Here is a 72,089-nt window from a genome sequence, read left to right as displayed (position 1 = left end):
CACCAGGCCCCTACTCATGTCTACCACCACCCCCACCCCCCAGCAGTGCAGGGGCAGCCTCCACCAGGCTCCCACCCATGTCTACCACCCCCCCTCCCCCCAGCAGTGCAGGGGCAGCCTCCACCAGGCCCCCACTCATGTCAACCACCACCCCCCAGCAGTGCAGGGGCAGCCTCCACCAGGCCCCCACCCATGTCTACCACCACCCCACCCGCCAGCCACCAGGGGCAGCCTCCACCAGGCCCCCACCCATGTCTACCACCACCCCCACCCCCCAGCAGTGCAGGGGCAGACTCCACCGGGCCCCCCCCATGTCTACCACCACCCCACACCCCAGCAGTGCAGGGAAAGCCTCCACCAGGCCCCCACTCATCTCTCCCATCACCCCACCCCCCAGCAGTGCAGGGGCAGCCTCCACCAGGCCCCACTCATGTCAACCACCACCCCCACCCCCCAGCAGTGCAGGGGCAGCCTCCACCAGGCCCCCACCCATGTCTACCACCACCCCACCCCCCAGCCACCAGGGGCAGCCTCCACCAGGCCCCCACTCATGTCCCCTGCACCCCTACCCCCAGCCACCAGGGGCAGCCTCCACCAGGCCCCCACCCATGTCTACCACCACCCCCACCCACCAGCCACCAGGGGCAGCCTCCACCAGGCCACCACTCATGTCCCCTATCAACCCCACCCCCAGCAGTGCAGGGGCAGCCTCCACCAGGCCCCCACTCATGTCTCCCTGCACCCCCACCACCCAGCCACCAGGGGCAGCCTCCACCAGGCCCCCCCATGTCTACCACCACCCCCACCCCCCAGCCACCAGGGGCAGCCTCCACCAGTCCCCCACCCATGTCTACCACTACCCCCACCCGCCAGCCACCAGGGGCAGCCTCCACCAGGCCCCCACACATGTCTACCACCACTCCTACCCCCCAGCCACCAGGGGCCGCCTCCACCAGGCCCCCACCCATGTCTACCACCACCCCAGCCCCCCAGCAATGCAGGGGCAGCCTCCACCAGGCCCCCACCCATGTCTACCACCACCCCCACCCCCCAGCCACCAGGGGCAGCCTCCACCAGGCCCCCACTCATGTCTACCACCACCCCCACCCACCAGCCACCAGGGGCAGCCTCCACCAGGGCCCCACTCATGTCCCCGCACCCCCACCCCCAGCCACCAGGGGCAACCTCCACCAGGCCCCCACTCATGTACCCCTGCACCCCCACTCCCCAGCAGTGCAGGGGCAGCCTCCACCAGGCCCCCACTCATGTCTACCACCACCCCCACCCCCCAGCAGTGCAGGGGCAGCCTCCACCAGGCCCCCACCCATGTCTACCACCACCCCCACCCCCCAGCAGTCCAGGGGCAGCCTCCACCAGGTCCCCACTCATGTCAACCACCACCCCCACCCCTCAGCAGTGCAGGGGCAGCCTCCACCAGGCCCCCACCCATGTCTACCACCACCCCACCCGCCAACCACCAGGGGCAGCCTCCACCAGGCCCCCACCCATGTCTACCACCACCCCCACCCCCCAGCAGTGCAGGGGCAGACTCCATCGGGCCCCCACCCATGTCTACCACCACCCCCACACCCCAGCAGTGCAGGGACAGCCTCCACCAGGCCCCCACTCATGTCTCCCATCACCCCCACCCCCCAGCAGTGCAAGGGGCAGCCTCCACCAGGCCCCCACTTATGTCTCCCTGCACCCCCACCCCCCAGCCACCAGGGGCAGCCTCCACCAGGCCCCCACCCATATCTACCACCACCCCCACCCCCCAGTCACCAGGGGCAGCCTCCACCAGGCCCCCACTCATGTCTACCACCACCCCCACCCCCCAGCCACCAGGGGCAGCCTCCACCAGTCCCCCACTCATGTCCCCTGCACTCCCCCCCCCAGCCACCAGGGGCAGCCTCCACCAGGCCCCCACTCATGTCCCGCTGCACCCCCACCCCACAGCAGTGCAGGGGAAGCGTCCACCAGGCCCCCACTCATGTCCCCCATCACTCCCACCCCCCAGCAGTGCAGGGGCACCCTCCACCAGGCCTCCACCCATGTCCCCCTGCACCCCCACCCCCCCAGCAGTGCAGGGGCAGCCTCCACCAGGCCCCCACCCATGTCTACCACCACCACACCCCCAGCCACCAGGGACAGCCTCCACCAGGCCCCCACTCATGTCCCCTGCACCCCCACACCCCAGCCACCATGGGCAGCCTCCAACAGGCCCCCACCCATGTCTACCACCACCCCCACCCACCAGCCACCAGGGGCAGCCTCCACCAGGCCACCACTCATGTCCCCTATCACCCCCCCCCCAGCAGTGCAGGGGCAGCCTCCACCAGGCCCCCACTCATGTCTCCCTGCACCCCCACCCCCCAGCCACCAGGGGCAGCCTCCACCAGGCCCACCCATGTCTACCACCACCCCCACCCCCCAGCCACCAGGGGCAGCCTCCACCAGGCCCCCACCCATGTCTACCACTACCCCAACCCCCAGCCACCAGGGGCAGCCTCCACCAGGCCCCCACTCATGTCTCCCTGCACCCCCACCCCCCAGCCACAAGGGGCAGCCTCCACCAGGCCCCCTGCACATGTCTACCACCACCCCCCAGCCACCAGGGGCAGCCTCCACCAGGCCCCCACCCATGTCTACTACCACCCCACCCCCCAGCCACCAGGGGCAGCATCCACCAGGCCCCCACTCATGTCCCCCTGCACCCCCACCCCCCAGCAGTGCAGGGGCAGCCTCCACCAGGCCTACACTCATGTCTACCACCACCCCCACCCCCAAGCCACCAGGGGCAGCCTCCACCAGGCCCCCACTCATGTCCCCCTGCACCTACAACCCCCCAGCAACCAGGGGCAACCTCCACCAAGCCCCACTCATGTCCCCTTGCACCCCCACCCCCCAGCAGTGTAGGGGCAGCCTCCACCAGGCCCCCACTCATGTCTCCCATCACCCCCACCCCCCAGCAGTGCAGGGGCAGCCTCCACCAGGCCCCCACTCATGTCCCCTATCACCCCCACCCCCCGGCAGTGCAGGGGCAGCCTCCACCAGGCCCCCACTCATGTCTACCACCACCCCCACCTCCCAGCCACCAGGGGCAGCCTCCACCAGGCCCCCACTCATGTCCCCCTGCTCCCCCACCCTCCAGCCACCAGGGGCAGCCTCCACTAGGCCCCCACACATGTCCCCCTGCACCCCCACCCCCCAGCAGTGCAGGGGCAGCCTCCACCAGGCCCCCACCCATGTCTACCACCACCCCCACCCCCCAGCAGTGCAGGGGCAGCCTCCAACAGGCCCCCACTCATGTCTCCCATCACCCCCACCCCCCAGCAGTGCAGGGGCAGCCTCCACCAGGCCCCCACTCATGTCCCCTATCACCCCCACCCCCCAGCAGTGCAGGGGCAGCCTCCACCAGGCCCCCACTCATGTCTACCATTACCCCCACCTCCCAGCCACCAGGGGCAGCCTCCACCAGGCCCCCACTCATGTCCCCCTGCACCCCCACCCCTCAGCCACCAGGGGCAGCCTCCACCAGGCCCCCACTCATGTCCCCCTGCACCCCCACCCCCCAGCGGTGCAGGGGCAGCCTCCACCAGGCCCCCACCCATGTCTACCACCACCCCCCAGCAGTGAAGGGGCAGCCTCCACCAGGCCCCCACCCATGTCTACCACCGCCCCCACCCCCCAGCCACCAGGGGCAGCCTCCACCAGGTCCCCACTCATTTCCCCCAGCACCCCCACCCCCCAGCAGTGCAGGGGCAGCCTCCACCAGGCCCCCACCCATGTCAACCACCACCCCACCCCCCAGCAGTGCAGGGGCAGCCTCCACCAGGCCCCCACCCATGTCTACCACCACCCCCACCCCCCAGCAGTGCAGGGGCAACCTCCACCAGGCCCACACCCATGTCTACCACCACCCCCACCCTCCAGCCACCAGGGGCAGCCTCCACCAGGCCCCCACCCATGTCTACCACCACCCCCACCCCCCAGCCACCAGGGGCAGCCTCCACCAGGCCCCCACTCATGTCTCCCTGCACCCCCACCCCCAGCCACCAGGGGCAGCCTCCACCAGGCCCCCACCCATGTCTACCACCACCCCCACCCCCCAGCCACCAGGGGCAGCCTCCACCAGGCCCCCACCCATGTCTACCACCACCCCACCCCCCAGCCACCAGGGGCAGCCTCCACCAGGCCCCCACCCATGTCTACTACCACCCCCACCGCCCAGCCACCAAGGGCAGCCTCCACCAGGCCCCCACTCATGTCTACCACCACCCCCACCCCCCAGCCACCAGGGGCAGCCTCCACCAGGCCCCCACTCATGTTCCCCTGCACCCCCTCCCCCCAGCCACCAGGGGCAGCCTCCACCAGGCCCCCACCCATGTCTACCACAACCCCCACCCCCCAGCAGTGCAGGGGCAGACTCCACCGGGCCCCCACCCATATCTACCACCACCCCCACCCCCCAGCAGTGCAGGGGCAGACTCCACCAGGCCCCCACTCATGTCTCCCATCACCCCCACCCCCCAGCAGTGCAGGGGCAGCCTCCACCAGGCCCCCACTCATGTCTCCCTGCACCCCCAGCCACCAGGGGCAGCCTCCACCAGGCCCCCACCCATGTCTACCACCACCCCCACTCCTCAGCCACCAGGGGCAGCCTCCACCAGGCCCCCACTCATGTCTACCACCACCCCCACCCCCCAGCCACCAGGGGCAGCCTCCAAAAGGCCCCCACTCATGTCCCCCTGCACCCCCACCCCCAGCAGTGCAGGGGCAGCCTCCACCAGGCCCCCACTCATGTCTACCACCACCCCCACCCCCCAGCAGTGCAGGGGCAGCCTCCACCAGGCCCCCACCATGTCTACCACCACCCCCACCCCCCAGCAGTGCAGGGGCAGCCTCCACCATGCCCCCACTCATGTCAACCACCACCCCCACCCCCCAGCAGTGCAGGGGCAGCCTCCACCAGGCCCCCACCCATGTCTACCACCACCCCACCCCCCAGCCACCAGGGGCAGCCTCCACCAGGCCCCCACTCATGTCCCCTATCACCTACACCCCCCAGCAGTGCAGGGGCTGCCTCCACCAGGCCCCCACTCATGTCTACCACCACCCCCACCCCCCAGCCACCAGGGGCAGCATCCACCAGGCCACCACTCATGTCCCCCTGCACCCCTACCCCCCAGCCACCAGGGGCAGCCTCCACCAGGCCCCCACTCATATCCCCCTGCACCCCCGCCCCCCAGCAGTGCAGGGGCAGCCTCCACTAGGCCCCCACCCATGTCTACCACCACCCCCACCCCCCAGCCGTGCAGAGGCAGCCTCCACCAGGCCCCCACTCATGTCTCCCTGCACCCCCCCAGCCACCAGGGGCAGCCTCCAACAGGTCCCACCCATGTCTACCACCACCCCCACCCCCCAGCAGTGCAGGGGCAGCCTCCACCAGGCCTCCACCCATGTCTACCACCACCCCCACCCACCAGCCACCAGGGGCAGCCTCCATCAGGCCCCCACTCATGTCCCCTATCACCCCCAGCAGTGCAGGGGCAGCCTCCACCAGGCCCCCACTCATGTCTCCCTACACCCCCACCCCCCAGCCACCAGGGGCAGCCTCCACCAGGCCCCCCCATGTCTACCAGCACCCCCACCCCCCAGCCACCAGGGGCAGCCTCCACCAGGCCCCCACCCATGTCTACCACTACCCCCACCCCCCAGCCACCAAGGGCAGCCTCCACCAGGCCCCCACTCATGTCTCCCTGCACCCCCACCTCCCAGCCACAAGGGGCCGCCTCCACCAGGCCCCCACACATGTCTACCACCACCCCCACCCCCCAGCGACCAGGGGCAGCCTCCACCAGGCCCCCACCCATGTCTACCACCACCCCCACCCCCTAGCCACCAGGGGCAGCCTCCACCAGGCCGCCACTCATGTCCCCCTGCACCCAGACCCCCCAGCAGTGCAGGGGCAGCCTCCACCAGGCCCACACTCATGTCTACCACCACCCCACCCCCAAGCCACCAGGGGCAGCCTCCACCAGGCCCCCACTCATGTCCCCCTGCACCTACAACCCCCCAGCAACCAGGGGCAGCCTCCACCAAGCCCCCACTCATGTCCCCCTGCACCCCCACCCCCCAGCAGTGCGGGGGCAGCCTCCACCAGGCCCCCACCCATGTCTACCACCACCCCACCCCCCAGCAGTGCAGGGGCAGCCTCCACCAGGCCCCCACAATCTAGATCCCTGGCCCTTATGGTCAGCCTCCAAATGCCAAACACCCACCCGAGTATTGCATCCACCCACTTAGAAATGGCAAAAACATGATCGAACCACAATTGCATGTTTGCAAATGAACACATGTCCCTCACATATTCCCCAATGGGTGTCAGTGAATGTCAAAACCCATATCATGATATGCATGAAACCAATGAGATGATACTACACATTGAACTTTGAAGAAAAAATATGTATTAAACGCAACATAAATTGAATCAAAAATAAATAAAAAATAATTGAAATGTTTTAAAAATAAACCAGCAGGTACGTGAAAAAATGCAAAACCACAAATCATAATGCAAACAAAAAGTGTCCAAAGTCACAGTCCACAAAAGTCAATCCAATGGAAAATTAAAATCGAAAACCATTGCTCCATGGGGAAATCATAAAAAAAATGAAAATCTAAAAGTCAACTATGTACAGATAAACAATCCAGGGTCCATGATCCCAACAGAAGAAATGAAACCTATCTAATAACACTACCTAAAAAAATAAACTATATACAAAAATGTCGGCCAATGTCCAAAAGGTCCAAAAAAAATGCTAAACCAAAGGAAACCTAACACTAACTACAGAACTATTTACAAGGGCAGCGGGCTAGTCCGACGGCTCACTTTGGGATGTTCCGGGCCAGGGCATCATCAAACTCCTGCTCAATGTCCCGGAGGCGCTTCTCCTCCATGGCCCTGGGGGTCCGCAGGGCCGTCCACAAGTTCCCCCCAAACTCCCTGTGGATTGCCTCGAGGCACTCGGCACGCCTCAGGGCCCTCCGCATGGAGTTCTCCGCCCTGACCATCGTGAGCCGTGCCTCTTCCGCCCGCAGCCACTCGGCATCTATGGCGTGGCCCAACCGCTGCCACACGGAAGACACTTCCCGTCCTGGGTCCTCCTGCCCTCCGGCTGATGCCTGCCCCTCCGATGTGGAAGGCCCCGAGCCATCATGGTTACCACCACGTTGCTTCTGCTGCTGCTGCGGCTCTGCCCGTGCACTGCCTCCTGCTGCCTGCACATCCTCCGCTGGCTGGGGTGCAGTCGTTGATGTGGCCACCCCTGCTGGAATTCCGACTCCCGACTGTGGCAGGGATGCCTCCTCCACCAGCCTGGCCGCACCGCCAGAGGCAGCTCCACAGGGCACCCAGGTGACTGATGGGTGTGAAGATGGCACGGAGGACGACTGGCGCATAGGGGTTTCAGTTGAGGAGGGGGTCGTAGCAAGCCCCATCAAACGGAGGAATCCGGCCTTGGTGACCTGTCCCAGTAGGCCGACGCGGTCAACGAGCCATTCGAGATGACGTGCAGTCTCCTCATGAAAAGACTGCAGGTCACCTCGCATGGCCCGTTGACGCAACGCCACAACAGTCAGGAGAGGCTCAACCCGGACCCGGATAGCCACGTCCGCAGGCAGAGGAAGGCCAGTTGTCGTGAGCTCATCCCCTGCCTGAAAATGCATGGTCTGGACGTAGGCATCCCTGCTGGTGCAAGATGATGCAGTGACAGGATCAGGGACAGGATTGCACACAGGCACCTCCGCGGTGACCTGTGCTGCCTCCTGTCCCTGGTCCTGCACTGCACCACTAGCACCAGTGGAATCCCCACCTCCAGACCCCGTCTCTGTTGCTTGCACGGCCTCCTCCTCCACCAAACCCCCCACCAACCTGGATGACTCCGTGCCATCTTCCCCCGTTGGGCCCTGTGGGGTCCCAGCTGCCCCTTCTGCTGCCGAGGAGCCCAACTCCGACCTCTGCCTCTTGGACCTCCCCCCGGCAGCTGCGCCCTGGGACACGGCACCGGACTCCTCACTCCCCGACGAGATCACAACCTGGGAGGGGAGCCGGGCCTTGTGTCTCCGGCTGGCGGTGCGATCCCCGCCGCTGTGCTCCACAGCACCTTCTCCGCCCTCTTCATCAGTTGACTCTGCAGACGGGGAGAAATGAAACACAGGCATCAGGGCACTGTACAATGGACACATACACACATGACAGTTGCACATGAGTGGCATTGGCAAACCTCAGATATGGCATCACAATCGGCAACACACATGTCATTTCTACATGCACACATGAGCCATACCACAGCCACATCGCAACTGCCAGCACCATCCATACACATACAACAGCATGAGCAGGCAAAGGTGAGCCAGACATCACATGCAACACAGGGAGTGCACTACACATGCACGCACACCACCACACTTGCATGCATGTGTACACCTCAGCCAACTGTTGTAGTGTTCCGATGGGCATCCATGTCACATCTGCCAATCAGGCTTCCACATCCCGCTGTCACATGCATCCATGTTGCCTCACTGTTGCACCCTTGTCAAATACACACACATGCACATGTACACAGTGCTGATACATGCAGCTAAAAACAACATACATGCGTGACATCACGACCATGCCTACTTACATACACATTCATCCAAACATGTGTGCCCACGCAACTGCATTTGGCATGAAAGCCTACACACACAAGCACCATCCATGTCTCACACATGACAGCCCTTGCATGTGTTAGCCGCACGGCCCTGTACACCCCCACCCATACTCGGCCCCATACAAACAGATGTGCAACCGGCACACTACTGGCACATCACCACACGCACAGCTTACAATCATGATGCATGTACACTTACCGCTCTACTCCAGACGGGTCTGCCTCTCAAGGAACTGGACGTGGAGTGCTGGGGATATGCGTTCCAGGACCCTCATCTGATCTTCAGACAAGTGGCCCCAGCGCCCCTTAGCATCCGCTGCCTTCAAGAGGCGCCGGGCCTTGTTCAAGGTCCTGGACCTGAAGTCCTCCCAGCGCTTCTTGACATGTTGGAAGTCGCGGACTGCCACCCCCTGCGCGTTGATGGCAGTCACGATGTCGGTCCAGATCCGAGTCCATCCTTCCTTGTCGGTGCGCACCCTTCCGTAGAGGGCATCATACTGCCCCAGGACTTGCTCCACCAGGACACCAACTTCCCTGGCACTGAAGCTGGTGCCCCTCTGCCTCTCTGGCCGGGGGTTGTCAGTGGTGCCAGATGTTGCAGTGCCCGACATGACAACCCCAGAGGCAGGAGTGGGTGAGCAACTGGGTCCTGGGGCTGGGCTGTGGAGCGATGGAGTCTTCGGTTCCAGCAGGGGTGGTCACAGCAACAGCACCCCTGGCTGATGTGCAGGCAGCAAATGGCAGGGCACATGGGCAGCAGGCAGTCAGGCAGCAGCAGATGGCAGGTGAGAGCTCGGGGCTCTGGGGGGCAGTAATTCGGCCTTGTGGGCAGGAGCGTGGTCTTCCGTGTGCTTACGCGTGGCCAGCTTGATACGGAGTGATTTGGCACATGAAAATCCTGCACGTCTGCGTGTAAATTGAGGAAAGGCCCTTAGCGCGTATGCACGTCAGCACGCATATGCGATTTCATTGGACCAAAGGCCCTTAGCGCGTGAGCGTGTCTGTGACGTGACGCGCGCGGGTGTTTCCCTCATAACACGTGATGACAGAGCACTTCATGTTGGCTGGGGGACATGAGTGGGGGCCTGGTGGAGGCTGCCCCTGCACTGCTGAGGGATGGGGGTGGTGGTAGACATGGGTGGGGGCCTGGTGGAGGCTGCCCCTGCACTGCTGGGGGGTGGGGGTGGTGGTAGACATGAGTGGGGGCCTGGTGGAGGCTGCCCCTGCACTGCTGGGGGGTCGGGTGCAGGGAGACATGTGTTGGTGATCAGTAGTGCAAGGTGACATGTGGGTTGGCTGGGGGGCATGGCCATGGTGGATGGGTTGCCTGTGGGACATGAGCAGGGGTGCAGGGTAGTCCCCTGTGGTGTGGGCTGCCTGCAGGGGCCGTGGAGGGTGTAGAGGGAACACCTGGGAGGACCCACACGGCCAAATCACATGTAGCATTCCCCGGCACCACCTAAATACACGTACCCTGCTGAAATCGCGTGTGAATCTTTCCGCGCACCTCGGAATACACGTACCCAGGCCAATCGTGTGTGGAACTTCCCGCGCGTCCCGAAGTACACGTACCCAGGCCAATCGCGTGTGGAACTTCCCACGCATCCCGAAGTACAAGTACCCAGGCCAATCGCGTGTGGAACTTCCCGCGCACCCCGAAGTACACATACCCAGGCCAATCGCATGTGGAACTTCCCGCGCACCCCGAAACAAACGTACCCAGGCTAATCGCGTGTGGAACTTCCCACGCACCCCGTAGTACACGTACCCAGGCTAATCAAGTGTGGGTCTTCACGCGCACCCCGAAGTACACGTACCCAGGCCAATCGCGTGTGGAACTTCCTGCGCACCCCGTAGTACACGTACCAAGGCTAATCGCGTGTGGGACTTCCCTCGCACCCCGAAGTACACATACCCAGGCCAATCGCGTGTGGAACTTCCCGCGCACCCCGAAGTACACGTACCCAGGCCAATCGTGTGTGGGACTTCCCCCGCACCCAGGTACACACACACACGCTATTTTTCACACAGCGGGTGTCCGTGTTTGTCGGTACCCCTTTGCACCTCATTTGTCCTAGAGAGCCACTTTATGGACCATTCATCATGGCTGTATATGGGTGCTTTTTGTTATCGCACATTTTGGCGCACATTTTTTTCAGGCGCAGGGACGCTACCGCCTGCTTTCTTGTGGCGTACTTGTTTGGCCCTGTGCGCGTCTTTGACCGTGCGCTGGTTTGCCCTATTCGATTCCATGAATACGGGTTGTAGGCGAGCGTGTGGGCGTTCCGCGCACTTGCCTCCTGTACTTCCCCCGTGACGCCCATATTTACACGCGTTGTTCCCCATTCCGAGTGTTACGCCCCGTGTTACGCCTACTTTTGTGATGTGCGCCCCGCTATGTGCGATTTCGCAGTGGCCGTGGCGCACGCTGTTGGATGACCTGTGCGCCGGCGTGCGCGGCACACATTTTCAGCGCACATCCAATGTTTTTCTCGTGCACGGACTTCCATGAATCGATGTGCGCTGGTTTCCCTGCGATTTTCGCACTTGCACTGCGATTTTCGCACTTTTACTGCGAATCGCACGTTTTGGCACCTCTGCGCTGGAATTTTCGGTGCACATAAATTCCATGAATCGACCCTAAAGTCTTTCCATACTTGGTGCCCATGAATGGTTCATTATTGGCCAAAACACAGTGCGTCGACGGATATTTTGATTACAAGGAAATACTCATATTGAAAAAAGGTTTAAGTGTGAGAATAATAAATACATTTCACATTCAGGGACTGCTTTCGAAGAGTGCTGTTATGCTGTGGCTGTGCCGGAGGATCGTTTTGTTTTGTTTTTTGATTTGGAACGCAGAGCAAGCTCGAATCACTGCATGAAAGCGAGGTGTCCTAATAGCCACTCCCACTAAACAAATAACACCCTTACTTAAGCACTGGCACACGCATTCGGGGAGTGCTTTCGAAGAGTGTTGTTACGCTTGGCTGTGCCGGAGGATCGTTTCATTTCGTTTAGGATTTGGAATGCAGATCAAGCTCGAATCACTGCATGAAAGCAAAGCGGTGTGAAACCACCAACAATATTGACTTAGATCCTCTGAACATAGCTTGATGCACGTTGTATAAAGCCTATTACAGTATTTCCCCTTCATTTTTACAGAGCTAACAGACACTCCCACTAAACAAAAAATACCCTTACTTAAATACTGGAACGCATGTATTAGAGCGCGTGCATTCGGGGAGTGCTTTCGAAGAGTGCTGTTATGCTGTTGCACGACGATCCGGTAAGCAGAAGGTGTTACTTTGTCTTATTTCAATAATAGTGTGTAAAAATGTTGGCATATAAACTAGCCACAAACATGCCAGTCATAATCAACTTACTAACTATTCCGCCGCAAGCCACCCGCAAAACTTTAGTCTCCTGCCCAGCTTCAAGGGAAAAGACCGAAGTCTGTAAGCGGGGATATATGATACTTTTACCACACGCATAAAGACCAGTTACTCTTGCCCACAAGCTCCGTAGTGATACAGCCGGCAGATAAGTCTGGTGAAAAGAGATAAGTCCTAGACTCAAATGAGTCATCAGATTCAACCAAGCAACCATTTTTGGAAAGAGAGAGTTATTCACATGACATAACAGACACGAGCCTACCCACCTGCGCAACTCAATTAAGGGTAGGCAAAGGTGAAGGGATTCAAACATTTCCAAAGACGGAATGCTTGAGTATAGTGGTGAGTCTAAAGGGAATCTTGGTACATGCCCCAGAGCATTTACCAGGCCCACTTCTATATTCACACGTGATTAGTTTCCCTACTCAATCTAATGATACACAGCTTGAGCCCATTGTAGCTACGCTTAGCACTTGTAGCAAAAGAAAACAGAGTAGGCTATTGGCAACAAAAAAAATAATTCTGAATATAATGAAATTAGTCCCCCTTGCACTCCTAGCACATTGGGGAAACTAACAGGGAATGAGGAGCAACTGAGCCGATCTCGAGCGGGAGCTCAGCATTTGGCGGAAGAAAATGATCAACTTAAACTGAGCAACGAGCAAAATCTCTCATTAGACTTATCAAAGTCCCCAATACTTTATCCTGATTCAGATGACTCCTCAGAATCCCCGGCAGTTTCATCTGTTTCATTTGCGAGGCCTACTACTAGACCATCCTTTGGTTTCCCTCCCCCTTCAAACACCATAATAGAAGCAGAATTTACCAGAATCAACACAAGCGTTTATAGCTTTATTAAATTATACAAAAGCTTGGATAAAAGGGTTGAACAACAAAATTTGACGCAAAACTTTCTGACAGCTAAAATTGACTTCTTAGCATATAACTCGAAAAATAGTACAGTTTGTGTTGCTGGACAGTGCAGAAGACACTATGTTTAAGTGTTAATTTTTTTAAAAATAGTTTGAATCCCAAATGCGTTAGAGAAACAAAATATAACCATCCAATTATATGAATGGTGATTTATTCTTGTTACAGCCGACATGTGTTTCGACCATTCGGTCATCCTCAAGGCTGAGATGGTAATTCAAAATAACAACATTGTGAAAATGAACAGCGATATATACACGTATAAATCATAAGTATTGAACAACGTCATGTATTGGAAAACCACAAGAAAAGTGGAAAGGAAAACAAAATCACAGTCCTCAGAATGTAAACCTCACAATCTACATCTCTCAGGGGAAATTGAGACCAGAACATTCTGCAAACTCACTGAAGTTAATAATACATTACATGCAGATAGTTGCCATCTCAAAACAACTGTGAAAAATATCCCGGCTGGGGAATTCTTTTGTGCACGCCGCAATTGCAGCACTGACACTATGTATTAACACGAGAGTGAACTTCTAACCAAGAGGTTCTGAGAAAGAGGCTATCTTGATAACATCATAGCCAAAGCCTGTACCAAAATAGAAGAAAGTCAAGAGTGGATATGCTTACAACTAAAAATACTGACAAATCAACAAGATCACCTAGAAAGTGTGTGGACATTATCACACAATACTCAACTGATGCACATAAACTATACAGAATTGTGCACAAGCATTGGAATCTATTAAAACTTGACAGTGACATTCTGCCATTTCTTAATGAGAAACCATCATTTGTGTACACAAGAGCCCAGCTCTTTCCAACCCGAGCACGATATTTGTTATTGTTGACGTCATGATATCTATTACGCATGCGCGTGACGCCACACGCTTGCGTGTGACGTCGGACGCATTGTTTACTCTTTATATTACATTCCAAGATGTCACGGCCATTCTCAGGCAGACACGAACACAGGATCCATCCCTTGTTATCCGGTTACAGGTAATTACAACAGGAGGGTGAGAATGTTATACTTCTTTCAAATATTATCTCTATAATAGATGTGACACTGCATCCCTTTACTTTATAGTTATTAGGACCTTGTATTTTGGATGCTTGCATTGATACAGACAAATTCTCTACCTCCTACTATTGCTAATTGACTACATCTAAGGTGAGCTCTTAGACCAACCCCACTTTTTCACTGGAATGTTTCGCAGACTTCATATATTTATTCTCACTAGCGCCCACTTGATGGACGCTGCAGACCTAATAGGTTGATTCTACTTCTTAGGTATATTAACGACTGTCACCACACCTTACCACCATTGGTTTGGAACTTTGCATCCAGAAAACTATGCGCAGTAATTCCCCTACAAGGACTGTGCTATATATCTCCTGCCAGGGTAAGATCCCGTTTATACAGCTCTTCTGCTACTGATTTCTATAATTGTACATGTTTAATACATGTTACATGCTTGTCCACATATTCTCTCTACTTGTGAGCTCTCACATTCTCCTTTTCTATTCAACCCATATAGGGCATTTCTTAAGATCTACTGGTTGAGTCATTTCATACACTAATTTGTGTTGGTCCAACCAAGTCAAGCATGTTACCCACTATCCAGGTGGATTGCACAATTCTTTTACAACACGTTCCCAGCTACTTTAGCAAGTCTCCAAGATTTCCCTTGTGGGCCGCTGTACAGGGCCCGGATGGCTCCAAAGGCTGTGTAGCTGGCAACTCCATTATGGGTCTCACCAATGCACATCTTATTTAATAATCCGCAACTAGCACCAACCATAGTTTGGGTGACCATCAACTACATTAGGTGTGATATGAGCACTAAGTGTAACATCTCGATCCCGCTCCCGCAATGCTTGTTCTGATTTCGGCAGGCGGAGCACACTTTTGTTTCTTCAACGCTGGAGGTTGCCATGGAGACATGGGGGATGCTTTGCGTGGCTCCGTACCATGTCACGTGTCAAACCAGGTGATCGCGGCAGGTCAGGGTCCGCCCAGCGGCAAAACAGTTATAACGCTCCTTCGCGGGTGAAGACGCTGCTTCTAATTGGCGTTTGCTTACCTACTTCATCGAATTACTTGTCTTTTGTGTATCGAACCTTGGAATTCCTTCTGACAATTCTACTCATCTTTTCCTTGAATTTGGCGAACCAGAACCGGTCTCCTTACTGGAATTTCTCTTACTTCTGGAGCTACCTTTGGATCCCATCTTCCCTGCGCTGGGGATCCATCCGCTGCAGTCTCCCGTGGTGTGTCCACGTAACAGCATACCAATCGTGCAGGCTGGAGTCCTAACAGCCCACTCCCTGCTGCTGAACACTCTCTAAAATCCAGGTGTGCCTTGTCCACTCCTGTTTCTCTTGCTCTATTCTTCTTGTATCATATCTAAAGGAAACTAGGACAGTGTTAATTGTGTTAATCACCTCCTGGATCTTCCACCTTTGCTCAAGAGGACTTGGATATTCATAGGGACCATTTCAATTGTGGAACTGCTTGTTTGTTCATCTCTCTGGAAACCGAGTGCACATAGGATGCTATCCTGCTTGATGCACCACCCCGGCTCTAGTTGCGTGCCGTTGCCGTCCAGGGTACTTCCCTGTACTAACCATCCTGTTTGTTATTTTCTGCTATCGTTGCTTCCTCTTCCTCTTGTACCCTTCCTGCCTTCCCTTGGGTAAGAAACATTTAGGTATCCAATTTCCTCTGCATTTATCTTAGGGAGGCCTGGGTAACCATATTCTTTTGTGTCTACTTTCCCTTAGCTGGTGGTTATTCTGAGAAACAGTTCTTTAATCTTCCATCCCTGGGCATTACAGGTAGATAACTTCTAGAACAGGGTTTACACTAAGGGTGACTGACTATAGCTAAGAAATTTTACAAACTACAGTGTTCTGATTCTAAATTGTTCTCTCATGACCGTTCCCGCCTTTCCCGACTGTCTCTGATTTGAATTTGGGTATGTATACCCCTTTTGATGTTAACTGACATTTCGGTTCTTGATTTGACATTTTGTATATATGTGCTTTTTATGATTTTGTTTTCTTTTCTACTTTTCTTGTGGTTTTCCAAGCAATGACGTTGTTCAATACTTATGATTTATGCGTGTATATTTCACTGTTAATTTTTACAATTTTGTTATTTTGAATGACCATCTCAGCCTTGAGGACGACCGAATGGTCGAAACAAGGGTTGGCTGTAATAAGAATAAATCACCATTCACATAATTGGAAGGCCATATTTTGTTTCTCTAACGCATTTGGGATTTGAGCCATTTTCAAAAAAATGAACACTTAAACATAGTCTTCTGAGCTGTCCAGCAACACAAACTGTACTATTTTTCTAGCAATTGACCAAGGGGCCTAGGGGAACCTTGTGTGTTGCTTCTGCTGCGGTTGACTACCATTGATCAGAGGGAGCTAGGCGCAATGCAGCTTGCTACTCCCCGACTCTTATGTCTTTTCTTAGCATATAACTCAATTCAAAGATCTAGTGGTGATAGAAACAAGAGAACCTCAGTCCCAGCCCAAGCTGAGCCAATTATCCAAATATGGGAGGTAGACCCGGAGAGGATGTAACCAGAAAGCCTGCAAGTGGAAAGCATAACCTCAAACCTCATTCAGAACGTGGATGAAGGGTCAGGTAGAGACACTACAAATGCTCTGGTCATTAAAGACAATAATTTGAATCTAAACAACAGTATTCTAATTGTGGATGACCCTCAAATAGGATTTAATGAACAAGAAGTAGAAGCCCCAGATCAAGTGCCGATTTTTGATTTTTTTAAAAAAAAGCAAAGCATGAAAATAAAGAAATACAATGTAGCAGTCAAGCAAACCACTAAAAAAGACTAAAAATCAGACCCCATCAATAAGACGGAGCTCAAACAGTGCAAAAAAGTTTATATGAAATCTAATGACCCCTCCACTACCTCTCAAGGCTCCCCCTCAAAAATGAGGGAGGAAGATCCATCCCAATCTCAAACAAATAGACAGCGTCAATACGGAACCATAATGGAAACATCTATAGAAGACGTGGAATTAATAAGATCTATTGATGAGATTGATGAAGGACTTCTTGATTTATCTACCTGTTCTGTTAGTACTTTGCCAGACTCAGGCAAGAATTATAGCTCGATCATGAGAAATACTAAAAGGGAGAACCAAGAGGTGGTGAGGGAGCAGTCGGATGAAGAGGAGGAAATCTTTGGATTTCGTACAATTGAACAAAAAAGAAACAACCTAATAAATAAAATGAATAAAAGATCAAAGGTGGAGATTGAGAAACCTACAATTGAAGAAGCATGTGATAACCGTAAATTGGTCGTCTTGCGGGAAGTACCAGCATGCATAAACTTTGGGGAAAATATTAAGCATGACCATTCCGAAAATAAACTCTCAGAAAATATATATATATGAAAATGACTGAGTGCCATTCATCAGATTTATTTCCCAATAGAACAACTCTGCTTAGAGTATTCCACACCATCCCAGCTCTGAAACATATACAGTCTCATGAAATAAAAGCAATTAGGTTTTCTTCGACCCATAAAATTGACACTGTACACTTGCAGATTCCATCCCAACTGGTCAAAGAACTCATATGGTCAACAAAGGTTCAAAGGAGGGAATATGGATTTGTGATGTATACACAAGAGGAAAAGACGAGATCTAGTAGTCACTCAAATAATTTGAAGACATATTTAAAAGAGTGTACTGACCAAATCACAAGATGGCAGATTGTGCAACGTAAGCGTGAGAAGAACTAATGTAGAAAGAAGTTTGTTATCCAAAATCGATCCCTTACATATCACATGTTAAGGAATGAGAGGCACTCTAACGAAAGAAGTATATTATAAGGAACAGTCAGAATCGAAAGGGAAAATGTGGTCATGGTTAACTAAAGTGTACAAAGAGACCAAGCACAGCAACCTGCCCTTTACGCCAAGCTCAATTGCCAATCCAAACCCTCTCTATAGCAGTGTGGAACACCAGAGGATTTTCCCATTTACTGACTTTAGAACCTTCGAACCCTATCTCAACAGCCCATGTGGTAATGTTACAGGAAACATGGATCACAACCCAGCCGTTATGGCCAAACCACGAGGCAATGTGGATACCAGAAGTTAAAAAAGCTAAAGGCTGACCATCTGTCGGACTCCTGAGGGCTGTTGAGATTGGATCAGGATATTATTTAGAAACCTGGGCTTCGCCGCATCCTGGTATCCACCTAACAAAACTGATTTCTACTCCTTCTAACACAGGTCCGAGTGAAAGTTTGGCCTTACTAAATCTCTACTGGAATCCTTTGACAATTCGAAATGACGAATTCATTGATCTACTAAGTCAAATGTTAGACCTAATTGCTTTACAAGAACAGAGATATATAACAATAGTGGCATGGGATTTGAATATAAGGGGCCCGATTCATAGAATCCAGCGCAGAAAAGGCAGAAGCGCTATGCACAGAGAAGAAGCGTGAGCCAGCCATGGCGCAAAGAAACAATTAAACGGCACGTGTATTCATGGATTTCCTGAGGCATCACTAGCCGTGGCACAAGGAACAAGGAACTCGAAAACTCAGCATGTACAGCTGTTGAGATTGGATGTTCACAACCCAGACTAAAATGGTGTGAAAACACAGCACATACACCGTTCACACCCCAGTCAAATCGCATGAAAACTCAGCATGTATCCAGTCCGCACCCGAGACAAATTGCGTGAAAAGACTACATGTGACCCCCCCATCCGCCATGACCCCAGCCTGCAAGCAGCCCCCACTACATGGGACCCCCCATCCACCATGACCCCAGCCTGCATGCAGCCCCCACTACATGGGACCCCCCCATCCGCCATCACCTGTGACACCACCCTGCAGGCAGCACCCTCCAGACTGGACATCACCTGCATGCTGGATGGTGACATTGTAACACATGTACACTCCATCGATGGTGTGTTGAGCATCTTCACTGACATGTACTGGCACCACTCCAAACCGCCTGTAAAAAGCTAAATTATGCAAACAGAAACAAACGCATACACCTGGGCCACGTCCTTGAGTGTGGCAGCTGCTCAAACACAATTGCTGTCAGAAATCATTTCCCAACATACACATCACACAAGTGAAGGGTAAAGTGAGGCCGTGCAGTCCATGTGACAAAGCCATGTCAAAAATTGACATGTAGAAATAGTCAATAGTGACAGATTAGGAAGCACCCTCAATGTGTGCCACATGAACAGACACTGTCCAGGTGTGTCACGACCTGAGCCTCAAAGAGCTGAGAACCAAACAAAGACATCACTGTGACTCCCATGTATAAAGGACATGACATGACATGACATCCTATAAAATTACATGTCATTTGCATATACACAAGTGTAACAATCTGCAAAGAGTCAGGTGAGGGGAAAGACAGTGATGACAGAGACACTGAACTTGTTAGGGCAGGTGACATGTAGATGGTGCCAGTGCATAGGAAATGGGGAGGGGGAAAAGGGGATTGGAGGAGGGTGCACTGCAGTACATGTGAAGGACATCATAACCAAAAGAAAAACCAAGAAAGCAAGTAAACTGTGCCCAGCTGGTGTCAAGTCAAAGCCTAAGTGCAGACAGCATGTGTGAAGTGCAGGTAGGTGGCTGTTCACATACATAAAAACAGTACAATTCTGGGGGATGCCAGGGAGGCAGTGTGGGTGTGCAGGTGACGTGCAAGGGGACCAAGTTCAGAGTCTAGGCAATTCACCAATGCAGATTCAGACAGTTCATCATGGCAGAGGAGTACAAAAAACGTAATCAAAGAGAAATGACTCTAGTACTGAATGAGTACATCCCAATTAGACAGCATGCTAACCACCAACACTGCAGCATTGGTCCTCAAATGTGTACAAACAAATACATTGCTAAAATGACTGCCAGTGGAACATGCCCAGCAACACCTTACACAATGATAACAGCACAAAAACATGCTTGTGAAGGGGAAAGCATGACTGCCAACACTGCATTAAGCAAATCATGTATATAAAATGTGACAATTCCACACTCCCATCAGTCACACAACCCATCACAATCTCAAACACAGTGAGGACCAATACACAGTGATGTTGCACATGTGAAAGCCAATGACATCTGACCGTGCACACACAAACTCGCCCATTTACACTCATCCACTGGTCAACCCCATGTCCATATGCCCCACGCAAATGAATAGCAAACAAGACACATGCATGCAAGTAAGCACACACATGACCAACAATGGTCATTACCACAGGCACCAAAACAAGTAACAAATCTGCAAACTGGTAAAAAAGAAGGGAGAGAAACAATGACTGTGACTAAATGAAAACAATATATTGTGCAGTTGTATTATGTCCATACACACAGCAAATTACAATGTAAATTTTGTACAATCCAAATGAAAAATAACGTAAAAATGTCCAAAGTAATCTTCATAAAATGCAAATGCAAACCAAAAAATGATGAAAAAAAGTATATGTCCATAAAAAAGTCCACAACATGTAATGCAAATAAAGAAAAAAAATATATATTCCGCATGATGAGCATCAATCCACAAAATAAAATAAAAATATTTACAAATAAACATGGAACAAAGTCCAAAAAGCACTCCAAACAAATAAAACACATGAAACCTAATGCTAACTAGAACAACTATGTACAAAAAGTGGAGTAAAGTCCAAAAACTCCAAATCATAAAAAAAATAAAGGAAACTTGTTCTAAAGAACTATTTACAAAGGCAGCGTGCTAGTCCTTCTCCTCACCATGCTCCCTCAATGTTTCGGCTAGGGCATCATCGAACAGTGTGTCCAATTCCCCTAGGCGCGCCTCTGCTCTCTCCTCGAGGGCTTTCAGGGACTCCACCATGGTCCTCTCCATCCCCTCCCACTCACTGCAAGTCTTCTCGAGGAGCTCAGCCCGCCTCTCTGCCCGACGCAGTGAAATCTCTGCCCTGCCCCTATCTGCCACCCCAACTGCTCCAACATGGAAGATGCTGCCTGCCTGATGCCCAATACCTGCCTCCCTGAGATGTCATGCCCCGAGTACTGAAGACTCCTTTGCTGAGCCTGCTGCTGCCATATCGCCCGGAGCCTGCTCCTTAAGGACAGCCTCTGGGATGATGACACCCCGGGGGCTGTAGTTCACGTGCCATGCTCCTTGGTGCCGGCTACACCGCCATTGTCACAGCTCCTGTCGTCGGCTGGATTGGTCGTGGTGACCACCTCTGATGATCCTACATTGACTCCCAACTCTGGCAGAGATGTGATCTCCAGCAGACGGGCTGCGGTGGGTGGGACAGGTACACAGTGGGCCCAGGTGGTATCTGGGCCAGAAGGCGCCAGGGAGGATGACTGGCGCACAGAGGAGGAAGACAAGGAGGGGGTCGCAGAAGTGGCCAGCCCACACACCCAATTCGAGACCAGCAATGGAGCTAGCCAGTTCAGGAGACGCCAGACCTCATTGTGATGATGTGCAAGCCCACCACCGTAAGCCTGTACATCATCACAAATGGTGCCTGTACGCCCCGCGATATCGGCCAGCATCGGTTCCACCCTGTCTCGAATGGTGACATCCGCAGGTATTGGTGTTTCAGTTTGTGTAGAAACATCAGCCACCTGCTGGTGGGTACAGCCTGGGGCATGCCCGCAGGTGCATGCTGGTGCAGGTGCAGGCCTAGGGGCAGGGTTAGGCACAGGCACCTCCATGGCGACCTGCACTGCCTTCTTCCCCTGAGTCTGGACTGCACCAATCACACCCATCTCATCACCCCTGCCAGGCCCCATAGACTTAGCTGATGCTGCCTCCTCCTCCTCCACCACCGCCAACCTGGATGCCTCCCTAGCGTCTTCCGCACTGGAATGCCCCTGTGCGAGCTCACCTGTTCCTCCACTGCCGAGGAGTCCACGTCCACCTTTGTCTTCTTGGACCTCCCCTCAGCAGCGGCAGCCGATAACTCTGACGCGGGACCAGTCTCCTTGCTCCCCCCGAAGATGATATTACCTGGGAGCGTGAGTGGGCCTTGCGTTTGGGCCAGGTGGAGGCATTCCCACTGCCTTGCTCCACAGCACCTTCTCCGCCCTCTTCTTCCAATGTCACTTTGGATAAGGAGACATAGAAGATGAACCTCAGGTGATTGTCCCTATGACTGATTTGCACAATACATATGCACATGAAGAACACTGCCAAAGGTCACAATCATCATTACCCAGCGCAACACACAGGTACATGCAATGTACATACAATCACTTACATGTCAGTCCTTCACAATAGACAATCACATCCTTGGACAAGGCACTGTCAGCACATATACCTCTCACATATACCTCTCACACGGCCATGTCCCAGACACATATAAGCAACCACATGCACATCGTTACATGCTGCATCACATCATACATAGCAACAGTAACACCGTTGGTAGCACACATGTCTCAATGGACCCACATGCAGCACTGTCTCAAACATGCACATAGACATCTGTACAAAAGGCATACCTGCAGTATGGACTAGGTGCACACTCCCATCACACATCAACATGCATATGCACTGTTGAGGGCACTAACACATGGACACTTACCAGTCGACTCCAGACGGAGCTGCAAATCTAAGACCTGGGGGTGCAGCGCTGGGTAAAACCACTCTGGGACTCAAATGTCGCTGTTGTTCAACTGGCCTTGGTTCATACCAGCCTGGTGGAAGCGCCAGGCCTTGTTGTGGGTCCTGGCCTTCAGGTCTTGCCATCACTTGTGGACATGGTGGTAGTCCTGGGGTGCCACCCCCTCCACGTTGATGGCACCCATGATGTCGGCCCAGATCTTCTTCCATCCTTCCTTGCCAACTTGCATTGGTCCGTGGAAGAGGGCATCATAATGTCCCAGGACTCTCTCCACCAGGATGTCAACTTCTCTTGCACTGAAGCTGACAGCCCTCTGGCTCGCTGCCTTGGGGTTGCCACTTGCCTCAGATGATGTTGGTTCTCATATGGTAACCCCCGAGGCAGGTGTGGGTGGGCAAGGTGGTCCTGTGGCTGGGCTGTGGAGTGGTGGTATAGCACGTTGGGAGTCTTCGGGATCAGCAGAGGTGGTCACAGGTCCAGAGACAGGAGCACTGAGAATAGCTGGATAGCAGGAAACCAAATTGCAGGGCACGTGGGCAGTAGGCACACACAGTTGTCAGGCAGCAGCAGATGGCTAATAGGAGGGAGCTCAGGGCAGTTTGAGGCAGGTAAATGGGCTGGTAGGCAGGAACGCGGGTCTTCCGTGTTACTCGTGTGGGCAGCCGGAAACAGAGCGATTCAGCACATGCAGAAACAGCGCATTAACATGAAATCAGAGGAAAGGGCCTAAGCGTGTAAGTTACATGACATGTGCAGAATGTTGGGTGTGGCGTTCAGGATCGGGATAAAGTAGTGCGTAGGCGACCATCACACGCTTTTGCGAGTTATAGGGGATGGACGTGTGCACTTTTGAGGCTGATGTTGAGTCGAGTAAGGATTTTGTATTCTGTGGGTGCCCCTGTGTGTCATGTACCCCCTTTCCTATCATCACAGTACCTTTGCGTACGCATTTTTTGTGTTGCTGTGTGCCACAGCGTACTGTGTAACATTTGTTATTTTCATGTGGGCTACCAAGGGGTCGTGTACATGTTTTTTCATTTTTAGGGTACCTGTGCATTACGTGGCACACTTATTTTCCCCAGGGGTTACTTTGAGCCTTGCAGGAGCACACTGGTACATTTAACATCACGTACACTGCCCCCTTACTGATAATGCCCAGGACAATTGACAGCTGCACCTCCCATTGCACGATTCCATCAGTGCCATGGTTGGGAAGGCAACAAGTGGGAAGGGTGGCCGAGGGGGACAAGGTGGCCGAGGTGTCTGAGGTGTCCCAGGCCATGCAGGGAGAGCTATGCCCCCCACCCAACAGTGTCAGGGAGATGCAGCTGATGCTGACGTCCCCAGCACCTGGGGTCCAGGAGCAGCATTGCCCTCTGCTGTCCACACCGGCCAGGGTCAGGAAGCTGCAAGGGCAGCTGCAGCAACTACCACCCAGACTCAGGGTCCCCCAGCCAGGCCTGTAGTGGTCCTGGCCCAGGCCCACAGAGACCTAGGAGCAGATGTCCTTGTCCCTAAGGGCAAGATATGTGGGGTGAAAGGTCCTGGCACCAGCACCCAGGGTTCTGGAGCAGCATTGCCATCTGCTGTCCACACCGGCCAGGGTCGGGAAGCTGCAGGGGCAGCTGCAGCAACCACCAACCAGGCTCAGTGTCACCCAACCAGGCCTGTAGTGGTCCCAGCCCAGGCCCACAGAGACTCAGGGGCAGATGTCCTTGTCTCTAAGGGCAAGAGACGTGGGGTGAAGTTCCTGGCACCAGCACCCAGGGTCCTGGAGCAGCATTGCCATCTGTTGTCCAGACCAGCTAGGGTCAGGAAGCTGCAGGGGCAGCTGCAGCAACCACCACCCAGGCTCAGGGTTACCCAGCCAAGCCTGTAGTGGTCCTGGCCCAGGCCCACAGAGACCCTGGGGCAGATGTCTTTCTCTCTAAGGGCAAGAGACATGGGGAGAAAGGTCCTGGCACCAGCACCTAGGTACGGATGCCTGGAAGGCAACCTACTGTCCCAGCATCAGTGGGTGATGCCACAGCCCAGTCCACCAGTGCTCCAGCCCCTACTGACCCAAGTGGTCCCAGCCACTCAAGGTCTGCATGACCTTGCAAGAAGGCAAAGTGTGCAGTAGGGGAACTGGCTCAAACCCAAGGGACGGCACAGGAGACAAACACGTAGAGGAAGAGGAGCTTTAGTGTTGAAGAACTCCAGATCCTCGTGGACTACGTGTGGCAACACAAACGTGACATGCTTGTGCGGGCAGGGAGCACACATACACCTGACCAGCGTATGGCCCACTGGCAGTGCGTCACAGATCGAATCAACGCCTTGGGCAATGAGAGGCGCACAGCTCCTGAGACAGTGAAGCATTGGAATGACCTCTAGCGCAGAGGCAAAGATAAGCTGGGCACCGCTTACGCCTCTACTCTGCTGACTGGAAGTGGGTCACCATGAGAGGACGAGGAACTCACTCCACATTAAGAGATCATTAGTGATATGATTGATGTGGAGCGGATCCAAGGCATGGGAGACCTGCCAGTTTATGAGGGAATGTCTGGTGAATGGTGATGCGTGTGCGTCCAGGACATGTGTATGTTGCTTGGATGAAGTGTAATGATTGTCTGGCAGTTCTTCCTGCATTTACATGACTGCCATGGGTAAACCATGTCATGATAAACTGACACGTGCTTGTTGTCCTGCAGACTGCATACGAACGATGTGCTGCACACCTTGAGAATCCTCATCACCACACCTGCTCACTCCTTCCATGTCACTCTCTGTCCAGCCTTTCTTGGCCATCTTCCTGCTCCAACCTGTGACAACGGATAGCCTGTGAGAATCTTCCACTCCACACTCACCTTCTATCCACGCATCTCTGACGTCTCTGAGAGGTCCCCTTGCCAAATGCACCTCCTCAGAGGTATTCTTCCCTTCCTCTCCTTCCCCCAGCAGCTCACTGTCTCCAGAGGACTGGTCATTTGTATGGTGGGCTACTGCAATGGCTTCTACCAAGATATCTGTGCTTCTACTCTCTTCCATTTTCAACTCATCCAGAACTGGACTGTGGGAAGTGTCCTTTTGTCCTGGGGCCAGGTATTGTATCTCCCTAGGACTGTGATGATGAGACTGGCTCCCAGTGGCGACGGTCCCCCATTGGCATTTTCGATTTTTTAAAACGTGTTTTTTGTCTAATGTCAGTTTATGTGACATTGTGTTGCTTTGTGGGGCAATCAAGGGGATCCACTGTAGGTTCAATCTGGACCCATGCAGGCTTGTCTCGTGTTCGTACACTCCTTGTTTGTGCATTAGGGTCCAGAAACATATGCCACTCCTGCTTCCCCTTTCCATGGGCTTGCAAGGAGTGCAGCGTATAAAAGTAACTTACTCAGAGGCATTGGGCTTCCATTATATCTGTGGGCAGTCTCAAGTCTGACCTGTGTATACACCACTAGTGGGAATCATGATTGTTTGTCCAGTGCATGGTTAGCATCCCTTTTTGTTTGGACATCGAGATCCATCCTTTGTTCATGTTCCATATTCATGTATTAGCTTGACTATCTCAATTATTGTTAGCCTTCCTGCTGTATGCACTTCCCTGCCCCCTTTACTTAGCAGTGCCACACGAAAATACAAGGGTGCCATGTGCAAGTTATGACATATTGAGGCACATGTGCAATTATGATTGGTCACTGTCAGACAGATTCACTCTTGGGTCCTGTGTTTGTGGTGTGTTGTACTGGCCAATTGATGTTCCTGCATACATTATTATTTTGTTGTTTGAGAGTGAGTTATTTCTGAACTTGTTTCCGTTGATCGTTGAGCGCTTTATGACAGTAGTGTTCTGTGTTGCCATTTCTTTGTCTCTTTTGACATTGCATGCCATGTCATGGTGCGTCAACCACGTGACATGAAGTGTGGGAGGGTTTACTTTTTTCTATTTATATTTCTTTTTCATTTATGTTATATTTAGGTGAAATACCGGCATTTGGATGTGTACTTTGTCATGGTGTTAGTGGCATACTCCATCTTCCATGTGTTCCTTTTGTGCACACCAGATTGAGTTAGTTTAAGTTCTACGGGATGCACACAATGGGCCTCATTACGAGTCCGGCAGCAACCAGGTTTTTCCGGCTCGGTTACCGCCGGACTCGTATTACCATTCCGCCTCCGTGACTCCCCGAATTACCAGGGTCCGGAAATGACAGTGGCGGCAGGTAATGAGGCCCAATGTATTACTTCCAAGGACAGATTCTCAGGGTGGTAAGGTTGGGACAGATGATTGTCCCTTTGTCATCATTGATTGTCACCTGGAATGTGCCAGAGCTGTGTGCACTCTGCAAGGGTTGGATTGTAGGTGAAAAATGGTGCCACAAGATGGGTACGGGCAGCCTCGCCAAGGGCCTTTTCCCCTCCCATGCGCAGCTGCCGTGCATGTGGTTGGGGATGTGGTGGCACCACAATGTCCACCGGTACACCACTATGTGTTGCAACGTTTGCAGAACACATGCTGCCACGATGATCCTGCGCACTACTGGTGGTGCATATAGTAGCTCACCACCAGAGTGGTCAAGGGAACGGAAGCGTGACTTAAGCACTCCGAATGTGCACTCCACTATGGCACTAGTTGCAATATGGGCTGTGTTGTATCTTACATAGGTTGGTGTGGTGGGGTACATTATTGGTGTGATCATGTAGGTGCTCATAGGGTAGGCACTGTCCCCTGTGGAGGTGACATGGTTTGTCAGTGGTGTGATTTTGTCTGTGTGAGACATGCATGCATTTGCAGGGCCATTTGTACTCACCAATGAGCCATGTGTTGCCATGCCTCCCAGCTTCCAGGGCCCGGGGTAGGGGTGACATTCTGAATATGAAACTGTCATGCGTGGACCCTGGATAGTTGGCATATGCAGTGGTAATGATTCCCTTGACATCACATACAACCTGCACGTTGATGGAATGCCAGTGCTTGCGATTGCGATAGATGTGCTGTGTGGCCATAGGTGGACGTAAAGCCCCATGGGTGCACTCAATGTCACCAAAAACTTTAGGGAAGTGCGCCACCCTGTAAAAGTCGTGGACCATGGCCTACCTTTCTGTAGGTGTTTTGGGCATGTATATTTGCCTGCGGACTGAGGGGTGTGCAGTCATGATTGCCAACACCTGGTGTAGGCAGTGTGACTGTGTGTGCTGGGAAATGCCCCCTACTATGGCAGTTGTCTGCTGAAATGACCCAGTGGCCAAAAAATGCAGTACATTGAGCACCTTTTCCAAGGGGCCCAGGCCTTTGAACACAGGGTGGGAGATGTGAGGTCATCTTCCCACTCCGTGACCAGGTCTAATATGATATGAGGTGGAAACCTATACCTGCCATATACCTGGTCATCAGGCATCCAAAAAAGGCTGGTCTTGGGTAGAAAATGTGTGCCCTGGCTATCCTCCTCCTCCTGCGGTGTCCCACGATCACTGCTGTGAAAGATTCTACATTCATCGTAGCTGTATACGCGCATTGGTTTTTCGCGTGCCCTTTTTATGCATTGTTTTTAGTGTTTGGTGACACTTACGCCAGCTTTCGCGTGGCGGACGTGTTTCGGATATGCGTGTATTTTTCCGTGCGCCAGTGAGCCCTGTTTGTTTCCATGAATACATGTTGTTAGCGCACGTGTGGGCGTTGAGAGTATTTTACTATGGTACATCCGACATTTACGCTTGTTGTTCCCCATTCCACGTGTTCCGCCCCCTTTTTAGGCGACTGCGCAATATGGTATGAGCCTTCGCTGGAAGTCTCACGCAAGGCGTTCATGGTGTCGCAGTGACGTGTTGGGCTTGCAGTGATTCATCGCAAGTCTCGGTAAGCCCTGCGCATTGTTTTCCATGAATCGACAAACGCGCGTTTGCGTGCGTTTTGCACACAAGCACCCCCTTTTTCGGCGCAGTTTAATTCCATGATTGGGGCCCATTGTGTATTCCACACACAAGAAAAAAATACTCACACAGAGAGCTAATACATGGTCGAAGTTAATGAAAGAGAGAAATCTCATAATGCTTAACGGAACGGTAACAGGAGACATACCACCAAATCCAACTTGGGAAAGAGGTCTATCCAATTCAGTAATATAACATGTATTTATATCAGTCTTCGCGCTGCATACTGTCCAAGAATTTATAATAACTAAAATTAAAACAAGTGATTACAACATCATGGAAATCAGGATGGAGAGCCAAACGCACCCCAAAAAATAGAGACCCTAAAGGCAAAATTAAATCATAATAATGAGGAATATGCCTCAGAGATAATACACAATTATGTAAAGGTGCTGAAGAGTATACTAGAAAGTGAATCCATATCTAGACTGCCCCTGTTTAAACATAAATATACATATGATTGGGAGATTCATAGACTAAAAACCCAATTTAGACCACAAAAGAATCAAATTAAGTACTTATCAGCAAAAGACCACCCCAGAGATAGACTCAAGCTGCACACCCAATACAAGAATGGAATTAAGCACAATGTCCTGAATAAAAGGCAAAAAGATGGAGAAGAAATGCTGAAAAAAAGTCCAAGTAGACCAGGTAAAACAACCTGACCACGTAGCCGCTCTCCGTATATTGTCCCAACTAAAGGGTAATGTAATTCACAAGGATGGTACTGTTATCAGTATTAAAAATTCCTTTTGTAGAAGTATATTTTGGTAACGTAGAATGAATCACTGGTCTGAATCAAGGTTTCATTTATTTTTAAAGCAAAAAAGGATTGAAAATGATGACTAATATAATCTTAGTCGGTATGCGGCTACCATCTCACATAGTTGTAATCAAACAATAGTGCCAATGCATTTCGGAGCATAACGCTCCTTCATCAGGGCAAGTCTCTGATTGATCATGTAACATAATAAAACGAGGTATTAATAAAATCACATAATTAACAAAACGGGGAAACATTGAATTTAGTGACATATATCACATTTGTGCATGAATAAATTCAAAATTAAGGACATAATCATCAAAATGTAATCATAATATATAATGTGTCACATACCCGAACAGGTTTGATTGCAGGTTGCAATAGTGAGATGGTGGAAAAAGAGATGGAGAAAAAGGCAAAATAAGTGAAATCAATGGTGGGTTAACCAAATGATAAATCTATGAACTGTAAGGAAGAGAGTTTGAAGTTACCTATAGAGATCGGGGTAGCCAGTGGTAAAAAAAGGGGACAAATGTCCGGTTCACGAAGGATCGGCAGTCACTGGACTCAATTCGATCAGACGAGAATCTGAAAATGTAACAGTGTATCAGGAGGAAAACCAAAGCGTTACATAGGAATGTCAGATGGACGGGTAGTGATGTGCTTACCTGTGCTTGCGGGGTTGCACGTGCACAGAGGATAGAAACGCGAGTGGCAGTATGGCGCCGGTTCGCATCGTCAGTTTACAGCGTTACCTAGGGAACTGTAACTTAAATAGACACGTGACATCGCCAGTTTACAGCGTTACCTAGGGAACTGTAACTTAGACACGTGACAGTAGATCGTGACGTATCAGTCAAGTAAAAAGCGCGGTATTGATTGTGTGTTATATTGTGAGATTAAGAGGCCATTAAAAAACAAACAAACTAATTTTTCGTCTCGTAAGTTTTTACTTCTCTGGTAGGCGAATACTGGTAGCTGTTCAAAAGGATTCTGTACCCTGACGTCATTTTTAAAAATGCTCCAGTGTTTTTTGATGGAGTTCTTTATTTTGTTTCTCTGGATGGAGAACTTCGAGACATATATTGGAGTTTTCAGTTCCTTCTTGGGTTTAGACGTACTCATCAGTAGGTAGCTGATTCACACTCATTAATACTTAAAATTAGTTTGTTTGTTTTTTAATGGCCTCTTAATCTCACAATACAACACACAATGAATACCGCGCTTTTTACTTGACTGATACGTCACGATCTACTGTCACGAGTCTAAGCTACAGTTCCCTAGGTAACGCTGTAAACTGGCGATGTCACGTGTCTATTTAAGTTACAGTTCCCTAGGTAACGCTGTAAACTGACGATGCGAACCGGCGCCATACTGCCACTCGCGTTTCTATCCTCTGTGCACTTGCAACCCCGCGAGCACAGGTAAGCACATCACTACCCGTCCATCTGACATTCCTATGTAACGCTTTGGTTATCCTCCTGATACACTGTTACATTTTCAGATTCTCGTCTGATCGAATTGAGTCCAGTGACTGCCGATCCTTCGTGAACCGGACATTTGTCCCCTTTTTTTACCACTGGCTACCCCGATCTCTATAGGTAACTTCAAACTCTCTTCCTTACAGTTCATAGATTTATCATTTGGTTAACCCACCATTCATTTCACTTATTTTGCCTTTTTCTCCATCTCTTTTTCCACCATCTCACTATTGCAACCTGCAATCAAACCTGTTCGGGTATGTGACACATTATATATTATGATTACATTTTGATGATTATGTCCTTAATTTTGAATTTATTCATGCACAAATGTGATATATGTCACTAAATTCAATGTTTCCCCGTTTTGTTAATTATGTGATTTTATTAATACCTCGTTTTATTATGTTACATGATGCAATCAGAGACTTGCCCTGATGAAGGAGCGTTATGCTCCGAAATGCATTGGCACTATTGTTTGATTACAACTATGTGAGATGGTAGCCGCATACCGACTAAGATTATATTAGTCATCATTTTCAATACTTTTTTGCTTTAAAAATAAATGAAACCTTGATTCAGACCAGTGATTCATTCTACGTTACCAAAATATACTTCTACAAAAGGAATTTTTAATACTGATAACAGTACCATCCTTGTGAATTACATTACCCTTTAGTTGGGACAATATACGGAGAGCGGCTACGTGGTCAGGTTGTTTTACCTGGTCTACTTGGACTTTTTTGCTACACGAGTCAGGGTGTCTCCAGACTCATCGCAGCCAGCTCCTGTGAATCTTTTTCTAAATCTCCCTCCCGTATTCAAACGTGTATGAAGAAAGATTCTAAGAAATACTTATTTACACAAAGTGGTGCCCACTTATTTTTCCTCACGAAGAAATGCTGAAAGACACTGCAAACACATCAATTGCAAGGACATGGAGCATGTTAAATGGGTGTGCAGTCATAATGTCAAAAAAAAAATGTCGACAGACAAAAATGTCGACAAAAAAATGTCGAAAAAAAAAAATGTCGACTTTCTCTTTTTTTAATTATATATTTATTTTAGGGGTTTGGGAGCTAAAAAAAGGGAAAAATTAAAAAAAAAATTATAAAAGGGGGGTTGGGGGGGGAACCCCCCCCATATAAAAAAAAATGCATTAAAAAAAAAGTCGACATTTTATTTTTCGACATTTTTTTTTCGACATTTTGACTGTCGACATTTTGACTGTCGACATTATGACTATAAACCTGTTAAATGATAATCATCAGAATGCTTTAAGTTCAATTTTATTAAACACAGTAAATGAGCAAGTCTGGAATGATCACTTTAAGAATTTATTTTGGAAACCTTCCGAACAAACTAAACAACCAGATTGGTTAGTATTAAAATCGAACAACCTCATATTTGATCAACTTGACATTCAAATGATCATTAAAAAATTGAGTTTGTCAAGAGCCCCAGGGCCAGATGGCCCATCAAATGCAGTTATAAAGGCAAATCCAACTCTATGGGCAGATATTTTTTAAATAATATTCACCAGAGTAATAAAGAGCAAAAAGATCCCTACCTCGTGGTAATTCCAATATTTAAAAAAGGCAGTAGAGACAATCGAGTTAATTACTGGCCTATCATGCTCTTAGACATTGCAGGGAATATGTTTGCTAGGATAGCACTAAGGGACCTGAAGCATTGGTTTAATACAGCTAATATGCTGGAAATCATCAATCAGGCTTTGTACAAGGGGTGGGCACATCCATAAATCTATTTTTAATTGCAATTTTAAAACGTCAAGTTGTCGAGAATAAACAGCCTGTGTTTTTAGCTTTTATTGATTTTAAACAAGCATTTGATATAGTCACAAGAAGCAATTATGGGAGTAAAGTTGGATGTCCGTTATGCATTTTATACTGGTCCCACCAATTTTACTCGGACACCACTTTAGAAGTAAAACTAAATCAGAAGGGCTTGCTCTCCGAATCAATCCAGCTTTTACATTTTCCTCTACTGCATTTAGTTGTCTTTGAAGACCTATTTTTATTTGATCGATGAGAATCAAGTCATCCGCATACATTAGATGCCCAATCGCCACCCCCGCCAGACGGGGTGGAAAACATTGTACTGGCTCCAAAGATACACCCACATCCGAGATAAAGAGGCTAAAAACCGCTGGTGCAAGGGGACAGCCCTGTTTTAGACGGTTAGATGTTTCCACTTAATCATTCAGATTACCCTTTCTGTCCAGCCTAATTTGGAGGATAGTTTTTTCACGTAGCATGCGTAAGGCCACCCTTATATCTTCAGGGCAGCCCCTGCCTTTCTTCTTGGCCCACAGCAACCTTCTGTTAATTGTATCAAAAGCTCGGGCCAAGTCGATTGAGGCTAGGTATAGTTAGTTCTGTGCCATTCAACCCGTTTGCCCTTGACCTCAGAATATTGACGATGAATAGGTTTAGGGCCATTCCAGTGCCCTTCATGAAGCCAGCTTGCCACGGGTCATAGTGGTGAGATGTTTTCGCCCATGATTTTAAGGCCCTTAGCAGCAGCGATCCAAAGATTTTCCCCATCACATCCAAGAGGGTGATAGGCCTATAATTACTCGGTATAGACCTATCGCCTCTCTTGAAGATCGGTACCACTATGACGTTCTTCCAGGAATTTGGTATTTTCTTTCCGTTTTGATGTCATCAAACCATTTGCACATAATATTAGCCCATTTCTCCGGATCATTTTTGAGAGTTATATTAGTTACACCATCTGGGCCAGCAGCCCTGGAATTGCTAGATCTCTTAATGCAATCCAAAACATCCTCCTTTGATGTTGAAAATTCCCACAAGGCATCAATCTTCTCCTCATCGACAGTCCCATTATCTTGTGCTCGAGAATGCAATTGACCAAAGTGTGCTTCCCAAACCCCCTCTGGTATAGGGTTTAGTTCCAGTGCTGCCTGGGGCGCATGAGCATCATTCATAAGTCTCCAGACCTCTGCAGTATTCTTTGAGGCAATGCTGTAAAGCATTTTCTACGCATCTTGTTGGAGCATCCAAAATGTATTGCTTTTTCCCCAATTCTTAAAAGCCTAAATTGATTTTCTTGAGCATTCTCTTGAGTGGTCTGTATTTAAGAAACGGTTTGCTCTGAGAGTGTTATTTAAGAGTTTCTTCCTTTGAGCTACTTATCTGTCGAATATGTGTCGCTGTTTGAAGCCAGGTTTTTGCTTTTCATTTGAGTAGCACCAAATATTTTCAGCCCGGTGTGCAAGTCTGATGAAATGGATCCTTGGCTAAGGGGGCCGTTTATGCCCTGATTCCGGACCAGCCTCATCCTATTATGGTTAGGCCCACTTGAAGGTTTAAATCAAATGCTTGGGTCATTTCTGTAACCCACTCTTTTATCGTTAAGACCAGTATATTGTGATCACTTAGATCAGTGGGGATGACCCTTAGCTCATATATATGTTTGAGCATATTAGCCGTTGCAAAGACAAAGGGCCTCATTACGACCCTGGGGCTAATGGGTTAACGGCGCCGTAAAAGGTTGTGGCGCCGTTAACCCATTAGCGTCTTACTACGAGGTCACTTTGCGGGACCCGACCTGAACGAATGGTCTAGACCAGCCGTTAAAGTAGGGACCCGCAAAGGGACCTTGGTGCTAAGTACGGTACCCAGATCCTGCAGTTGTTTTTCCCACTGCAGTTGAAATCACCATTTACTCCTGCATCAGGCCTTTATTTACTGAGGGGCTACCATGTTCCAGGAGGTTTATGGAGGAAGTAGTTGTGGCACCAATTTGAACTTGTATATCAATTGAACATACATGAATAGTCTCACCAAGGTGGTCCACTGAAGTTACCTTATTAATCATGCTGGGTTCAGAGACTTTGACTGTGCTGTTGACAGCAGACTGAGGGATTGCCATACCATTCATTTGCCCCCTTTAAAGTATGTCCACAATAAATCCTCTGGTTATCTATCACTGTGTAAGTTGTGCGTAGGTTGCACTTAGGTTTGCAAATAAAATACAGAGGATTCCTGGGAATTTTGACCCAATTGCACTAGACTAGACCAACTCACCAACTCACCAGCTCCACTAGGTGGAACAATGCCGGGAGTGTGCCACTGTATGAACCACTGTGCAAGTACCCAGCACGGGACAACAGTAGCGTCGGCTGGTAAGCAGACCTCGGCCATACCAGCCACACAGGCCACACAGGCCACACAGGCCGCAACTCTCTGCTGCTGTCGAAACTGAGTTATCTGATCCGATCAGCGCTCAATTCCGATCCACAATGCTCCCACAATCGAATCTGCTGAGGCGGCTGCGGCGGCCTCCGCCGTCCTTCTCACCTTTTCCATTTTCCACACTCAGAGAGGGGTCTGAGAATCAGAGGAAAGGACCTCACATAACGAAACGTGTCAAGCCGCACCTCAGGACCAGAAACACAAGTGACAATTGTCTTTACTGCAAAGTGGTCAAGCAATTCTAAGATGAGGTTACTGCTACAATGCAACAGGTACTGCAGCTGTCTTTGGGCCAAACAACTCACTTCACCATGGACATGTGGACAAATGGTCAGAGCACTAACTACATGGACATCAAAGTACACTAGATGAGTTTTACTTCATCTAGCAACCAAGAGGTATCCCTGAGTAAGGCAAGAGGGCAGCAGGTGCATTCAGTTTGGCACCCGGCAAACAATCCCATCGGGTTAACATCTAAGAGAAGGCGAAGGAGTTGGAGGAACAGTGACTAAAGCCTCATAGTTCGCATTTGGAGTTTTGAACGCTGCAGACAATGGATTACATTTTCTTGCTGGTTTATAAATTAGCAAGACAATGCACATACCATGCTTTGTGTTTGTCCTTCACCTAGTAGCCACACACTTTATATGCTATTGTTAGCCTGTGAAAGCCTGTGAAAGAACTTTTTGGTGTGGGCAGGTGGGCTTATTGCGCCATAAACACACTGTGTCAATTGCTGGTACACAGCAATTTCTTACTTCAGAACCTGAAGACCCCAGAGGCCAACTGTTGGCACTCTACTTTGCACATGTTAGACATGCTACATAAGAAGACCAAAGTCATCACAGACTAACCCAACAGTTGCATCACAGCACAGTTATAAATGGGAAATTTATGACACCTTGTCAGTGGCTTCTGCTTTCTAAAGACTGCTCTGCACTACAACCTTTTGATAAGTCTGCCAAGTAGCATACCCATCACAATGCGTCCCCCAGTGAGGTTCTCCCTCTGGTATACCTGTTTAAACTGAACGTACCTGCATGCAAGGTCTCTACCTTGGAATGCAATTCAGATGGTGAGGGATCTGATTAAAACGTGTGTACTGATCTTTTGTTAGTCGTATTTAAAGGTAACATAGAGTACCTACTGGCTTTTTTTATGGACTGAACTTTCAAGTTGAGTGGCTGTTATGTGTCCGTGTCAGGTGAGGAGGACTAGCAGCAACCATCACCAGGAGACACTGTGCATATGTACATGGATGCATTGCTGCAGGTTTTGCAACACCAGTTGGGGAAAGAATGCAGCAGAAGGAAGAACACCAACCAGCGCACCAAGGACACCAAGGGCACTGGGCATATCAAGCGCAATATTCAAAGAATTGACAGACCGTATAACACTGACACATATTGAATACTTTCTGAGCAGTGTGGCATAGGGGGGGATGGTGCTGTGGAAAACTATCTTCTGTAACTCTGGGATCTTGAATAAAGATAGAGAGTACCTCTGTGTAAAGTGAAGGCATAGACCTCTGAACGCACACTCCAAAGTAAATACAACCCGCTATGGAATAAAGCCAAGAGATCGTTTTTCAAGGATAACAAAGTTTAGACAGTACCTCTCTGTAAAGGAATTACGACCCATTACTGTATTAGTACAGCAATAGCACCTGCACACGTTTCAATTGAATTCGTTACGCTGCACCATTCAAATGTACTGTCAGAGAAAGGTTTAGTGGAGCTAGGACTTTTTTCTGCAACATAAGGAGTAGCCTCTCAGTGCTGCATGTTGAACCATTAACATGTATACACATGACCAGTCACTGCATTGCTAATGACTATGGAATGACATCTGCTGATAGACACCACACATGCTCAAATGATGATGATGGTGGCTTGCTACTGAGTATATGTCAGGCACTCAAAAGTTTATTGGGGTTCTTCCATGGTGTATGATGTTGGGCAATGGGTATCTAGAGTAGTGATTGAGAGGTATTATCCAGACTTGTTTTTGAATACCTGCCATTGCATTGTATGCCAGAAATGTTTTAAAATCATGTTATTGTCTTCATCAAACACATTTCTCTGTGGTTCTAACAACTCATCAACTCCTCTTACCTCATTGACATTAACTTTGTTTCTTGTCAGTTGTATGACCAAATTTATGTGTGTGTTGTATGTGTAGGTGGGGAATGGGGAAGAGATGGAGGAGCAGGTGCAGTAGGGAATGGTGAGAGGAGAGCTCAAGTGAATACAGTACAGGAGAAGGCAGAAATACAGGGAGAAGAGGACGCTCTTCCGATTTTAATACAGGCAGACGGGCCTTCAGAGGAAGAGGCAGTACGAGGAGAAATAGCAATGCAGAAAACTCAAATGGTCAACATTTTTTAGGACGGGACCAACAAGAATGGGACCCAGACCAGAGAGTAGTGAACCGAAGCATGAAGACACTGTGGTAAATCTATCAAATTACAAACTAATCTCGAACGAAATTCAGACACTTGAAAAAGGTCTGGGCTTTGTGACACCGAATACACATAATCGTTTTGAGTTCAGAGAGGAGTTTGCAGAATTCATGAGAAAAATGCATTTGAAACAGTTTTTTGACGATAAAATGGAGTACAGTGAACCGGACAGTGGGTTACACAAAAAATCTGACTTTTGTCTGCATACGGCTGAAGCCCGGGTGTTTGAAAATAGGGTGATACAAGAAATCACGATGCTGGAAAACAAAACAGAGAAAGAAAAGACGTTTCAAAATCTCAATCGAGAAGAGAAAGCCACATTAAAGACACTGCTATTCAACGAATCGATAGTAATTCGAAAACCAGATAAGGGTGGCGCTACAGTAGTTCTCAATAGGAAAAGACTACATAGATGAGTGTATGAGACAGCTAAATGATACCAATAACTATCAACAATTGGAAGAGAATCCAACACAAAAATTGAAAAGATTAATCCATCAGAAAGTGTCAAAAGCAGAAGAGAGACGGTGGATAATGAAAAAAGAGGCTGAGTTCCTTGTAGTTGATGAACCGAGGATCCCCCAGTTTTATATAGTTCCAAAAATACATAAATTACTCACTATACCACCAGGGAGACCCATTGTGTCGGGGTGTGATTCGATTTTGAAGCCACTTTACAAGTACGCATACCATTTCATGCAGCCAATGGTCAGAGAGATGGCCTCATTTGTTAAAGATACCACCCAAATAAAAAAGAGGTAGAGGGTAGGCCTTTTGATACCACTAGAGAGATCCTGATATGTCTAAATGTGGTGACTCTTTATACCAGTGTACCACAGAGAGCCTCACCCGACGTACTGGAAGAGAGGTTGCTTACAGAAAATGCCAGTACCAACACTCCAACTTCCTTCATTATGTGGTGCGATGAAGTGGCCCTGATGGAAAGCTATTTTCATTTCAATGGCTGCTTCTTTAAGCAAATACAGGCGCCGGGCATCCCCAACTTATACATGGAGGCCTTTGATCAACAACTGCATCTTCACAGATACGAAGCCATTTAGAAAAGAACATTCAATTATGGAAGAGATATATAGATGACGTTCTTATCATTTGGAAAGGAGATGAAAGCAATGCCGCCCAATTCTTCGAGTGGATTAATGGACAAAATCAACACCTCAAATTTACTGAGAATTACAGCAAGGAAGAAGTGAACTACCTGGACGTAACAATCAAAGTGTACACAGAGAAGGGAGAGCTATATTTGAATTCATATAAACACCAACAGACCACAATGCATTATTGCATTATCCAAGCTTCCACCCAACCCATACACGTGATAACTTACCCTTCAGTCAGTTTTTACGGCTAAAAAAGAACAGCGCCAACAGGGCAGATTACAAAGAAGGATCTAAGAAACTAAGAACTAACCTACATGAAAGAGGTTACCAGGTAAATTTGACGAAAAAGGCCATGAAATGAGCCGATAATAACCATCGAGAAGCAATCTTTGAACAAATGCCCAGTGAGAAAAATAAAGAGAATTTGGTCTTTGTAAACACATACAGTAACCTCTCTAATCGGATCTGGAAAATTGTACATCATAATTGCAGAATCCTTGAGAAAGGGAAAGTCTCTATAGAAAGACCTCTGATTGCATTCAGAAGGAGCAGATCGATTAAAGATCAGATCATGCGCAACAACATCACGAAACAAATTCAGGCAAATCAACCCTAACAGAAACATGGGGAATGCGGGCTCCAGAAGGGCATTACCCATGTGGTAATTTTGCTTGTTGCCAACCAACTAAAAGAGGTAGATTTAGGCCTAAATAGCCTATTTAAACAAAAAGTGCTGATGAACTGCAACTCTACGTTTGTGGTATATGTCATTTGATGCCCCTGTAAGAACATCTATATAGGGAAGACGGAAAGAAAAATTAAGATCTGCATTAATGAGCACAAAAGTTGTATAAAAAACAGAGCACATTCAGCTCCCTTAGTGGGACATTTTATAGAAAAAATACACAAAGTGGAGGACCTAACGTGGTCTATTGTCTATCAGCTCAAAACCAGTAACGATACCAACATGGACAGAAAAAGATGAATACTGAAAGAAAAAGAATGTATTTTTCTAACCAAAAGCATAGAACTGGGATTGAATGAAAGAACAGAGCATTAACAATCCTGAAACCACTTTCGACATCTTAAATAACGTGTGCATCTATATGACAGACTTGAAAATCTGGAGCACTAATTGGGTGAGTAGAACAAGATATATATAACACAAACGGATGGTAAGTAACATATACACCATGATTCCTGACTAGTATCAAGTCTTGACGGAAAGAGATGACTTGGTTCATCTACCTAACGTCCATAGCTGGATGTTGTACTATAGACAGCACAAGGGCTATCAGACCTACGGGAAAATATACCAATGACTCATTAAATAGAGACCCACCACATATAGCTCTTCACATAAACAGTTTGTTAAAAATTTGGCAGCGCCTGTCATGAACAGGCCAAGACAAATGTATATATGCAGAGGACATTAGTGCACCACCAATGACTTATACCCGGAAGTAAAATAATAAACAACGTGACTAGATTAAACTAAGGCATGTATCTAACTGAAGGGTTAATATTGGCAACGCTATATGGAGAACAAAACTGTAGGGTAGCATGCTTGGCCATGTAATTTTGCGATAAATTAAAAACAACTTTTTCTGAAGACAAGAGCTTCTGATGCCCCCATTGCATCACAAACTATAGTTCCGATTTCATGCCCACTGGATCCGCGCAGGGCTATCTTCATCTTTACAATGCCGGACAGAGTAGCCCAGTTACTCACGTGTGTGGGAGAGCTGGGGGCGTGAGTGGATAGTGGTGACATGAGATATCTTGCTCCGCTCTGCGCGGCTGACCTACTCCAGAAGTGGGCTAGTTGGGTGGGGGCCGAAGGCAGTGACGGCTGGTTACACACTTTAGAGAAAGGAACCTTGGTAGGTAGAGATGATCATGTGATGATGTCGTCATGTGAAGCTAAAACCAATAGAATAAAAAGAGAGCAAAAAGGGAGAAAAGGTAGCAACCAGCCAGGCGATGCATGGACCCACTGGACGGTAATGGATAGATCGTTGTCCTGACGGAAGCTGGAGAATCAGCGGTTTTGAACATTGAAGGGATTCATCCCCAATAGAACGCCCAGGTAAGAAGAGAATGGGTACTTGTTGAAAACGGGTGAACCATAGTGAGAGAGGTAATTAGAAGATGTAATAGACATCAGGGACGGCACTATTTGCACTTATCCCCGGTTCTCTTCCTTAATGTTTGTTTATGTTTCTGTTTCCGCTAGCCTTGAGTGCCCTATAACTAGCTAAAGGAAGGCTGAAGAGACTTTAACATCTGTTTGTGTATCACATGTGGTCCACTACCTAGAGCGAAACCAAGATATCTAGTACCGACAGGCCGAGGGAAGTACGGGTGGCTAACATTCGAGTATTTGTGGTAAGGAAACCAGATATACTTGTGCGTCTAAAAATGTAGATGAAAGATAAGCACAATTGACTAAGATAATGGGTGGCATTACATGTGCACTTATTCCCAACAGCTGTATAGTTGGAGTAAAGAAGCTAGATGTACTAGTGTCCCGAGAAATACATATGATAGACAAGCATAATCGATCAAGTGCCTATTTGCACCCATTGTTCGCAGCTGCTGATTTGTAGCTGCAACATTAAGAGGCCAGACAAGAAATAAAAGACTGAGTGTCAGATTTGAGGTAATGAGATAAAATGCTCCTCAAACAGCTCTTAATTTACACTGATAATGTTCCCAAACAAGTTGAGTAGAGAGTATAGGTAGTCAATGTATTCTAGCACCTAGATATGGCTATCCTAAAGTAATAGGTGTCCAACAAATGAGTTATGTGAAACCTGTATACTGTCCCAAGAGAAATGAGTCTAAGATAGAAGACAGGAAGGAGTTGCCAAGTCAATGATTCCCTTTCGCTGTGACGTTAAACACAGCATGTTGTATTTAATAAAAAGTACAACTAGGAGTTGTCGAGTAATAAAACTGATTTTCCTGTACTTGCTTCCCACAGATATCCACTCAGTGGTCTTTCCCGGAGAAAGGATCAAAGGGAGGTAATCAGATGATTTACCCCCAACGAATCCAAGAAGACAAGATTAGCATGTACATTGTAAATCAGTGTGGTACATATCCCTGAAGAATTTCCTAGCTAACAGCATGAAATTATAAGGAAAGATACATGTTGGGTGTGTTGTGAGTTTTGTATGATTGATGGAATGAGTGATGGTAGCATGGATAGTCAGAGGTTGTATGGACTCCCGTGTGCTTCCTGAATAGGAGATGGTAGCTAACAACAGATCCTTATTGAGAATTTATTCTATGTATATAACTAAGTGTTGATGAATTTAGGTACCAAAAAACATTGTTGATGTACAGTACGATTGTGCTTGAACTGAAAAGTATTTTAGAATCTTGTAGAAAAATGTATAATACATATGATAGATCATTTATATCTGTTTACTGAAATGTGTTGTATAAAAAACAAATAAACCGATATTTTTTATATTAATTGGAATCGTATGTTATGATCTTATAAATACTAGCACATACTACAGGGCAGACATAAATGGTCTCGGGGAGGCAAGTGACCCTGTGAACAAATTATATTGTACTGTTATTTATAGAGGGCTGTTCATAAGTGGTCTTCATAAATATTTCCTCTAGTCTCTCTGAGGTTTGTGAAAGGAGGGCACCTTATATTAAAAGAGAGTGTCATACAACCAACAAGAGTCCAAATAAAAGCCAACAAAGGGGGTGTAGTTGGAGACAACAGATATCAAAATTACCACTTGGCGTTCAGGCTCTCTGACAGAAAGTTATTAATATAACAGGCTCTCCAACAGAACTGCCACCCCCAATAGCTCTCAGACTCTCCCACACATCGCAGCTACCCCCTAAAATGCCTATCCTCTCCCATTGATCACAGCCACCCACTTAATTTTATGGGCACTCCCACTTCCAGCCCTATGGTTCACAGTCCCACCATAAGGCACCACTACTCTCATGCATCTGGAGTCTGCCTGAGAAGACAGTCACCTCGTGACTGCCACATTAATTCCCCCTGCAAAGCCATTTCAGCAGGGGAGTATGGTGGTGCAGAAAATACCTCTTCATTGCAGCATCAATTGGCTTGGAGTCCATCTCTTCCTTGCTGTGAGGTACCAGGCTATGTAAACCATACGTGCCTGCATCGCTTATCACCAGTGCCACTAGCACGGGTTGGAGAGTCTTGATGGGTGAGGTGGTTCCCAGTTGCTTGGCACTGGATGAATCACAATGTCATGCAGCACTTTCACTCTGAGAAAACTGTAACCTTCATTGTCATGGTTGGAGTATGATGGCAGCTTGGTCACCTGTTGGATCAGCATTGGTGGGGATTAATTTTCCAGGTAAATCTATATGTGCCACTCATGAATGTGATTGTATATGGCTATCACCCACAAGGAGTAGCCCCTACTTCTGTGCCCCATCCCACTCTCTTGCAACAGCCCTCCACCCCACAAAAGACAGTACACTTATTTTCCTTAACAGTATGGACCATGAGGTCTGTGTGAGGTGCAGATAGGTCTTACTCCAATGTTCGCCTGTGCCAGCCTTACCCCCGCTGCTATGTCAGGTGCAGTAAAAGTCTCTTCCTCCACCATCTCCTTATCCTCCTCCTCTTCGTCAAGTAGGCCCACTGCTTGCTGTGCATCTAGTCCCCCCTGAGTTTCCTATGCAACATAATGTCTCTCCTCAAGAACCACCCCTCATTTGCACCCTCCTTCTGCTTGGTGAACATCACTTCCTTCTCTACAAGGCCCCCACTCAGACAGGAACCTTGTAGCTGTACTCCTCCAGGGTGCTTGAAGCAACTACTCTCCACGACATGAGGAATGTGCACTCATCCTGCCCACCCACACACTCCCCTGCTCCACTACAAGTACTAAATCCAATTCCTCTGTGGCAGCCTCCACTAAGAACCCTTCCTCCCCTGCCTCTTTGTACAAGAGGAACAACTCTGATGGCACAGTCTCACTTTTTCCACTCTTCCTTTGTTTCCTGATCTACCACAAAAACCAATGCCTAACCCACTGACCCAGATGCCCAATGATGCTGTGTATCCCCTGCCCATAAACCAATGCCAACAAGCAGCATGTGGTTCCCACTCTCCTTATGAATCATGGGAGAATCCTCATCAACCTGCAAGGATACACGTTGTTCCTCCACCAGTTCTCCCGGATTCTTCGATTACCAGTGCCACAAGCATGCCGTTCCCCTTCTTAAGAGTGCCAGATAACCTAGAGAACTATGCCCAAGGAAAGGACACAGCACAAAACACTTGACGAATGTCAACCAAGCACAATAAACATGAAAGTAGAAAATGATAATAAACATGCGTGAGGAAACTGGAAATGACATAAACGAGTGCTTCTTATCATTTTTTGGGCAAGGAATAGGAACAAGAAAGTTTCTTTTACTGTTTAGAGTTTCATCCTGGTAAACAAAAGGGAAAGAAAGGGCAGGTCACTGTCTTCTTCTGCTACCTCATTCCAGGGTCCTTACCCCCTCTACTCCGTCCTACATACTACAAACATAAAATACATAATATTTCCCTTAAAAACCTTCCCACTTTATATGTTTTACTGTATAAAATACTATTGTATACACTAAAAGCATTATAAATATAAACATACCTGTAACCAAAAACATAAATATACAAATGACAAGCAATGACATACACAACATATAAAATATTATGTCACATTAGGGGTGACTTGTCCAGCCAGCCACTCCTTCACAGTACCTTCTCGGATCTGTCCTTATGGTGGATGGCCTGTCTCCTAAAGACATTGGATATGGGGGTAAGGTCAGTCTCCAGGGGCACCCTCCACCAGGCACCCACACATGTCCCCCTGCCCCCAGGTCCTGACGATACTCAATCATGGCAGTAATGGGCAGCATACCCAGCACAAACACCCAGGCAAGGATTGCATCCACCCACATAGTGAATGCAATTACATGATACAACTCCAATGGCAAGTATGTAAATGAACACATGTCCGTCACACACACATACACAATGGGTGCAAGTGAATGTCAAAACCCATATCATGACATGTATGAAACCAATGAGAAAATACCACAAGTGAAAGTAAAAAAAAATTGTATTAAAGATGTGAAATAAGTAAACAAATGAAACACACAAGAATGGGGATAACAAAATAAAATGTCCATGTCAGAGAACAAATGTAAAAAAATATAAAAAATTAGGAATCCAAAAACAAATGTAGTCCAAAGCAAAATCATGTGGAAGGAAAATAATGAAAAACCATTTCCTCATGGTGAACACAATAATAAATAAAAGAAATGTCCATTCAAAAAGCAAACTATATACACGAAAATTCAAGGGTCCATGAGCCCAACACCATAAATGAAACCTACTACTACCTAATGAAAAAATATATACAAAAAAGTGGCCATTGTCCGAGCGGTCCAAATAAATAAAAATAAATAAAAAGGAATAAAGGAAACCTAACACTAACTAACTAAATAACTATATACAAAGGCAGCGGGCAAGTCCTGTGGCTCACTCGGTGATGTTGCTGGCCAGGGCATCATCGAACTCCATGTCGATGTCCTGGAGGCGGGACTCTGTCCTGGCCCCGAGGTCTCGCAGGGATAACCCCATGTCCAGCTCAAACTCCCTGCAAGCTTCCTCGAGGCACTCAGCCCGCCTCAACGCCCGACGCATGGAGAACTCCGCCCTGACCATGGCGAGCTGCTCCTCTTCCGCCCGCTGCCGCTCCGCACCTAACCGCTGGACCAACTGCTCCCACACGGAAGACACCACCATCCCAGGGTTGCCCTGCCCTCCGGCCGATGCCTGCCCCTCTGATCTTGATGGCCCCGAGCCATGATGCCTCCCACGTCGAGCCCGCTGCTGCCTCCGACGCCACTGCCTCTGCCAGCACGACGGCATCCAGGCTGATGGAAACCACCGACGCCGTCGTGCACGTGCCCTGCCTGATGATGCTGTCACATCTTCCATCTGCTGGGGTCCAGTTGCTGTGTTGTCCACCCCTGCTGGACCTCCGACTCCCAACTGTGGCAGGGATGGGATCCCCACCGAGCTGGCTGCATTGGTCGGGGCAGGTCCACAGGGGGCCCTGGTGGCATCTGGGCTGGAAGACGGCAAGGAGAACGACTGGTGTATAGCCTGCACAGAGGAGGAGAGGGCCGCCACATTGGCCAACACATGCAGGAAACCCATGAACATGGCCGATCCCAATTGGGCCATGTCGGCACGGTGCACTTCGTGATGACGTGCGTGCTCCTCCCGGGAAGCACGCACGGCATCACGAATCACAGCCGTGCGCATCGCGACCCCAATCAGGACCTTCTCCGCACGGCCAGGGGTTCCCACGTCCGCAGGTGGAGGGGAGTCAGGTGACATGGACATCCCCTCTACCTGCGGACGGGCCTGGGACGGGGCATCCCTGCTGGTGCATGGTGGTGCACTCACAGGGTCAGGGACAGCGACATGCACAGGCCCCTCCACGGTGACCTGTGCTGCCTCCTGCCCCTGGCCCTGGACTGCACCACTTGCACCAGCAGGGATGCCCCCACCAGGCCCCATGTGTGCCCCAGTGGCGGCCTCCTCCTCCTCTGTGCAAAACACCAACCTGGATGGCTCCTCACCGTCTCCCACCGTAGCAGGCCCCTGTGGGGGCTCACCCACCCCTTCCGCTGCAGCCGTGGGGGCATCCCCGCCGACTTGCTCAACAGCGCCGTCTCCGCCCTCTTCTTCACTAGCTGCTGCGTAGAGGGAGACAAAGAACACAAGCATCAGGGTACTGTACAATGGTCCCTAGACAGGAAGCAATAGCAGATGACCACCACTGTCAAAGTACACTTCCATCATGTCCCTCCACAACACATGGGTCAGTCCAGGCAAAACACACACAGTAACAGGCATGCTGCATGCCATGGACATTTCCATGCATGTCCAATGTACTCTTGAAACATTCAATGATATGGAACTCACACGCATCATGGCTCATGCATTTCACATGCACACACTTCACCTCAGTCACATCCATCTGGCCCCAAACACAACAAACACAGCGGATACAAGGGCAATTTGGCTGCTTCACTGAATCTGTGCATTGTCACACACATGTGTCATGCATCCATGGCATGCACAAGTCACAGACACGCAGGTCAGCCACACAGACATGGCTACCACATATGTACCTGGCATCGGCACCCATCCCTCACCCGCACCCATGTCCCGGTACAGAGACTGGCATGCTCTCATGTTCAAAATCTGCATAGGGGTCCCCATGCGGCATTTGAACACATGCAACAACCATGTGGGTCACACATCACTGGTTGCACATGCATTACCATGATGTCCATGCACACATACATGCATACATGGCCTATGGCACACATACAGGCAAGTATCATAGACCCAGCACACAGCAACATGCCCTGTGTCACACAGTAATGCTTGGACACTTACCGCTCAACTCCAGACGGGCCTCCCTCTCAAGGATCTGGGCATGGAGCGCTGGGCGTACGCGTTCCAGGACCCTCATCTGGATGGAACTCATGCGGCCCCGGCCCCCCTCCACGAGGCGCCGGGCCTTCACAAGGGTCCTGGACCTCAGGTCCTCCCAGCGTTTCTTGATCTTCTGGACGTTGCGGGTTGCCACCCCCTCCGCGTTGATGGCAACCACACAGTCGGCCCAGATCCTCTCCCGTCCATCCTTGCTGGCGCGGGACGATCCAAAGAGGGCATCATACTGCCCCAGGACATGCTCCACCAGGACACCAACTTCAGTGGCAGTGAAGCTGGTGCCCCTCTGCCCCTCTGGCCTGGGGTTGCCACTGGTGCCAGATGTGGAAGTGCCCGACATGGCAACCCCAGAGGCAGGTCTGGGTGGGCAACTGGGTCCTAGGGCTGGGCTGTGGAGCGATGTAATCCCAGTCGGGAGTCTTCAGTTCCAGCAGGGGTGGACACAGCAATTGGACCCCTGCAGATGGCTGATGTGCAGGCACCAAATGGCAGGGCACGGTGGCAGCAGGCAGGCAGGCAGGCAGCAGCAGATGGCACGTGGGAGGCTGCTCGGGGCACGGGGGCAGTAACTCGGCCTTCTGGGCAAGAGCGTGGTCTTCCGTGTGTTTTCGCGTGGCCAGCTTGATACGGAGTGATTTGGCACGTGAAAATTCGGCACGTCAGCGTGAAATCCGAGGAAAGGCCCTTAACGCGTAAGCACGCATACGCGATTCCATTGGTCCAGAGTCCCTCAGCGCGTAATCGCGTATGTGACGTGACCCGCACGGGTGTTCCCCACCCAGCACGTGATGACGGAGCACACGTGTAAATACTGCACGTCAGAGTGTCATCGCGTGTAATTGGACAAAAGTGCGCGTACACGCGATTGGCCTATGTACGTGTATTTCAGGGGTGCGCGGGCACTTACACACGCAAGTACGTCAGCGCACCTGTATCCCGTTGTGCGTGTGAATTTCCACACGCTATTGGACTGGGAACTGGATTCCAGGGGTGCGCGGGTCACACGCTCGCCTAGAACACGCGCAAAGCATGAATTTGCGCACTTAAACAATAACAAGCCAGACGCCAGGATGAACATACCGTTCCTAGCAGCAGTGGCAGTGGGCTACCAAAGGAGGAGGAGGAGGATAGTCAGGGCCAGAATATTCACACCCAGAACCAGCCTTTTCGGGATGCCTGATGACCAGGTGTATGGAAGGTACAGGTTTCCACCACACATAATACTGGACCTGGTGAGTGAGTGGGAGGATGACCTCACATCACCCACCCTGTGCTCCCAAGCACTCAGCCCCCTGGAGAAGGTCCTCAATGTACTGCACTTCTTAGCCACTGGATCATTTCAGCGGACAAGTGCCATAGTGGGTGGAGTGTCACAGGCTACCCAGTCACGCTGCCTACACCAGGTCTTGAACATCATCACTGCACGCCCATCAGTCCGCAGGCACATATACCTGCCCAGAACACCTGCAGAAAGGCATGCTGCCGCCCTGGATTTTTACGGTGTGGCACGATTCCCCAAAGTGCTAGGTGCCATCGACTGCACCCATGTGGCTCTACGTCCCCCCAGGGCATCTGAGCACATCTATGGGAACCGCAAGCACTGGCATTCCATCAACGTGCAGGTAGTATGTAATGCCAAGGGAATCATCACCTCAGTATATGCCAACTATCCCGGCTCCACCCACGACAGCTTCATTTACCGAATGTCCACCCTATGCCGGGACCTAGATGCTGGGCGGCATGGCGATACATGGCTGCTTGGTGAGTATGTATGCCACTGCACATGCATGCATGTTGGATACTGAGCAAGGTCACAACCCCACCAATGATACCAATCACCACCTCCACAGGGGACAGTGCCTACCCTCTCAGCCCCCACATGATGACGCCAATTAGGAACCCCACCACGCCACCCGAGGTAAGATATAACACAGCCCACATTACAACCCGGGGCATAGTGGAGCGCCCATTCGGAGTGCTAAAGTCACGCTTTCGCTCCCTTGACCCTTCTGGCGGGCAGCTGTTATAACCTCCCCCAGTAGTGTGCAGGATCATAGTGGCAGCCTCAACGGGAGGGGGGGTGGGGGGGATTATGGGTGCCCGTGACTGGTCCTCCACACATGGGGGGACAGGCTCACCCTGCAAGTTACGACCACGTCCCCTACCGGATCCACCACGGCCACCACTTGTGGCTCTTCCACCTTTGCCACCCTTACGGAATCCTCGCCTCCCAGCCATGGCACTGATGTTAATGTGCGTATGGGAGTGGATGTAGACTATTGTCCTGGGCAATTGGGGGTCAAAGGGGTTGGGTACCAGATGGTAATTGTACCCTAGTGCTCTAGCAAGGCGGAATGTAACCCCTGGGGAAAGATGACGGGTCACGCAACGCACAGGAGGCCCAAAAAAGGGAGATGACGTGCACGCAACCCCTCCTAGACCACGTGTGCAGAAAGAAAAACCTGCACTACGCTGTGGCACCCAGTAAAACAAGAATGAACGTATGCGTGTCACACGCAGCCTAGAATGACCTCTGAAGGGGTAGGCTACACACGGGGCAAGCACAGATGTTAGATACGTGCGTGACTCACCGTCTGCCTGGTAAACGAGCGTGTAAAAGGAGCACGTTTGGTTGGCAACACCCCCGCCAAAAGAAGATTTGTACGCTGTCTGAGGAGACAGGACAACAGTAGAAGGGAACACTGTTTGAGGGAACAGGCCCAGGTAAACCAGTAAAAGAGAAAAAAGAGAAAAAGCTGTCAGAGGTAACAGGGAATACGAACTTGAAACGCCGTGAAGTAAATCGCGTGTGAAACGACAAGAAGTACAGAATTCACCCACTCGCTCTCCACGAAAAGCACGTACAAGGAAAACATGTTCTACACGTACCTTTTATACAGGCCCACACGTCCAGCATCACTTACGCGGCGTGTACGCGCTAGGGCCATTTCCACCAATTACATGCTTTGTCACTTCTGCGTGTAGGGCCATTTCCACCAATTACACGCTTTGTCACTTCTGCGTGTAGGGCCATTTCCACCAATTACATGCTTTGTCACTTCTGCGTGTAGGGCCATTTCCACCAATCACACGCGATTACACTCTGACGTGCAGTCTTTCAACGTGTGCTCTGTCATCACGTGCTGTGTGGGATACACCTGTGCGGGTCACGTCAACGACGCGCTTACGCGCTGAGGGCCTTTCCTCAGTTTTCACGCTGACGTGCAGGATTTTCACGTGCAAAATCACTCCGTACCAAGCTGGCCACGCGTACGCACACGGAATACCACGCTCCTGCCCGGAAGGCCGAACTACTGCCCCCCAGAGCCCCGAGCACGCTCCCACCTGCTGCTGCCTGACTGCCTGCTGCCCCTGCACTGCTGGGGGGTGGGGGTGGTGGGTGACATGGGTGGGGGCCTGGTGGAGGATGCCCCTGCACTGCTGGGGGGTGGGGGTGGTAGGAGACATGGGTGGGGGCCTGGTGGTGGGTGCCCCTGCACTGCTGGGGGGTGGGGGTGGTGGGAGACATGGGTGGGGGCCTGGTGGAGGATGCCCCTGCACTGCTGGGGGGTGGGGGTGGTGGGAGACATGGGTGGGGGCCTGGTGGAGGATGCCCCTGCACTGCTGGGGGGTGGGGGTGGTGGGAGACATGAGTCGGGCATGAGTGGGGGCCTGGTGGAGGGTGCCCCTGGTGGCTGGGGGTGGGGGTGGTGGGAGACATGAGTGGGGGCCTGGTGGAGGCTGCCCCTGCACTGCTGGGGGGTGGGGGTGGTGGGTGACATGGGTGGGGGCCTGCTGGCAGGTGCCCCACAGTGCTTGGGGGAGGGGGTGGTGGGAGACATGGGTGGGGGCCTGGTGGAGGCTGCCCCTGGTGGCTGGGGGGTGGGGGTGGTAGGAGACATGGGTGGGGGCCTGGTGGTGGGTGCCCCTGCACTGCTGGGGGGTGGGGGTGGTGGGAGACATGGGTGGGGGCCTGGTGGAGGATGCCCCTGCACTTCTGGGGGGTGGGGGTGCAGGGGGACATGAGCAGGTGTGCAGGGTAGTCCCCTGTTTTGTGGGCTGCCTGCAGGGGCCGTGGAGGGTGTACAGGGAACACCTGTGAGGACCCACCCAGCCTAATCGCGTCTGATAATTCCCACGCACCCCTGTAATACACGTACCAAGCCAAATCACGTGTGAGAATTCCCGCGCACCCCTGAAATACACGTACCCTGCTGAAATTGCGTGTAAAACTTCCCACGCACCCCTGAAATGCATGCGCCCAGGCTATTCGCGTGTGGAACTTCCCGCGCACCCCTGAAATACATGTAGCACGCTGGGAGACATGAGTGGGGGCCTGGTGGAGGGTGCCCCTGGTGGCGGGGGGGTGGGGGTGATAGGGGACATGAGTGTGGGCCTGGTGGAGGATGCCCCTGCACTGCTGGGGGGTGGGGGTGTTAGGTGACATGGGTGGGGGCCTGGTGGAGGCTGCCCCTGCACTGCTGGGGGGTGGGGGTGGTGGGAGACATGGGTGGGGGCCTGGTGGTGGGTGCCCCTGCACTGCTGGGGGGTGGGGGTGGTGGGAGACATGGGTGGGGGCCTGGTGGAGGATGCCCCTGCACTGCTGGGGGGTGGGGGTGGTGGGAGACATGGGTGGGGGCCTGGTGGAGGATGCCCCTGCACTGCTGGGGGGTGGGGGTGGTAGGAGACATGGGTGGGGGCCTGGTGGTGGGTGCTCCTGCACTGCTGGGGGGTGGGGTGGTGGGAGACATGGGTGGGGGCCTGGTGGAGGATGCCCCTGCACTGCTGGGGGGTGGGGGTGGTGGGAGACGGGTGGGGGCCTGGTGGAGGATGCCCCTGCACTGCTGGGGGGTGGGGGTGGTGGGAGACATGGGTGGGGGCCTGGTGGAGGATGCCCCTGCACTGCTGGGGGGTGGGGGTGGTGGGTGACATGGGTGGGGGCCTGGTGGAGGATCCCCCTGCACTGCTGGGGGGTGGGGGTGGTAGGAGACATGGGTGGGGGCCTGGTGGTGGGTGCCCCTGCACTGCTGGGGGGTGGGGGTGGTGGGAGACATGGGTGGGGGCCTGGTGGAGGATGCCCCTGCACTGCTGGGGGGTGGGGGTGGTGGGAGACATGGGTGGGGGCCTGGTGGAGGATGCCCCTGCACTGCTGGGGGGTGGGGGTGGTGGGAGACATGGGTGGGGGCCTGGTGGAGGATGCCCCTGCACTGCTGGGGGGTGGGGGTGGTGGGAGACATGGGTGGGGGCCTGGTGGAGGATGCCCCTGCACTGCTGGGGGGTGGGGGTGGTGGGTGACATGGGTTGGGGCCTGCTGGCAGGTGCCCCACAGTGCGTGGGGGTGGTGGGAGACATGGGTGGGGGCCTGCTGGAGGCTGCCCCTGCACTGCTGGGGGGTGGGGGTGGTGGGAGACATGGATGGGGGCCTGGTGGAGGCTGCCCCTGCACTGCTGGGGGGTGGGGGTGGTGGGAGACATGAGTCGGACATGAGTGGAGGCCTGGTGGAGGGTGCCCCTGGTGGCTGGGGGGTGGGGGTGGTGGGAGACATGAGTGGGGGCCTGGTGGAGGCTGCCCCTGCACTGCTGGGGGGTGGGGGTGGTGGGTGACATGGGTGGGGGCCTGCTTGCAGGTGCCCCACAGTGCTTGGGGGTGGGGGTGGTGGGAGACATGGGTGGGGGCCTGGTGGAGGCTGCCCCTCGTGGCTGGGGGGTGGGGGTGGTAGGAGACATGGGTGGGGGCCTGGTGGAGGCTGCCCCTGGTGGCTGGGGGTGGGGGTGGTGGGAGACATGAGTGGGGGCCTGGTGGAGGCTGCCCCTGCACTGCTGGGGGGTGGGGGTGGTGGGTGACATGGGTAGGGGCCTGCTGGCAGGTGCCCCACAGTGCTTGGGGGTGGGGGTGGTGGGAGACATGGGTGGGGGCCTGGTGGAGGCTGCCCCTGGTGGCTGGGGGGTGGGGGTGTTAGGAGACATGGGTGGGGGCCTGGTGGTGGGTGCCCCTGCACTGCTGGGGGGTGGGGGTGGTGGGAGACATGGGTGGGGGCCTGGTGGAGGATGCCCCTGCACTGCTGGGGGGTGGGGGTGTTGGGTGACATGGGTTGGGGCCTGCTGGCAGGTGCCCCACAGTGCGTGGGGGTGGTGGGAGACATGGGTGGGGGCCTGGTGGAGGCTGCCCCTGCACTGCTGGGGGGTGGGGGTGGTGGGAGACATGGGTGGGGGCCTGGTGGAGGCTGCCCCTGCACTGCTGGGGGGTGGGGGTGGTGGGAGACATGAGTCGGGCATGAGTGGGGGCCTGGTGGAGGGTGCCCCTGGTGGCTGGGGGGTGGGGGTGGTGGAAGACATAAGTGGGGGCCTGGTGGAGGCTGCCCCTGCACTGCTGGGGGGTGGGGGTGGTGGGTGACATGGGTGGGGGCCTGCTGGCAGGTGCCCCACAGTGCGTGGGGGTGGTGGGAGACATGGGTGGGGGCCTGGTGGAGGCTGCCCCTGGTGGCTGGGGGGTGGGGGTGGTAGGAGACATGGGTGGGGGCCTGGTGGTGGGTGCCCCTGCACTGCTGGGGGGTGGGGGTGGTGGGAGACATGGGTGGGGGCCTGGTGGAGGATGCCCCTGCACTGCTGGGGGGTGGGGGTGCAGGGGGACATGAGCAGGTGTGCAGGGTAGTCCCCTGTTTTGTGGGCTGCCTGCAGGGGCCGTGGAGGGTGTACAGGGAACACCTGTGAGGACCCACCCAGCCAAATCGCGTGTGAGAATTCCCGCGCACCCCTGAAATTCACGTACCCTGCTGAAATCACGTGTAAAACTTCCCGCGCACCCCTGAAATGCATGCGCCCAGGCTATTCGCGTGTGGAACTTCCCCCGCACCCCTGAAATACACGCGCCCAGGCTATTCGCGAGTGGAACTTCCCGCGCACCCCTGAAATACACGTAGCACGCTGGGAGACATGAGTGGGGGCCTGGTGGAGGGTGCCCCTGGTGGCGGGGGGGTGGGGGTGATAGGGGACATGAGTGTGGGCCTGGTGGAGGATGCCCCTGCACTGCTGGGGGGTGGGGGTGGTGGGTGACATGGGTGGGGGCCTGGTGGAGGCTGCCCCTGCACTGCTGGGGGGTGGGTGTGGTAGGAGACATGGGTGGGGGCCTGGTGGTGGGTGCCCCTGCACTGCTGGGGGGTGGGGGTGGTGGGAGACATGGGTGGGGGCCTGGTGGAGGATGCCCCTGCACTGCTGGGGGTTGGGGGTGCAGGGGGACATGAGCAGGTGTGCAGGGTAGTCCCCTGTTTTGTGGGCTGCCTGCAGGGGCCGTGGAGGGTGTACAGGGAACACCTGTGAGGACCCACCCAGCCTAATCGCGTGTGATAATTCCCACGCACCCCTGTAATACACGTACCCAGCAAAATGACGTGTGTTAATTCCCACGCACCCCTGTAATTCACGTACCCTGCCAAATCGCGTGTGATAATTCCCGCGTACCCCTGTATTACACGTGCCCTGGCTAATCGCATGTAAGACTTCCCGCGTACCCCTGTAATACACGTTCCCTGGCTAATCGTGTGTAAAACTTCCCGCGTACTCCTGATATGAAGGTTGCCCGCTTTGCGTTCCTTGTTTGGCAGCCCTGTAAACTGGTCCAGGGTTAGCGCAGCCCTTTGCGATGATTTAGCGATGTTGATGGCTTTTCCTTGCGCGAGGGCGTTCTTGGGGGCGTTACTGGCGCTGCTGCAGGGTCGCTGCGATTCTCTGCGCCACGGCTGGTTTGGGAGCATGGAATCCATGAATACGCTGTGCGCGGAAATCGGTTTTAGCGCACGTGCCTGGCGCAGACAATCGCACGCGGACACTCTGCGCCAGCCGCTTGCGACACTTTTCTGCGAAATTCTATGAATTACCCTCAAAGTACTTAATTCTAAACTCTGGTGCCTGTGTCTTTATTCCCAGGTTTCCCTTAGGGTACAGGTAGCTCAGTGTTACTCAACTAGGCGGCTTTGTTTCTCTGCATAATTAAATTAGAGGTTGAAGGCTTATCCAGTGTTTCCGGAATTTACAGTTTTTACCAAGAAAAAGTATATCTCAGGCCATTAAGCATATTTTTGTGTAGATAATGTTCTGGTCCTAATTACTGGGACAGTAAAGACACAGACTGATGGAACGAACATCTCGATGAGCTTTTGGATACCCTGTGATTTCGTCTGTTTCAAACAACTTATTTTCCCCCCGATATTTGATATTCTTTCATTGTTTCACATTGTCCTCAAAGTAACTGAATTAATAGGTAAGTAATAAGGCGTCCAGACCTTTTGTGAGAATAACTGTCCTTACTGAACTAACATATTGAAAGCCAAATCTTGAAGGTTTGCTAGGGCAGACGAGAAGGTCGCTTTCGGTGTCCTTACTGAACTAACATATTGAAAGCCAAATCTTGAAGGTTTGCTAGGGCAGACGAGAAGGTCGCTTTCGGTGTGTCAATCCTTCCTTAACAGCTTGAGGATTTTGCAGCTGTTTTAATAAGGTTCCAACTTTTCACAGAGAAGACGATTGTTGCATTGAGATGCAACGCAATTCAGTGGTGGCATTTAACTGTAGGTATACATTATCAGAAAAGGAAAAGGAATTTCAGCGTCACTTCCAAATGGGCTTTGTTTGTTCCCATAATCGCCTAGTAGGGCATCTTTGATGGTTGTGCATCTTTTTTGTATTTCTGTAGGCTGAACAGTGTAACATTCAGAAACCAGTATCCCTTAGCCTTATTTTGTGATATTTTAGAATTAGTGTAGAAGGCTGTGATATTTACAAAGTTAGAGGCAAGAGGGACTTATCACTTTATTTTGTTGAAGCCAAGTGAAAAGTAGAAAACAGAGTTTAAAATATCCTTTGGCCATTTAAAATATCCTTTGGGGATATGAGTACCCTGTTACACCTGCTGAGCTATGAAATCCCCCCTCTGGTCTGTCAACATTACATGGGCTCAGTTTAGACTTGGGTATTTAGAGTAATGTCTATGTGAATATGTATTTGTATGCCATTTGCACAGATTAGGGACTGTGTTAGCTAGGAACTGTAATGACTGCATTCAAAAAAGCTCTTGGTCGCATAGAAACAGTGTCGGTGCGATTAAAAAATGGCCAAGTATTTGGGTTTTGTTTTGTAATAGTAGCTTGAGCACACTTCTGTGTACAGTGTTCTGAGCAAGCCATCTCACAGATCTCAAGTTGGATACTTGAGACCATTCCATGTTACGCTGAGCTTTGGCATACTTAAAATAAAATGGAATAAAAGAAGGAGACTATGTCAGGATTAAACTGCCTGGTCCATTGAGGCAAGGTCCTATGAAGTGGTCCTACCATGTGAGATAGGGAAAGTTTTGCATAATTCAGTGAGAACAGATGATGGTAAATTTTTTAACCTGAACAGAGTTGTAAAAGTGACCAAAAATGAGGATGGTTACTCTGAATGAGCAAGTGGGTGAAAACAAGGATTTCACAAGTAACAATGGTCTGAGATGTGGCACTGATTGACTGCACAGGTTGATCAGCAGGCCTGAGAGATTCAAACACTTTGGGCCTCATTACGAGTTGGGCGCAAAGGGATACCGGGCACCGGTAAAGACACCGGTTCCGGTAATCCCTTTGCACCCTATTCCGAGTTCCCTTAGCGGGTCCCTTTTTTAACACCTGGTTTTACCAGGCGTTAAGGACGGGACCCGTTAAGGTTCTTTAGAGCTAATAACGGTAACGCAATTTGCGGTACCGTTATTAGTGCCTTCCCCCTTCCCATTGAGCCCTATGGGGGCTCAAATGGAAATGGGAATGGCTTTTTCAATGGGGACTTACCGGTCCCGCAAAGGTCAGAATAGACCTGTAAGTCCCCATTGAATGAGGGCGGACCTGGTACCTATATTGGAGGTACTCATGGCGCTAATAGCGCCATGATTACCTCCATACTCGGAATGAGGCCCTTTGTGTTGTATTAACGTTTTGTTAATAGGAGGGAGGTGTTTAGTATCTTGATCCCAGCCAAGATAGTGCCTATGATGTAATGTAGGGAATGTTGAGTAGTGAGGGATCTAGATTGGAAGGATGACTGATAGAGAGCTTACTGAAAGGAGGGACGCTGTGCTGCTGGTGGAACTTCAGATGATACTTGAAGAATAAACTAAAGTTTATGAAACCTGCCTGGCTCCTGTATACTTCAATTTTCACGACTAGGTGCCCACCAGCCAAACACGTGTGAGAAAAACATCAAGAATCCTGTGAATTCATACAAAAAGGCAAAAAGTAAGTACGCAGCGTTTCCATCATATACCGCTTTTAAATGCTACAAAACTACAAACTGAGCTCCACATTTCAGGCCTGTTCTTCGGGTGACGGGCACTCCCCAATTCTAGACATGCAGAACATTGCACCCCCAATTACTTTTCGCCTACACTAGGTGATCCGCCAGTACCATGGAAACTCTGAAACAAATCCTTTGAACATGTATGTAGGACCAGCTATGGCGCCTAAGGTTAGAATTCCTTACTTATGCATTGCTTAGGCACCCTGGACAGGAAACATTTGATGATTTGCTTTACCTGCCGCCTGATGAAGTATATAACCTCAATGAATATTAAAGGTGCATAGCAAAACTTGACCAGCATTATGAGTGTAAAGTGAGCATTATATTAGAACGGTATTAATTCGGTAAGAGATCTCAAATTGAAGGGGAAACAGTGGACATATTCATCACAGCGCTGAGAGGGTTGGCGAGAACATGCAATTTCGGACTGACGACGGAAGAACATTTACGAAACCAGTTTATGTTAGAGTGTAATGACAGCAAAATAAGTGAACAGCTATGGTCCAAGAGTGACCCACCACTTGATGAGGTTTTACATATAGTGAAAGAAGTAGAGCACACAAATAAATGCGTAAAGACGCTTGAAGCCAAGGTTCACCAGATCAAATTACCTGGAGAAAAGAACCATAGTAATAGTGCTGAGACAATGGCTGCCATCTCTGGAAGTAATGTAACACCTTCAACTAAACCCAAGCCCAGTCATATGAACAAAAGTAATTTCAATAGCAAGAGTAATGCTACCTGTCATCTTGCCAATAGTACCACATGCCCAGCTCTCGATGTGAGATGCCAGAAATGCTAAAGGAAAGGGCAACTCACACAATGCTGCTGTTCTGGTGACATCAATACAGTTGATGACTGATACTATGGTTCTGAAGAAGCAGTATTAGCCATTGGTGATGAAGATGAGGACTTGGATTGTGTAATGCGCTCACCCCTTTGGAGGACCTGGGATCGATGGAGGATTGGGCACCATTATAATGTTCCATTCTTTTTGTCTGCTTTTCTCTCTTACCGGTTTAGTCTTTTCCAACATGGCCACCGCTGGGAGCTCTTAGCCCTCCCACTCCCGACCGTCGCCGCGTTGCAACTGTGTGTGTTTTTGTTACACTTTGTTGTGCACGCTCTGTAGTTTTCCTCTTGGGCATTTTTCTGCCTTTCAGGACTTTTTCTCCAGCCTACGGCCTTCCGCTGGCTCACTTTCTTTTCATTTCCTACCTTTCTTCTCATTTTGCTTTCGCTATCCCTCTGTGTCTGCTCTGTCTCTTTCCCTGTTTGCAGACTCTATCTTTCTCTTAGCCGATACTCTTCCCTTACCTCTGGGTTCCTCTTTGCAGTTCCGTCTTGCTACCTCTTCCGTTTTCCTCTCGCCTGCGGCTTGCTCTGCTCCTTTCTGCTGTCCGGTCTTCTGACCTGATCTCTCTGTTGGTTTTTGCAGCTCGCCACCTCACGGACATCTCTCATCGCTGTGACTACATACTTTAACTGTCATCCTCCGCTGGAGGCACTTCTTCCCACGAATTCGGCTGGCACTATACCTGCATTGGATTTTCCACCTGGATGTTGACCACTTACCGCCCTAGTTTTTTTCTTTTGCCGCAAGGCTTTTTTTGCTCTTCTCGGCTGTCGCGGGACCAGAGCCATCACTCGTCTGGCTTCATACAGACCACTGTGGCTTCTTCCAGCGCAGACCCTACCTCTACAAAAAGAAAACAAACATCAAGGGCAAAGGAAGAAAGGAACCGAAGGTTCAGCTCTCCACTAACTCGGGTCAGGATTCCAGGTGAGCTTGACAGATTGCCAGAGAGATTAGGTAACCATCGACAGTGAGAAAATAGAGAGAATGATAGACTCTGGGGCAAAATACACTCTGCTACCAAGAAGAAGAATTGAAAAAACATTCCCTCATTCCCTAGCAAAAGGTTGTGGAAGGGTGACATCAATCTGCTAGCCTATGGTGGCGCAATAATAGATTTAATTGAATGGTTCAAGGCCTTGTTAGAATTTAAAGGAAGAACGGCCACAGGGAATGTTTATGTCATAGAAATGCCTTTACTTATCTGGCTACAGCATAAAAGATTAAAAATCAGACTTCATTCTAATTTTGAAGAGGGTGTACTACAAGTTGACAATGAAGAGTTACAGAATCAAATATCCAAAGATAAATGCAGTTGCCTGAAGTGATTTGTTCACAAGATACGTTTTGTACCAGATGCTGAACCATTGTTAAAAAAGTAAGGACAATCCCCTTGGCTCTACGAGAAGAAGTAAAACATGAATTAAAGAAGTTGGAAGAAAATGGCATTATAGAAAGTATTGAGTCAATAAGATGGGTTTCACCTCTTGTGGTCGTTACCAAACCCAATGGAAAAATGAGATTATGTGTAGACCTCGTGCACTAAATAATTGCTCCTGTATTATACGCTGTCAATGGTACCCTCCGGTTCATGTATATATCCTGTATATTTTCGTAACTCACTGTAACTACTGTTTTCTTTGTAACATGTTTAAGAGTATGCGCCCGGTTGCCCCATGGCCTGGTTTTTTGCGCTTTATAAATAAAATAAAATCAAATCAAATCAAATACCGGACTGCCATCCTCTTCCCAACATCTTGGAAACCTTAACCATGAGTGGAGCAAAAATATTTTCATCATTGGATCGAACAGCGGCCTATCATCAAGCCAAGTTACACCATAACTCAAAACAATTTGTGGCATTTGTGACACCTGAAAGATGATTTCAATTCGTGAGAATGCCCTTTGTCTCAGCAACTACTGTGTTTCTAAGGATCGATATCATTAAGGATGTAGAGGGGGTGATATGTTTTCAAGGTGACATCTTGATATTTGGAACACACCAATAAATGCACAATCAGAGGCTAGACAAGGTGATGAAAATGCTGATCAAAAGAGGTCTAAGACTCAGTAAGGAAATATGCTAAATGAATCAAACAAAGATTGAGTATTTAGGACACAATGGGCCTCATTACGAGGCTGGCGATAGCTGTGCCTGTAGTACAAGCATGGCTGCCGCCGGTAATCAATTCTTTCCAGCACCCAGAAAAGGGCAATTACTGGGGTCATTACGACCTTGCCGGACGCAGTAATTGCCCTTTTCTGGGCGCCGGAAATAAATATTCCCTGTTCCCATTTGAGCCCCATAGTGCTCAATGGGAATGAGGAGGGTGGTAGCACTGGTACCGTTAATAACGGTACTTGTGCTGCTATCATGTTCTGCTCGCGGGTGCTGGTACGCCACCAGGTCAGACCTGGTGGCTGCAAGGGCACCCACGAACAGAACTTGTGGTATGGCGGTATGGTAGCAATGGTGCCGGTAGCGCTACCAGCACCGTTGTTGCCTTACCGCCATACTTATAATGAGGCCCACTGTATCAGCTGATGGAGTTAATGTAAAGAAGAAACTTGCCAACAACATAAAGAATGCTGCTGAACCAAAGAATACAGATTCAGTGGGTACATTCTTAGGCATGGCAGAGTATTATTTGAGATGTATTCCCAATTTACAGTAGCATTACAGTCAATATGATGATGATTCTTAAAAATAACTCTCAATTCATATGGACCTCGGAGTGTGCCCAAGTATCTGTTGCTATCAAAGCTGTATTCGAATGCACACCTTTTCTTAAAGACTTCAAACTAACTAGAACATTGATAATTACAATGTATGCCAGCAACACGGGATAGGGGGCAGTGTTCTTGCAGATCGAAGGCAACAAGAAGTTTGTCATTGAATTTTGCATTCCGTTTGTTAAGAGGAACAGAAGTAAATTGCTCTATCATTGAGAAATAACTTCTTGCTGTTAGGTGGGCAATTGAGAAATTTAGAAGATTTCTATAGGGGACTGAATTTGTCATACGTACTGATCAGAAGACTTTGAGAGAGACATTATGGAAGAATGGTCTGGGTGGTGTATCAGGAGATGGGTTATTGGACTGCAAGAATATCAATTTGATGTAGAATATGTACCAGGAAAGAATAATATACCAGCAGACTGTTTGTCTCTTATTGGAGAATATGAAAATGACTGCATGGAAGAGGATACATGTGTGTTGTATGTTGAGCATAAAATGATAATGAGTGGTGAGTGGGAAAGGAGTTTGGAAGTAGATAGCGTTCTTAAGAAAGTGCAAGATATTTTGGAGATAGGTGAAGAGGTGAAGAAAGAGATAGTTGGTGGAACCAACCTAGAAGGACTTAGTAAAGTGAGTGAGGAACTGCATGTGGAAAGAGGTTATGTCATGAGGGGAGATAGAGTAATTTAAACCACTGACATGATGAAAAGGATAATTGAAACAGCTCAGGACACAAGGGTATCATGAAACCCAGACAAGCTTTGAGAGCTGAATTCTGGTGGTTGTTTTGTGATTTAGAAGTAGAAAGGACAGTAATGGACTGTGTACCATGCTGTATAAGTGAAATAAATCTTGTGCCAAGAGAAAGTCCCATACATTCTAACAAGGCATCGAACCATCCAATTAATTTTGCACCACCATAGGCATGCGGATTGATGTCAACCTTAGGCAACATCTTGCTTGGGAATGATTTTTCAAATATTATTCTTGGTAGTACAGTGTATTTTGCCCCAGAGTCTATAATCATTTATATCTTCTCACCGTCATTGGGATTATGTGTAGACTTTCGTGCACTCAGTAAGTGCGTAATTCCAGACTGCCATCCTCTTCCCAACATCTTGGAAACCTTATCAACCATGAATTACGCAAAACATGTTTTTTCATTTGATCTAATGGTGGCCTACGATTAAGTCACGTTACACTATTAATCAAAACAACTCACAGCATTTGTGACACCAGAAGGATTATGCCCTTTGGCCTTGTCTCAGCCGCCTCCGTGTTTCAAAGGATAATGTATGATATCCTTAAGAATGTACACTGGGTGATATATATTCAAGATGACATCTTGATATTTGGACCAGACCAACCAATGCACAATCAGAGGCTGATGAAAATGCTGATCGAAAGAGGCCTAACACTCAGTAAGGAAAAATGCAAAATGAATCAAAGATTGAGTATTTAGGACACACTGTGTCAACCAATGGAGTTTATGTAAAGAAGAAACTTTTGTAATTGAGCTGTAGTTTTGTAACATTTTAAAGCCCTTGGGCCCCACAGCTGCAACATGCATTAATTATATGAAGGGAAGGCTGCACTTTTTTGATTTTTGGATGACTCCACAGGATTCTTGATGCTTTTCTCACACGTGGGTGGCTGGTGGGTGCCTCGTAGCCAAAATTGAAGTACACAGGAGCCAGACAGGTTTCACAAACTTTAGTTTATTCTTCAAGTATCATATAAAGTCCCACCAACAGCACATCGTCCCTCCTTTGGTCACCTTGTGGGTTGCCATGCACAATACTTTTAATTATTTCTTTCTCTGATTCAAATATATTGCATATGCTCACAGACCGCTGCGTGGCGCTTTGGTAGTCAAGACAATGGGCATTTGAAAATATAATAATGATATAGCATACGTATTGAAGGTACAAATTAGAGTAATTAGCACACAATTTAGCTTATCAATGAAGCACAAATTATAGGGATGTGCCCCCGAGTAAATATTGGCTACTGATCCTCATTAAAACATGTGGACATAGGTTCAAAGATGTTTGCAGAAGCATGTGTGTCATGATTTCGTCAAGGGCCAGACCAATCCTTGGAGAGACTAGGCTAATATGTGGAGGGAGATGGACCCATGGAAAAGCGCTTCAATGTTTTTCAAGATCAGGTCAATCAATCCAAAGCAAGTCACAGATATTTTTCTATGCAGTCTTAACATCCCCGATTGACTTGACAAGGCTGATGCAGGACGAGGCACGATGCAAGTAGTTCTTAAGGAAAGTGGGAGCAGGCATTACTGATGTTAAAGCAACATGTGTTGGTCTTGGATAGAAATAGTGGCCTTTCACTGTTCTTCTAATAATAGTCGTTGGGGGAACGACTATTATTAAATAGCTTCAATGATTTCTTATTGAGGCATGGAATTAGTAGGCTTTACATGTTTGCTATAAACTTGGAAAGTGATACACTTGAGAGTTTGCTTTGATAACATCTGGGAATCAGAAACTGCATTTGTCCACTGTCATTGTGGCCCCTCATACTGATCATTGCTAGACAGGACGAAATCATAGACACTTGTATCGCTAACATCTCAAAGCCATTTTCGTGCCTTGAAACACTTGTGTATAGGCGCATTATAAATGCCATATCATGCATCATATCATCCATTAGACACACTTTTCCTTGTTCAGTTAATATGGTATATTCAAAATGTATGTGAAACACATTTGCAGCTTCGCCATAATTTAAATGACAAACTTGATTGTGTGCAGGTTTGTCTTGCACCACCCCGTCTGCCCTAGTTGCACAAGTTAAAAAATGATCTGGGTGTACACATGCACTGGAAGAACACTAGCCCTCATAATAAAAGTATTCAGAGTTAGGCTGCCTGATCGATCTTTCTTTCCCACTTCCAGTGAGCATTGTGTCTTGACACGTACTCTAACTCCACAAACACCTCTGTTATCCGCTCTTCAGTTTGCAGGCTGGTTCCCCTGCACCCGCCGGGACTCGATTTCTTGCTCCCTGAGGACAACGCCGGTGTGAAGCGGGATGAGCCGCCTGGGGACCGGCAGTTGGAGCCCGCCACATTACGCTGCAGTGAGGGAGAAGAGGTAACCGTTTTATGCAGGAAGCTCTAGGGGCAATATGGGCAAGTTCCGGCTGCAATGCGGAGATGCGGCATGAGTGCATACCGCACCCTGCCTGGCCCCCGCTTCCCTCCCTCCCTGCAAGAGATTGTTTCTTCTCGATTTTTTTCCATCTTACCCCATCTGGTCTGAGGGTGCTACGTTGACCTTGCCATGGAACTCCTACCTCGCTTTGAGTCCTATATAGGCACTTTGGGTCTGAGTCATACCTTTATCGGCGCAGGAGTAACTGCGGGCTATGTCTTTGAGCTCCTGTGCCTAGTCCCTTTGTGCTATATGACCCACCTCTGCATGAACTGTGTCTAGTGTACTGCATTGGGTAAGTGAATGCTGATGAATTGAGGTGGTTGGTGTAAGCCTTTTGTTATAGCAATGGGTCCTTTGTGACTCTACCCTTACTCTACTGTCTACCTGGTGCTCAGTGGGGGATTTTACCCTAGTAGCTACTGCTGCACATTGATTATTGCAATCTTAGGAACGTCTCTTTCCCTAATCTCTCCCCTGACATAGGAGAGATATAATGGGGAAACGTAACCCTTACTAAACATGCTACAGGTAGGGTGGCTACTCGTGCTTCCAAACAACCATCTCTCCCTTTTCCACTTAACAAGAACAAAGCCACAAAGCAGCCGCACCCCTCAACTAAGCATCCTATTAATAAAACTCATCAATCTTTCCAAATGAAAATGACTACTTACTCTGAATGTAAGCCTACTATGCTTAAGAGTGGGAGCGAGTGTAATACGGAATCAGGACAGCAGCAGTGTGATGCCCACCCTGTAAACCTTCTGCAAAGCTCTTTTTTAATTGGCAATAACCAATCCTTACTGAATCTTTGTCTTAATTTAAAGAGGCGTTCAATGGTACACAAAAAATGTAGACAAATTATTACTGAGAACTCCAATCTTTCTTATACTCCCAACATGGAACAACAAGTACCACCAGAATTATCCTATTATTCGGAGAGCGAAGAAGAGGAATCAGAATTTGACAGGAGGTCAATCCAAAATGTACTAAAGGAGGTACATCAGTTCTGATAGTCTCCCCTTCTAATAGTATCCTGGCTAAACTGGACGTGCTCTTTTCTCTCTGTTCTAAACTGCCAGAGGATCACCTATCGATCAAATATATGCTGGAACAGATCCACGAATCTATGGAAACCCAGTTTAAGATCACTAAAGCAATGTCTTGTCCGGTTAGAGACACTGTTGACATTGTATCTGCTGAGAAGAGACTTGCCACGGAAACAAGGTACCCTTGGCTCCCAATAAAAAAATGCCTCACTACCCCGTGATCTTGCAGGGTCCCCAGCTGAGGTTGACAGCGGCCTCAAGAAAACAAGCTTTAGATGCCATCAATGTGGAATAGTCAATTCTGGCGTGCACAGGGGTCTCACCCAAGAAGAAAAAGAAGCGAAGGATGAAGTCAGGAGTTCGGCTATGCATCCCTCATGCATCAAAACATGGGGAAACTCCCATAAAGGTGACATTTCCTCCACCTATTTCCCCACAATTGCCAGGCGCCACCTTGGCACCTTCTTTATCTGAAAACTATCTTGCGGTTAACATCCTACCCCATGGTGTTTTCCGCCAGGTGATATTACATGGCCCTTTGGTTGGAAAGCGGGCCCCCGATGCCCCAAGGATGGACAAGGGTTTCCCCCCCTACTTGCATAGGAGCTACAGATTCTATGGGTGACTCAATAAATTGCAATAAGGAGGTCCAGCCTAAAGAGCCTAATATGAACCCTAGCAAACTGGCTCCCTCTCTATCACTGACTAAGCTGACCCACGAGGACCCCCCTAACTCACTCCTAGCTGCATGGCATACATGCGTGAAGTCTGGGAGTAGATCTAGGACAAACAAGAAGATGCCCACAGATATTCGCTGGAACAAATCTGGCTCTAAGTTCATCAAGAATGTGCAATGAGAACCGGTTACAACTAGTCCCTTCTTGAACGGAACATGGTTTGCTACCCTTGTTGTAGTTTATTCCTGACTTAAGAGAGCTTACCTCTGAGGACATAGTGTCCTTAGAGCTGCCCCCTTATCACTGTACCACAAACTGGGTATTGGCAAAACTGGCCTCCTCCCTGATTGTGGATTGTGTCTGTAAAAATGCTTCCTTGCTTTACGACTTGGGTTTTGATATCTATGCTTTCTGCCTGCTCTCAAGCAGTTTCCCAGGCCTCATACTCAACCGGAGGGTCCTGTCGGCCTCACCCATGCATCAATTCAGGATGAGATTTACTATCAAGTGTCCATTTTACCCAAGGGGAGAATGATCTGGGTATCCGCACATGTCCCCCAAGTAAACTGAACACTGGACCATGCAACCAATCTTTGTGCACTACTCTCTTGGAACACTCAAGGACATGCCTCATTCCTGACTAATACTAAGGGCACTAAGGAATTATTGTCATCGCATGTATTTTGCCTACAGGAAACGTGGCTCACGTCTCCCTTTTTCTGGATGGCTTTTCTCTGTTCTTCTGTCTTTCTCCCCCTCCCCCTTCGGGACGCCCTAAAGGTGGCCCCTGTATCGGTGTTGGAGGTGACCACTCTGCGGCACAGTTCCATGTTGCAAGGGATGAAAAAACCTTCTGGCAGTCCACATATCTGACGTCCCTGCAAAGCAGGGTGGTACTCTGGTGGCCACTCTTTATGATCCTCCTGGTGGGGCTATAACTTCTAACCGCATTGATTGTGTGCACGATACATTGTGTGAATGGCTGGATAGGACGTAAGCAGGCGGCATCATACTTACAGCTGACTTTAACGTGGATTGCTCAGTAGCGTCTGAGTGCCCCAGAGGAAGTCTTACAGGGACTGCCTTAAACAAGCGAGCAAGGGAGTGGCTAGAGGTTCTCTCAGCATTTGACCTTAGTTCGCTGTTGGCGGAATCTCCCCTAGCAAATGTTACATTATCCAATGGGGGAAAGCCACAGTACAATAGATTTTATATATTTAAACAGGGCTATTAGAAATCTGGCCCCCAACATTCTATCGAACTAGTTAACATGAGTGATCATGCCACATTAAGGATGGCCTGTAAAAAAGTAAAGTAGTTATTAAACATAGGGAGTACCCTAGGAACAATCTCCAGGTTAACTCATCAGGTAATTCATTACTCTGGTCTATGGCCAACATCAACAGTTTTCATCGAGCACTGACTACGGAAGAGCTCTCAATGACATCTGTCCTTGACAGATGTAATTGGCATATGGGGCTATTGATGGATGTTTTTTGGCCAGAGGGCCATAAACAACTGATCAAACGCATCAAATCTTATACGGATGGTGCACCTTATGAAAAGAGCTCTCAGGTCCGTGGTTACACACACTAGGTGGAACCCGGCTATATCGCCAGTGGAATGCAGTAAACAACTCAAAACCCTAAAAAATCAATACAGGGCATGGCTAAAGTGCCATAAAATAAGCTACACTTCTGCAAGACGGCAGCTTCTACGTACCTGGATCCTTACTCATGATTCCGAGAAATGCTGGCACATGTTGGGCGCCTTTCAAGCTAATACCAAGGCATACAAAGTTTATTGTTTTACTGAGGCAGATTGGGGCAGATACATTTTAGACTGCTATTTCTTCCATGAGGTACCGAGCGGTGCACCTATTCCCATGAAGAAAACCACTGTATGGCACCATGTGGTCAAAGCTGACTTGGAGGGAATGACCTTGAGCTCCAAGTCCTCTCGAGCTGTTGGCCCAGAAGGGCTTTGTAATATAGTGATGAAGAAGACCCCCTTATTTTGGGCTGTTTTGCTCAAACAGCGTTTCTTATGTATTGCAGCTAGAAATTCTTAGCGGGCCTACTATTACAGATGTTGAATAATTGGGCTGAAAGAGAAAAACTACTTGGCCAGAATCAGTCTGGCTTCAGAAAGTGTTTTAACACCTCCCATTCCATCTAGATTCTTCAGACACTTACATCGGACACCTACAAATATCCTGACATGCCATTGTATGCATGTTTTGTAGATTACAGTGCTGCCTTTGATAGTGTGATTTGATCTCATCTTTGGGATAATTTGGTAGCATAAGGAATAGATGAAACACTGTTGCACTTTGTTAAACTATTGTACTCAGACACTTATGTCAGGTTTAGAATAACGCAAGAGGGCGCCCTGTCAGGATCTTATCATACTAACATAGGCTTCAAGAAGTGGGGTGCACCCTGGCACCCCTCCTGCCACCCCTATTATACAATCTTTATGTGTCAGACTTGCAACAATTCCTAAAAAAGACTCACAACTTTCCCTCTCGATTTGGAGAAGAGGAAACAGTCTGCCTTATGTTCGTAGATGATACAGTGGTCATGGACAGGATTGCTTTTGGGCTTCAATGCTCATTAAATGCGTTGAACGCATATTGTAAAATCAAGGGCCTGAAAATTAACCTAGCGAAGACCAAGGTTATGTTCTGCAACAAAAGGCGAAAATGTAATGGGAGTTTTTCATGGGTCCTGGACAGCGTTCACCTTGAGCCTGTTGTCGTGCAGGTCTCGGTTTCTTCATGTATGGCATATTCATAGGAAGGGATAACCGCCAAATCTTGGGCCAAGTGGTTGCCAATTACGAGGGTTAGCATCAAAAATGGGGGCAGATCCATTGAAGCCTTGGTAATAGCATACAAGGTGTTAGCAACCATCGTATATGCCCTAGAAGTCTTCCCTTTGAAGGCAGTACTGTGGCTTCCCAAACTTGAGGCTAAAATCCTGCGCTCAATTCTTAATTTCCCCACTTGCATTCCAGTCGAGGCCACGCGATCAGAGCTGTGCCTACAGTCACTTTTTTCTTGATGGAATGTAGTGTCATCTAAGCTCTGGGTTGATATCAAATTCAATTGGAGCTCCACTTCCTCCCAGCTATATTCAACACAGGACCATGGTAACTCCGCTCTAAAAGCATTTGGTTCAAGGATTTGGAGAACATGGTGGGCTCACACTGTTTTGATATTAATTTAGCCTGCAACAATGTATGCAATGTTCCCGTGTTTTTGAGCAGGCTTAGTAGCAAATCCTGCATACATGACCGTATTGCATCCATCAGTAAATTGGTGAAATTGAGCAGGTACGTGGTGCATTGCCAGTAGGGCTAATTTGCAGATTCCCTGTGTCGATATCGTGTTACTTTATACCTCCCAGGTCTCATCAGATTCATACTAAACCTCAGATTTCATATTCTCCCTGTCCTGGGATCCACTGGGTTATGGACGGGAATGAAGAGAGGGGCACCTCTGCCGACTATGTCATTTGCAGGTGAAAACAGCACGACATGTCCTCAAACATTGTGGGGTTCTCAGTGCTCTTTGCATCTCGCGCCTTGAAACACTTGTGTAGAGGCGCGTTATGAATGCCATATCATATCATACAGGGTTATGCCAAATTTGCAAAATAGAGTCCAGACCAGTTCTGGAGCATGCTCTACAGTGGGGATTCATATATTATCACATCTGCCCCTTTTCACATAGGGCTTAAGATCAAGGCAATGTACTGTTTTATAGTTCACTGTTCACCCAAAGACAATGGACGATGTACCAATGAATGAATGAATGAATAGTAGTATATTGTGTAATGTTTCCAATGAAATGTAATTCTGCTGTTCATCTGATGAGATATGTTTCATATTTTTATGTCATTTTTTATGTATTTATGGATTGTTCATATGTGCAAAAGGAGTTAATGCTCCCTAAATTCACAAAAAAGGGACCAATGTAAGGTTTCTATAATGACGCTCTGTATTTCTAACTTTCAGGAACAAACAGCCGATGCGACAACCTGCGCTTTTGCAGCTGCTTCTCAGAATAACGAGTGCAGCATTAGGTTCGAGGATGTGATCGCAATGTGTTGCAGGAAATAGCAGAGTATAAAATACATTAGAACTAATGCATGTCTAGAGGGTAGATGTTAATGGTGTTTCCGAAAATGATTTAATTGGCGCTTGTCATTGGCTGTGTATATCCTAAACTTTGAAAAGCATCTCTAAAATAACTTGCCTATTACTATTTGCAAATTGAATATAGCCACATTTCTTCACAATGAACTCCCGAATGAAAACCCATTACAGTTTTGTCGGTTGTCTTGACACTTCATATATTTCTGTAGTGTATCTGTTTATTTTTTTTCGAGTGACTGACTCCGTAATTGCACTACCAACCATTTCAAATACATCTGAGGTTATATAATTTACAATAGCTTGTTTTATTTTCCTTTTCTTTCTTTATTCATGAATCTATGAATTAGTCCACGGAGCCCTCTCCAAAGCCCACCATCGCCCCCATCGATCTTCCTGCCCCCACCCAAACACAACACAATGGTTTTAACTTTGTTCTGTTTTCAGTACAAAAGTGCTAGAAATAGAAATTTGTTTTAACATGCCACGCCATCTTGCCAGGCCCTGTCAGGCCCCAGTAGGGTATGTTATAAGGCCCTATGGTGAATGGCAGAATCTGGACTCCTCTCTTAGGACTCTCATGTTCTAGCCCTGTCTAGTGACAGTTAGTGAATCTCTGAAAAAGTTAAACAGTTTATGGTGCCTAGAACTACCTGGAATTCTGGCTGTTTGATTAATTCAAACTAACTATCCTAGCAGTACCCAACAGTGTGAAGAATGTATCTTGGGTCAGGCTGCAAGTTGTTCTCCGTGAATCTTCTGATACTGAGATACCTGCATTGATCTGGGAAATGTGCAAATGAACTATAAAAAAAAGTTCATAAGCCAATCAAGGTCTGTGAATCTCCTTGTGAGGTTTGGGTATCAAGGTATCTTCTCAAAAAAGGTTTTAAAAGAACTAAGGATAGAGCACAATCGGTAGAAGGGAAAGGAGTGACAATTAATGTGGTGCAACTGTAAACAGAGATGTAAACAGGCAGATGGAATATACCTCTATTACAATGCAGGGATTCTAACAGATGGGACCAAGTCCTCATGAGGAAAAGGTTTTACTCCTCAATAGGTCAATGACTTACCCCAATGGATGCTGCCTGGCTAATGCGTCTACTGGTAGAGTTACATTAAAGGAGATGATGCAATTGACAATGAGAGAGAGAAGGTGCTTCATGCATGTGGATGTGGACCAGGTAAGGGCCATGTGACAGCGGTATGATGTTTGTGTGGTGTTTGTGGTCACATCTATGGAACCTACTCATGGGTGAAGGTATAGCTTGACATGTTGAATGTGGATAAGACTTTGGTGGCCTCATTAATCGCATGTCTGGTATTGGAGTGTGTGGCACACATTATGTGCAAGGAATGGTGTTCATTCAAAACTGTGCCAGTGTATGACTAATTCCTCTCTTCCACATGCGCTATGGCAGTTTGTATGTGGCCTGGGTGTGGGGATGCTGTATTGACACTCACTTCTTCAGAATCTTTGCTATGCAGGTGTACAAGTGACAGGTGTTTTTTTTGCCTTGATTCAGAGATATGTGTTACTGTTTTTGTTGCCTGCCAGGTTATGAAGAGTTACGGGGCTCCACTCGAACGGTGCCATTGTATTATTTATTAGGTTCTGACCACTTCTTGGTACTAAATGCTGCTAAATCTGAGGTTATCTTTCACCACCATTCCACTCCCCTTCCCCCACCATTGCACCTCCCCTTCCCCCATTCCCCCATTCATATCTTTTCCCCCAACTCAGTTACTTACATCTTCTACAGCCAGTAATCTGGGTCTTTATTTAGACTCAGATCTCTCCTTTAGTCATCATATCTCTCTATCTACCCATTCCTGTTGATCACACATGCCCATTTTTTGGAAAGCCTATCCTTTCATGACTTGCAAGGACACTGAACTCCTAGTG

This window comes from Ambystoma mexicanum, chromosome 8 (assembly GCF_040938575.1).
Source record: "Ambystoma mexicanum isolate Mex_15411 chromosome 8, UKY_AmexF1_1, whole genome shotgun sequence".
NCBI classification, from domain to species: Eukaryota; Metazoa; Chordata; class Amphibia; order Caudata; family Ambystomatidae; genus Ambystoma; species Ambystoma mexicanum.
Note: the sequence above shows the minus strand (reverse complement) of the source record.